Below are 55374 nucleotides of genomic sequence, written 5' to 3'. Positions count from 1 at the left end.
CTTATGAAATTAGGACAAATGGTTCATTAACTAGGATGGACCTTCTGTGGGAATTAGAAACAACTTTGTTCTTCCGAACTAGCATTACTAAAGTCTCCACTATAAGGGGCTGGCCCCGTGGCCGAGTGGTTAAGTTCGCGCGCTCCGCTGCAGGCGGCCCAGTGTTTCGTTGGTTTGAATCCTGGGCGCGGACATGGCACTGCTCATCAAACCACGCTGAGGCAGCGTCCCACATGCCACAATGAGAAGGACCCACAATGAAGAATATACAACTATGTACCGGGGGGCTTTGGGGAGAAAAAGGAAAAAAATAAAATCTTAAAAAAAATCAATAAATAAAGTCTCCACTATGGAATAGATTGTCCTTGCCCTTGGTTGAAATCTAGAGATGGTGCCACAGTACTTTTACTCACTTTTTGGTGCTAAAATCCTGTGGTCACAGTCAGGTACAGTGACTGCCAGGGCAGCCTGGTTCTCATAGAAGATGTTTGGGAGAAGGCCATGAAGAGGAGCTGCCGTGTGAGAGGCAGCCCATCGAAAGGAGGAGGCAACTTCAACAACAGCCAAAGATGTTTCTTTTGACTCCAAGTATTTATCACTGCTTTCATCTATAACTTCATGTCAGAAAACACGATAATCAATCTGATGTATAAGATCGAAGAAGCATATATTGTTATTGGAGATTAGAGTATCACTTATTTGACAAGCTAAAGATAAAATAACAGGAAAATTACTACAACTGACGAAAGAGTCAATTTTCTAAACATTGTGTAAATACACACATTATACATAACACATATTATTGAATTTAAATGATATGTACTGCATATTATATCTGAAGTTTTGAGGTTTAGGGCGAACACCAAGTTGAGATCTTTGTGCAAACAAGTCTGAGTGTTTCTTGATGAGGTGACAGAGGCATCACCTCTATGGAAATATAATCAATTTTGGTGCATGGAAGACTCCTGAAGTCAAAGATGCAGCTCTCTCTACACACTGCCACATCCTTAAAGACATTTCCATTCAAATTTGCACCAGGATCTGCGTTTCTGCCTCATAACACAATAATTATGAGGTAAGTCTCTGAAAATGAGTCCAAAGGCTATTCAGGGTATTATTGCAAATAAAGAATGATGAAGAACAAGTTTCAGCAGATGAACCAATTACAAAAATTCATGAGGAGTGAGGGCCGGCCTGGTGGTGCAGCAGTCAAGTGCGCATGTTTCTGCTTCACTGGCCCAGGGTTTGCCGGTTCGGATCCTGGGTGCAGACACAGCACTGCTTGGTAAGCCATGTTGTGGTAGGCGTCCCACATATAAAGTAGAGGAAGATGGGCACGGATGCTAGCTCAGGGCCAGTCTTCCTCAGCAAAAAGAGGAGGAGTGGCAGCAGATGTTAGCTCAGGGCTAATCTTCCTCAAAAAAAAAAAATTCATAAGGAGTGATAATTTAATGGTCTGTTGCCACCATAAGAATTGACCAGTTAAAATTGCAGAGATAAATTCTACCATGGGGTGATTTTTGCCTCTCAGGGAACATTTGTTGATATCTGGGGGCATTTCAGGCTGTCATGACTATGGGAGGTGGGGAGCACTGCTACAGACATCTAGCGATCCTGTGATGCACAGAATAGTCCCCTTGACAAAGAGTATTATCTTGTTGAAAATGTCAGTAGTTTCAGTGTTGAGAAACTGGACTAATCATATGAACCCTCGATGGTCTATAAACACACACGAGAATGGAACAAAATAGATGATGAATTGTGGGAATCTGTAACTCTCCTGTCTACTACATCCAAATAAATTCCATACGGAATAAAGAATCAAAGATAAAATGAAAATACTGAAAGTAAACATCAGAAAGTATCTCTATGTATTAGGCAGTGGAAGTTATGATATCCCAAGAAAAATGTAAAGTTAGATTTGATAAACTAAAAAATGTAAACATATTGTTGATAATAATAAAAGATAGAAACACCACCTGGGAAAATGTTTTCAATAAAAATATAGAGAGGGGGCTGGCCCAGTGGGGCAGCGATTAAGTTTGCATGTTCCACTTTGGCGGCCCAGGGTTCACCGGTTCTGATCCCAGGTGCAGACCTACACACCACTTGACAAGCCATGCTGTGGCAGGCCTTCCACATAAAATAGAGGAAGATGGGCATAGATGTTAGCTCAGGGCCAGTCTTCCTCAGCAAAAAGAGGAAGATTTGCAGCAGGTGTTAGCTCAGGGCTAATCTTCCTCAAAAAAGAAAAGGAAAAAGAAAAAGAAAAAAAGATATATATATAGAGAGAGAAAGATATCACTAACAGTTTAAATAGCTCAGTAATCAAAAACAAATATGAATGTTCCAATAAAGACGTTCTAAGGCCATGCCCAAATCTTACAAAAATTATGATTTATAAATGCCTAACAAATATATTAAAAGAGATTAGCTCATTAGGCCCAAGATATATAATGAAAATACATGTACTTGTTAATGTGCAAAATACGTATGTTGACTTCCTACCCCTTTTAGTGAGGCATACTCTGGTGGGAAAGGCCAAGTGGGTGCTTCTTGATCTGTTCCCCAACCAAGATAGTAACCCAGAGGTAACCCCTTATCCATGGAGGAGCTGCAGAGATAAGTTCTATCACAAAAGCCCTGAGATATACGAGGGCATTTTTTATCACCTTCTTCTTTAATTTGCATGTTTGTTTCTTAGAAAACTATGGAGAGTGAGTTCAGAATATCATGATCATACAGAGGTTGGAGTGTCCATTAGAGCTGTTTTCCAAACGTGGAATCATTACTGGGGCACATGATCAAGGCTTGTGGCATCTAGTATGCAACTTCTTGCACATTCTTAGACACCAGAACACATATTCTTTTCAAACAGACATGGACCTTTCTCTAGGCTAGATCAAATCCTCACCATAAACAACACCTCGTAAATTTAAAATGCCAGGAATTTTAAAATTAAAAATACAAAGTAAGATCTCTGACCACAATGGAATGAAATTAGAAATCAACATCTTGGGAAAATTTGGGGAAACTCACAAATACGAGGAAATTAAACAAGACACTCCGATATAACCCATAGGTGAAAGAAATCAATACAGAAATTGGAAAACATTTTTAATGAATGAAAACAAAGACCCAATATACCACAGTTTAAGAGCTACAGTGAATACATTCTGCAGATAAAAATTGTAACCATAGGGGCCGGCGCCGTGGCCAAGTGGTTAAGTTCGCGAGCTCCGAGGCGGCGGCTGGCGTTTCTCTGGTTCAGATCCTGGGCGCAGACATGGCACCGCTCCTCAGGCCACGTGGAGGCGGTGTCCCACATGCCACAACTAGAAGGACCCACAACTAAAATATACAACTATGTACTGGGGGGATTTGGGGAGAAAAAGCAGGAAAAAAAAGAGATAAAAAATAATTATACCCATAAATGCCTAAACTACCAAAAATGAAAGATCTCAAATCAATAACTTAATCTTTTACCTAACACATTCAAAATGATGAGAAACCAAGCCAAAATTAAGGAGAAAAGGAAATAATAAAAATTAGAGCAGAAATTAAGTAAATAGAGAATAGAAAACCCATAAGGAAAATCAATGAAATCAAAAGTGGATTCTATGAAAAGATCAACAAGAATAATAATAGACACTAATAGACAATTTAGCTAGATTGACCCAAAGAAAAACAGTCAACTCAAATTCCTAGAATCAGATTGGGAGAGGGGCTATGACTACTGAGATTATAGAAATAAGAAGGATTATAAGGAAATTGAACGAACAAATGTAAACAAATTAGATAATGTAGACGAAATGGACAAATTCCTAGAAATACACAAACTACCAAAAGCAACTCAAGAAGAAACAGAAAATTTGAGTAGAATTATAAGAAGTGAAGTGGTTGGATTAGTAAACAAAAAACCACGCATAAAGCAAAGCCCAGGCCCAGAGGGTTTCACAGCAGAATGCTCCAAAACATCCAATTAAGGTTTAATACGGATTCTTCCCGAATTCTTCCCCAAAACAGAATCAACACAACACTTCAAACTCATGTGTGAAGCCAGTGTTATCCTGATACCAAAATCAGACGAAAGTATCACCAAAAACTCTGCAGACCTATTTCCTTTGTGAATATGGATCCAAAAAATCCTCAATTAATACTAGTGCCTAACCCAGCAACAACCTAAAACATTTATACACCAAGACCAGGTGGGATTAATTCCAGGGATGCAGGGTTGGGTTAAGCTCTCAAAAGTCATTAATGTAGTACGTCATGTTCTTACCAAACCAGGTTCGTTTTTGCCCACTACCCAGAAAGACAAACACCAAGATGATGAGATTGCAGCAGAGAGAGAGTTTAATCACAAGACAGCCATGCAAGGAAGCGAGAGCATGAGTCTCAAATTCACCTCCCAGAAAATACGGACTCAGGGATCTTGATGAGATAGGGGGGCAAGTGGTCTGAAATGTGGAGAGAGGTGAGGTAATCGATCTGCACAAGCATAGTGAGATGTCATGCCTCTTCATGGGACCCATGTTGACAAAATGGCGATGTTAGCATGATCTGTGGGTGGAGTTTTTAGCTTCTTGACGTCAAAAGGTGCCTATTGGACATCTGCGTGGGCCCAGTTGATGGGTTGGTGGTCTCAACTGGCCCAGAGTGGACAAGGAGTTCTAATTCCTGAAGAACAGCTCAAACACCCATGACCATGGCAACCCAGGCTCCAGGGAGATGTTATCTACAGGCGCCTAGTGGGAGTCAGATAGCATATTGCCTATACAGCACAGTTAACAATGGGTGGGTTGGGGCCAGCCTGGTGGCGCAGAGGTTAAGTTCGCACGTTCCGCTTCAGTGGCCTGCGGTTCGTCAGTTAGGATCCCAGATGCGGACCTACGCACTGCTTGTCAAGCCATGCTGTGGCAGACGTCTCACATATAAAAGTAGAGGAAGGTGGGCACAGATGTTAGCTCAGAGCCAGTCTTCCTCAGCAAAAAGAGGAGGATTGGCAACAGTAGCTCAGGGCTACTCTTCCTTAAAAAAAAAACCCCAAAAAGACAATGAGTGGGTTAAACAGCTAAAAGCTATAATCAGTAATTGCAAAAAGGAAAAAAAACTTTAGTTCCTAGCTTCTTAATCAGCACTGGCTAAGTCCTTCCCGGTTTCAATCCCTCCTATTCTTTGGTATTCCTCATTCTTGAGGGATTTGGGGCAACAACCCATCTAGCTACTTCCTGCTGAATTGGGGGCATAGATCTGGGTTAGAGGAATGCAACTGTTTAGCACTCATTTGGAAATATTCTCTTGTTCCCAGCTTCGTGTTGACATTTTTGTAATATTAGAATTTTGTATCTTGCTCAACAGTTTTGGAACCTTTGAAAGCACATTTTACAATCAAGTGTCCGACCAGAAGGATAAGAAGTATAGACTACCCAAATTTTAATAGTCCCTGAAAAACAGACTTATTCCCAGTGAGGCCTCCATCTGATCTCCAGGTGGGGCCAGACATCTGTCACAGTTCTTGATAATCTTTTGTTTTACTGGAGATGCATCAGAGACCAGAGCGATGGCCTATACCCTGATCTTTCAGTTGTCATTGATGATGGCCATCGCACAGACTCTCTGGCTGGGGGTCACCACATTCCTAAGGAACTCAGAAGAACAAAGTTATCAACTTACAGCAGCTGGGAGAGGCCATAAAATCTACAGAGCAGGTCTGGGTTAGTTAACCAGAGGTCATTCAAAGATACAATATGGTTTCTTTTCTACAATATGGCTTCCCTTATGTCAACCTTGTGTTGACCAGCATCAATATTAATAGACTGAAAACAAAAATGACCTGATCTTCTCAATAGACTAAGAGGAAATCCTTGGCAAAATTCAATATCCTTTCATGATACAAATACTCAGCAATCCAGGATTTGAAGGAAATTTCCTGAACCTGATAATGAGCATGGATGGGACACCCACAACTAATATTATACATAAAGGTGAAAGGCTGGATATTTTCTTCCAGAAATGAGGAACACAACAAGAATGTCTACTCTTGCCACTTTTTTTTTTTTTTTGTTAAGATTGGCCCTGAGCTCCCAACTGTTGCCAATCTTCCTTCTGTTTATTTTTTCTCTCCAAAGTCCCAGTACATAGTTGTACATCCTAGTTGCAGGTCTTTCTAGTTCTTCTATGTGGGACGCCAACACAGCATGGCTTGATGAGCAGTGCATAGGTCTACGCCCAGGATCTGAACTGGCGAACCCCGGGCCACCTAAGCAGAGCAGGAAAACTTAAGTGCTTGGCCACAGGGCCCCTGCTCTTGCCACTTCTATTTGACAATGCACTGGACATTTCAGCCAGAACAGGTTTGCAAGAAAAAGAAATAAAAAGTGTTCAGAGTGGGTAGGAAGATGTAAAATTATCTTCACTTGCATATGACATCTTGTAAATAGAAAACTCTAAGGAATCCACTAAAAAAACCTGTCAGAACTGATAACCAAGCACAGAAAATTTGTATGATACGAGGTAAGTATATAAAAATAAATTGTATTTTATACACTGCAAGGAACAATGTGATAATGAAACTAACAAAAGAAATCTACTTATAATAGCATCAAAAGGAATAAGTTAGGAATAAATTTAATAAAAGAAGTAGAAAATACTCCAAAAACTGCAAAACAGCATTAAAAATTTCATAAAGATCGACAAGTGAGAAATAACAAATGTTGGTGAAGAGGTGAAGAAAAGAAAACCCTTGTATACTGTCAGTAGCAATGTAAAGTGTTGCAGCCACTATGGAAAACGGTATGGAGGTTCATGAAAAAATGTGATTCAGCAATTCCACTTCCTGGTATTTATCCAAAGGAAACTAAAATGCTAACTCAAAAAGATATGTGCGCTCCGATGTTCACTGCACCATTATTTACAATATCCAAGAAATGGAAACAACCTAAGTGTCCACCAATAAATAAGTGGGTAGAGAAATTATGGTATACATGTACAATGGAAATTATTCAGCCATAAAAAAAGAATGAAATCTTGCCACTGGTGACAACATGGATGGATCTCAATGGCATTACGCTGTGACATGTGTCAGATAGTGAAGTACAATAATTGTATGGTCTCTCTTATATGTGGAATCTAAAACAAACAAAAACACCAAGCTCATGGATATAGATAAGAGAGTGGCAGTTGCCAGAGGCGTGGGGTGGGGAATGACAGAAATGGGTGAAGGGGGTCAAAAGGTAAAATGGAAAAAGGGAGCTGTATCAAAAACTGCATATTTATAATAATCACATAGTGATAGAAAAATGATTATAAACTTTTATATATTTTAAATTTACAAACTATGCACCACTCCTATTGGATGGTCATTAGTGAATGTACACATACGCAAAAGGATATCACTTACAGAGCTGGAAGCACCCTGAGAGAAGGTGGAGAAACATCCTCTTCTAGCCACATGTTCCTTGAAAATAGTTTCTAGTAATAACAACTATTAAACTTTTTTCTTATTACCAAAAATGTGATTTGCATTTTTGGAAATTAAAAGGAATGGGGTGAGGTTGGGAGGGGACTGGATATTCAGACATTGCAGATCTTTAATAAGATGAGCAAAAACCTAGAAGTGATGCCATCTTTTTCCTTGTTCTTTATTAATCCCTAACTAATAGAGGCAAGAAAAACAAGTGAACCCTAAAAATCAATCAATCAATCGATCAATAAAACGGAAAATAGACCATGCTCATGGATCCTTAGTTTTAACACTGTGGAGATGACAATACTTCCTAGAACCATCTAGATTTTCAACACAATCCCTATCATAATCTCAGCTGACTTCTTTATATAAATTGGCAAGGTTTTGATAAATGATACGGAATTGCAGGCAGACCAGAATCACTAAACCAATCTTGCAAGATGAAGACAAAGTAATAAGACTAACATTTCCTGATTTCAAATCTGACTACTCAGCATGGTAATCCAGGTAATGTGATGATGACACAAGGACAGACACAGATCAGTGTGTTTCATTGAGATTCCAGATATAAACCCATTCATCTGTGGTCAACTGATTGTCAGAAAAGGTACCAAAAATGGGGAAAGAATATTCTTTTTCAAAAACTGGTGCTGGACAACTGGATAGAAACATGCAGAAGGATGAAATTGGACTCACGTTACACCACACACAATAACTTACCAAAATCGATCAAAGACCCAAATCAGGAGTAAAACAATAATACTCTTAGAAAAAACAAAGAGGGCAATATGACTGTTGATTTGACAAAGAATCATGAATTACAACACCAAAAGTGAAAACACTAAAAATATGTAAATAACTTGAACTTCATCAAAATTAATGACTTTTTGTTTCAAAGGACACCATTAGGAAAGTGGAAACACCCATGGGAACGCCTGTGCACTTCTGGTGGGAAAGCAAAATCATGACACCATTGTGGAAAACAGTATGACACATTTTCAAATATTACAGTAAGTGTTATCATATGATCCAGCATTTCCATTTCTGAGTATATACCCAAAAGTATTCAAAACATGGACTCCAACAGATATATGCCCACCTGTGTTCATATGAGCATTATTCACAGTAGCCCCAAACTGAAAGCAACCAAAACATTCATCAACAGATGAATGGATCAACAAAGTGTAGTGCACACATAGAATAGAATATTATTCAGCTTTAAAAAGACATGGGGGTCAGCCCAGTGGTGCAGCAGTTAAGTTTGCGCATTCTGCTTTGGTGGCCTGGGGTTCTCCAGTTCAGATCTCAGGTGTGTAGGTCGCACCACTTGTCAAGCCATGCTGCGGCAGGCATCCCACATATAAAATAGAGGAAGATGGGCACGGATGTGAGCTCAGGGCCAGTCTTCCTCAGCCAAAAGAGGAGGATTGGCAGTAGTTAGCTCAGGGCTAATCTTCTTCAATAAATAAGTAAATTTAAAAAAAGACGTGAAATTCCAACACATGCTATAACATGGGCGAACCTTGAGGACATCATGCTAAGTGTAACAAGCCAGTCAAAAAAAGGACAAAAACTGTGTGATTCCACTGATAGGAGGTATCTAGAGTGGTCAGATTCATAGAGACATCAGGACAGTGGTTGTCAGGGCCAAGCGGGCATTTTTGTTTGATACACAGAGAGTGGCAGTTTTGCAGGATGAAGAGTTCTGGAGATCGGTTTCACAATGTCAGTGTACTTCACACTATGAACTATACACTTAATATGGATAAGATGTAACTTTGATGGAATAAATATAGAAGGCGATCAAAAGCTACACACTTCGTGTTATGACATAAATAAGTCACGGGGATGTAATGTACAGCATGGTGACTAGAGTTAATACCGAATTGTTTATTTAAAATTTGCTAAGAGGGTAGATCTTAAATGTTCTCAACACAAGAAAAAAAGTTTATAATCCTATGTGGTGATGGAAGTTGACTAGCCTTACTATGGCACACTGAATTGAATATAATGTTGATCGTCAATTATATCTCAATTTTTAAAAAATGAAATATTGATACATGCTACAACATGGAATACCCTGAAAAAATTACACCAAGTGAATGAAGTCAAACACAAACACCACATACTATACAATTTTATTCATACGAAAGTCAACAAATATGGACATTTATAGACACAGACAATAGATTAGTGGCCGTCTAGGGCTGGCACTTGGAGGAGCTAAGTGGGAAGATAGGGCAGTGGTAGGTTAAGGGCTTAGGGGTTTCGTTTTAGGTGATGTAAATATTCTGAAATTGACGGCGGTGATAATTGCAGATACTGTAAATATACTGAAGACCAGTGACTTGTAAAAGTTAAAGGCCTCTATTTTATTGTATGTGTATTATTTCTCAAAAAAACCCACAAAACCTGTTTAAATAAGTAGATAAAAGCATTACGAATTTTGCAATGAAAATGGGTTTTCCATTCCAATCTCTTAAGCATATGAATATTTTCCAGGTACATTCCAAATTTACATAACCTTTTCTCGTTTTGTGTGTTCTATCAGTCCAAACAGGAATTGAATTACCTTACGGATATTATAGGCTTTTACATTTCAAAGTTCTCTCAGGATACATTCAAAATATGATCTAACATAAATCTCCGTCCAGTGTAAAATGTACACCTGAGATTTGAATGAACACATCTCACACCTTGTGGTTAGACTGAGAAGAGCCTTTGCGCCCAGCTAAGGCTGCGGGTTCCAACTTCCCCGCAGAGCTGAGGGCTTGGGAGGCCACAGGATTCTTTAAAGTATGATATCAGCGGAGGTGGGGAAGCGCTGGGTGGAAGATCAAAGGTCAGAGTGGAGACAGACTAATCATTACACACGGGGAGTTGATTTTAAGTGTGTTTGCAAAGAAGGGTCACAGTTCCGGGAGCGCCCTCGTAGCGCCTAATTGCAACGGAAAACTCCTCAGACAGGACCACCTTCAGCTCTGGGTTGGCTCAAACAAATAATCTCCATCCCGCTGTCACTCAGGACCGGGGTGGGGGGGACTTTCGAACTGTCCAATCGGGGTCGGCTCCCGGGCAGGTGGGTGGGCCGACGCTCCGCAACCACTTCCGACTTCCTGTCGCTCCATAGTCCTTCCGGTCACGAGTCGCCTGCCTTTAAAGGCCCCTCCTTGCTCTGCCGCCGACTCTGTTGCGCTGTGACCGACTCATAGGAAGGAGTCGGGGGACCCAGGAGCCCCAGAAATGGTGAGTGTGCGGCCCGGGGTGAGGACACGGGAGGAGGGGCTGGTGGGAAGCGGCGGGGCGGGCCCGGCCTCCCGCGGTCCCCTCCGGGCTCTGCGTCCGCGGTGGCGCCGCTCGGCCCTCACGCCCCTCCGGCCGCAGCGTGGGGGCGGGGAGGGCAGCCGGGCCCCGGGCGTCCTGTGGTCCCTGCGCGCGGCGACTGCGGCCGGAGCGTCTCTGGGCCGCTGTGCGCCCGCAGCCCCGCGTGTCCCAGACGGTGCGGGGCCCGCGGGAGGGTCCTCAGGACAGTCGGGCCTCGGGCTCCGGGGTCCGTGCGCGGAGGAGCTGTGGTCTGTGGGTCCCCAGGGCCTCCTTTCTCTCCAGGGAGCACCCGTTTTCTCCTGAGTTTTCCCTGTATTTGGGGAGCAGAGTCTCAAATCCACGACCCTGTCCCGCAGCTCTTCCCAGGACCGACAATAAATCCCTAAACTTCCGTATTCCTCCTCACGTTCCCGAACGCCAACTTCCCTTCTGCGATTCACAGCATCGTCATCAACCATCAACCAAACAGACCCGATATTTTAATCATCATTTTTCTATAGGCAGTGGGTGGCCCTTTTAAAAGAGTTTGTTCCTTGTTTGTGGATGTTTTACTTGAGAGAAGTAGCGAACAGCCACCTGGAAATTCCTTGTATGACGTCTTCTGTCACCGACTACAAACACAGGTTCTTAGTCACCACACAAGAGGGGCCAAATAAAACCTGGAACAGCAGGCTTATGACATGGAAAGGGTTTTACTTCGGGTGATATCAGCCATCAGCCGGGAGACGAGAGTGAGCCCTGGAATTTGTTTCGTTTCATCTCGTGTCCCCGAAAGAGGGGAGGCGACGAGTTTTTAAGGTTTGTGAGGAATGTGGCTGCTCGCAGATGGTGGGGGGGAGGGGGCAGTCAGTGGTCTTGCTGGTCGCAGCTTTCCCAGCAGCCTGCATTCGCCCTTGGGAGGCTGTTTGCAGGAGGAGGAGGAGGAGGAGAAGGAGAAGAAATCCAGGTGGGTGATCTTGGCCGGCTGTCTCCGTGGCGGGCGTGGATTCTGGAGCCAGGGAGTAAGCGGGGAAAGAGTGCTGTGGTTTTAACCCCATATATGCTGGGTTTAATGTAGGGGAACTGATATCAGGGCTGGCATCACTTTCGCCTCTTCTCCCAGGATGTGTCCTGGGCGCAGACGTTCAATCCTAAATCCTTTGGGTGCAGCTTCCTCTGGGCAAACTTTCCTGGGCGATCTGTCCTATCAGCACTGCCCCTCCCTTGGTTTGTCTCCTTGAAAAGATATATTCGCTATATTTTACTTTCAGCTTTTTAATAAATAAAAATTTGTGTAATCCATTCAGCTTGAAAGATAATATGAAATGCTTCCAAAGAGGAAAAGAAAGAGGTGAATTTCAGAAAAAAATAAAACATTCCAGTGTTACATTGCATGGTTTTAAAATAGTTTTTCTCTTTTCCTTTTCTTGCATGTTGCTAATATTCCTAGGTCTGTTCTTTGTTTTGGGTGCGTTCATATGGATTTCCAGGGCTTAGACTGGCAAACCTGAGGTGCTGAAGTATGAGTAATTGTTTGTAAACCAGTTTCTTGTCAAGGAAATAATTAACATCTATTTTTTCCTGAATGTCGTACATTCCTGTCGGTTTCTTGATGAGCCAGCAAAATGCCATACAATTTTCTTGCCTCATTTGCACATTTGAGTGTTTGAGTGTTTGAGCTGAATTGTTCAATCATTAGATTTATGTCATTTAAGGTATCAGTGGTGGTCAAAAAAAACTCCAGTGGGGTCAGAGGCCTGAAGACAGTGTCACTAAGCTAAGGCCCCCTTGAGTCTGCGAAGGGAATGCCTTGCAGGCCCAGTTGTCCTTCCTGGGGAGCCTCCCCTGCAGGTGTCCTACTGCTCACACCCCCATGGAAGGAGCCTTCATCCTGAGAGGAGCTGCAGAGCCCTGGAAAGCTGGGGGCGCACGTGCTCATGGGGTGGGAGTGACACCCTTTCTGAGGTTGTCACTCTGGTTCCCTTGGGCCTGTTTCTAGACATAATTGGAGTTTTGCAGGCACGGTGTGGGTGCATTCAGAGAGTAATTTGCTTACACTGAGAAAGTCTGTGAGAGTCAGGAGCTCTGTGTTCTGGATTAGGGCCCGTTAATCAGGAGGTCCATTTGGGTCAGAACCTTAAACTGGATCCAGCTGAGTTTCCTTACTGTGAGAATGGAGCCTGAGAGAGGGAACATGTGCACTGTTCCCTGGGGAGAGGAGGGTGTGTGGGGCTCCCAGAGCTCCTTCCTGTGGCTGCTCAGGTGCCCTCCCCTCCTTCTCCAGGGACTGACCCCCTCCAGGGCTCCGTTTACACCAGGAGAGTCAGGGACATGGGACCTTGTGACCGTGGCTTTCCTTCTGTCCTGTGGGAAGCAGGCTGCTCATCTGAGCTGATTCCGGTATTTGTGTTTCTTCCCTTTGGATTCCTGTATCGATGGACTAGGGCAGCGCTTTCGCTCTCATTTCCCTTAGCACTCGGGCCCTGAGACTGTAAGTTGATGGAGAGATGGGATGTGAGGAGAACAAGAAAATTGTGGAACCAAATAGTTTTTTTTCCATTTAGGCAAGAGAACCTCAAGATGTGAGATGAATGTTTTGAAGTTCTCAGGTACATGTTTCATTTTTGGATCAGGCTTCATATGTGCATGTCCCTAGAGAACAGAAATTTAAAAAGCTAAAGCAATTGAATTCCTATTGTAATTGATGTGCGGGAAACTTCTGAACGCTAGTGTAACTCTTTAGAACCCTACTATATTGAAGTGGATAAACTCAAACCCTTATTCCTGAAAATACCCCGGTGTGAGATAGAGGGGAAGTAAAACTACAATGTCACATGTCCTTTTTACAAAGAGATTTGAAAATTTTCATTTTGAATGGTTTACGATTTTTTTTAAGATTGGCACCTGAGCCAGCAACTGTTGCCAATCTTTTTTTTTTTCCTGCTTTGTCTCCCCCCGCCCTCCCGCCCCCCCCCCCCGTACACAGTTGTATATCTTAGTTACAGGTCCTTCTAGTTGTGGCATGTGGGACGCCGCCTCAGCATGGCCTTGCCCAGGATCTGCACCGGTGAAACCCTGGGCCTCAGAAGCAGAGCTCGTGAACTTGACCACTTGGCCACGGGGCTGGCCCCTGAATGGTTTACATTTTTATAACCGATAGTGTTTAAAGTATTTAAATCTTAGATTGATTTCTTGTGTGCAAAAGTTAAAATTAAATAAATGACTGTTAATAGTAAAATACAGTATGCATAAATGTCTCTGTTCATTTGAAATGAATCTGTAAGATAGCACAGTCTAACTCCAGAAGACTCGCTGCCGATATATCCTGGTCCCCACAGCGCTGTTACTCCAGCCACCTCCAAATACAGTGTTGATCATTTCTTGAGCCTCCTATTAGTCTGTCTGTCTGTCTGTCTGTCTTTTTTCTTCTTTTTGGTGTTTTATTTTCATTCTTTTTGTTGTGGTAACATTGGCTTATAAGATTATGTAAATTTTAGGTGTACATTATTGTATTTGTTTCCCTGTAGATTACATCGTAGTCACTACCCAAAAGCTGATTACAGTCCATCACCACACACATGTGCCTAATCAATGCTTTCAGCCTCTTCTCCCCCATCCCCTCTGGTAACCACCAATCCAATCTCTGTTGCTGTGTGTTTGTTGTTGTTTTTATCTTCTACTTATGATTGAGATCATACGGTATTTGACTTTCTCCCTCTGATTTATTTCACTTAGCATAATACCTTCAAAGTCCATCCATGTTTTCACAAATGGCTGGATTTCATCATTTCTTATGGCTGAGTAGTACTCCATTGTGTATATATACCACATCTTCTTTATCCATTCGTCCCTTGACGGGCACCTAGGTTGCTTCCAAGTCTTGGCTATTGTGAATAATGCTGCAGTCAACATAGAGGTGCATGTATCTTTATGCCTCTGCGTTTTCAAGTTCTTTGGATAAATACCCAGCAGTGGGATAGCTGGGTCATATGGTAGATTTATTTTTACTTTTTGGGGGAATCTCCATACTGTTTTCCATAATGGCTGCACCAATTTGCACTCCCACCAGCAGTGTATGAGGGTTCCCTTCTCTCTACATCCTCTCCAACACTTGTTGTTTCCTGTCTGGTTAATTATAGCCGTTCTGACTGGAGTGAGGTGCTATCTCATTGTAGTGTTTTTTTTTTTTTTTGAGGAAGATTAACCCTGAGCTAACTCCTGCCAGTCCTCCTCTTCTTGCTGAGGAAGCCCAGCCCCGAGCCAACATCTGCACCCATCCTCCTCCACCCCATATGTGGGATGCCCACCACAGCATGGCATGCCAAACGGTGCCATGTCCGCATCCGGGATCTGAACGCGCCACCAAGAAGTGGAACGTGCAAACTTAACTGCTGCGCCACCGGGCCGGCCCTATCTCATTGTAGTTTTGATTTGCATTTCCCTGGTAATGATGTTGAGCATGTTTTCATGTGCCTGTTGGCCATCCGTATATCTTCTTAGGAGAAAGGTCCGTTCAGATCTTTTGCCCATTTTTTAATTGAGTTGTTAGTATTTTTGTTGTTGAGATGTATGAGTTCTTTGTATATTTTGGATGTTAACCTCTTCTCAGACATATGGTTTGCAAATATCTTCTCTCAATTGTTAGATTGTCTTTTCGTTTTGTTGATGGTTTCCTTTGCTGTGCGGAAGCTTTTTAGTTTGATGTAGTCCCATTTGTTTATTTTTTCTTTTGGTTCACTTGCCCGGTCAGATGTGGGACTTGAAAATATGCTGCTAATTGGGACTGGCCCCATGGCCGAGTGGTTAAGTTTGCGCGCTCCGCTGCAGGCGGCCCAGTGTTTCGTTGGTTCGAATCCTGGGCACGGACATGGCACTGATCATCAAACCACGCTGAGGCAGCGTCCCACATGCCACAACTAGAAGGACCCACAACGAAGAATATACAACTATGTACCAGGGGGCTTTGGGGAGAAAAAGGAAAAAAAAAAAATGCTGCTAAGAACAATGTTGAAGAGCGTGGTGCCTATGTTTTCTTCCAGAAGTTTCGTAGTTTCAGGTCTTACATTCAAGTCTTTAATCCATTTGAGTTAGTTTTTGTGTATGGTGCAAGGTAATGGTCTACTTTCATTCTTTTGCATGTGGCTGTCCAGCTTTCCCAACACTGTTTATTGAAGAGACTTTCCTTTCTCCATTAAATGTTCTTGGCTCTCTTATAGAAAATTAGCTGTCTGTAGATGTGTGGTTTATTTCTGGGCTCTCAGTTCCATTCCATTGATCTGTGTGTCTGTTTTTGTGCCGTGCCATGCTGTTTTGGTTACTATGGCTTTGTAGTACGTTTTGAAGTCAGGGAGTGTGATACCTCCAGCTTTGTTCTTTTTTTTCTCTGGATTCCTTTGGCTATTCAAGGTCTTTTGTTGTTCCATATAAATTTTAGGATTCTCTGTTCTATTTTTGTGAAAGATGTCATTGGAACTTTGATAGGGATTGCATTGAATCTATAGAGTGCTTAGGAAGTGTGGACATTTTCTCTGTGTTTTTCCAGTACCAGAGGATGGCATATCTGTCCATTTCTTTCTGTCTTCAGTTTCTTTCAGCAGTGTTTTATAGTTTTCAGTGTACAGATCTTTCACCTCTTTTGTTAAGTTTATTCCTAGGTATTTTATTCTTTTTGTTGCAGTTCTACATGAGATTGTAGTTTTAATTTCTCTTTCTGCTACTTCGTTGTGTGTAGAAATGACACTGATTTTTCTGTGTTAATTTTGTATCCTGCAACTTTACCATACTCATTTATCATTTCTAGAATTTTTTTGTTGGATTCTTTAGGGTTTTATATATATAAAATCATGTAATCTGCTTCTAGTGAGAGTTTCACTTTTTCCTTTCCAGTTTGGATCCCTTTTATTTCTTTTTCTTGCCTGATTGCTCTGGCCAGGACTTCCAATACTGTGTTAAATGAGAGTGTGAAAGTGGACGTCCTTGTCTGGTTCCTGTTCTTAGAGGGATAGCTTTCACTGTTTCTCCATTGAGAATGATTTTAGCTGTGGTTTGTCATATATGGCCTTTATTATGTTGAAGAACTTTCCTTGTATTCCCATTTTGTTCAGAGTTTTTAACATAAATGGATGCTGTATCTTGTCAAATGCTTTTTCTGCATCTATTGGGATGATCATGTGATTTTTATTCTTCATTTTGTTAATGTGGTGTATTCCATTGATTTGCTGATGTTGAACCATCCCTACGTCCCCGGAATAAATCCCGCTTGATCATGGTGTATGATCTTTTTAATGTATCAGTGTATGTGATTTGCTACTATTTTGTTTAGGATTTGTGTATCAGTGTTCATCAGTGATATTAAGCTTTAAATTTCTATTTTTGTGTTGTCCTTCTCTGATTTTGGTAGCAGAGCAATGGTGGCTTCATAGAACGAGTTAGGAAGCTTCCCTTGTCTTCAATTTTTTGGAAGAGTTTGCAAAGGATAGGTGTTAAGTCATCTTCGGATGTTTGGTAGAATTCCCCAGGGAAGCCATCTGGTCCTGGACTCTTATTTTTTGGGAAGTTTTTGATTTCCTTACTGGTGATTGGCCTACTCAAATTCTCTATTTCTTCTCAATTCAGTTTAAGAAGGTTCTATGATTCTAAGAATTTATCCATTTCATCTAGATTATCCAATTTGTTGGCATATAGCTTTTCATAGTATTATAATCTTTTGTGTTTCTGAGGTGTTGTAATTTCTCCTCTTTCATTTCTGATTTTATTTATGTGAGCCTTTTGCCTCTTTTCCTGGTGAGTCTAGGTAAAGGTTTGTCAATTTTGTTTATGTTTTCAAAGAACCAGCTGTTGGTTTCATTGATTTTTTTCCTGCTTTTTTTTACTTTAAGATTGGCACCTGAGCTAACTAATGTTGCCAATCTTCTTTTTTTTTCTTTCTGCTTTTTCTTCCCAAATCCCCCTAGTACATAGGTGCATATTTTAGTTGTGCGTCCTTCTAGTTGTGGCATGTGGGACGCCGCTTCAGCGTGGCCTGATGAGCAGTGCCATGTTTGTGCCCAGGATCCAAACCTGTGAAAACTTCGGCCACCAAAGCAGAGCACAGGAACTTAACCACTCGGCCATGGGACCAGCCCCTCCTATTGTTTTTTTAAGTCTCTATTTTATTTATTTCTGCTCTGAGTTTTATTTCCTACCTCCTACTGATTTTGGGTTTTGTTTGTTCTTTTTCTGATTCCTTTAGATGCACTGTTAGATTGTTTATTTGAGATTTTTCTTGTTCGTTGAGGTAGGCCTGTGTTGCTATAAACTTTCCTTTTAGGACCATTTTTGCTGTGTCCCACAAATTTTGGCATATTTTATTTCATTTTCATTTGTCTCCAGGTATTTTTTCATTTTTCCTTTGATTTCTTCATTGACCCAATTTTTTTTTTTTTTTTGGAAGCTTAGCCCTGAGCTAACTGCTGCCAGTCCTCCTCTTTTTGGCTGAGGAAGCCTGGCCCTGAGCTAACATCCATGCCCATCTTCCTATACTTTATATGTGAGACGCCTACCACAGCATGGTTTGCCAAGTGGTGCCATGTCCGGACCCGGGATCCAAATCAGTGAACCCCAGGCTGCTGAGAAGTGGAACGTGTGCACTTAACTGCTGCGCCACTGAGCCGGCCCCCAGTTATTGTTCAGTAGCATTTTGTTTAATCTCCACATCTTTGCAGCTTTTCTTATTTTCTTACTGTAGTTGACTGCTAGTTTCATACTTTTGTGGTCAGAAAAGATGCTTGGTATTATTTCCATCTTCATAATTTTTTTGAGACTTGTTTTGTGGCCTGTTATCAGTCCTCAAGAGTATTCCATGTGCATTTGAGAAGAATGTGTATTCTGTGCTTTTGGGATGGAATATTCTGTATATATCTACTTCGTCCATCTGGTCTAATGTGTCATTTAAGGCCAATATTTCCTTATTGATCTTCTGTTTCGATGATCTATCTGTTGGTGTAAATGGAGTGTTAAAGTCCCCTACTACTATTGTGCTACTGTCCATTTCTGCTTTTGTGTTTGTTAATAATTGCCTTATGTATTTAGGTGCTCCTATGTTGGGTACATAGATATTTACAAGTGTTGTATTCTGTTGTTGGATTGTTCGTTTTTATCATTCTGTAGTGCCCTTCTTTGTCTCTTGTTACAGTTTTGTTTTAAAGTCTGTTTTGTCAGAGATAAATATTGCTACCCCAACCTTTCATTGCCATTTTGCATGGAGTAACTTTTTCCATTCCTTTACTTTCAGTTTGTGAATGTCTTTAGGTCTGAAGTGTGTTTTTTATATGCAGCATATATATGGGTCTTGTCTTTTTTCATCCAATTGGCCACCCTTTGTCTTTTGATTGGAGTATTTAGTCCGTTGACATTGAAAGGAGTTATTGATAAGTATGTACTTATTGCCGTTTTTGTTACTTTTTTTGGGTATTTTAGTAGTTCTTCTCTGTTCCTTTCTTCTTCTCTTGTGCTCTTCCCTTGTGGTTTGATGGCTTTAGTATTATGTTTGGTTTCCTTTCTCTTAATTTATTGTGTATTATTATAGGTTTCTGATTTGTAATTATCATGAGGTTTCATATATAATAGTCTGTGTTGATGGTCTCTTTAGTTTGAGTTACAGTTGCTAGATGCTCTACTCTTTTACTCCTCTCCTGCCATGTTTTATGTTTTTGAAGTCAAATCTAACTTTTTTTGATATGTATGTCTGTTACCCTCTTATCATTGAAATAGCTAATTTTAGTATTTCTGTCTTTTGGTCTTCATATTATCTTCATAGGTGGTTGATCTGCTACCTTTACTGTATTTTTGCCTTCACTGGTGATTTTATTGCCCTCTTTTTGGGTAATTTTCTTATTCTTATTTGTGATCTTCTCTTTCCCATTTAAATAAGTCCCTTTAACATTTCTTGTAGAACTGGTTTCTTGGTCATAATCTCCTTTAATTTTTGCTTGTCTGGGAAACTCTCTCTCTCCTTCCATTCTGAATGATAACCTTGCCAGACAGAGTATTCTTGGCTGTAGGTTTTGTCCTTTCAGCACTTTAAATATTTTGTGCCACTCCCTTCTAGCCTGTAAGATTTCTGCTGAGAAGTCAGTTGATAGCCTTATGTGGTTTCCTGTATATCTCAGTTGTTGCATTTCTCTTGTGGCTTTTAGGATTCTCTATCTTTAATTTTTGACATTTTAATTACAATATGTCTTGGTGTGGGCCTCTTTGGGTTTGTCTTGTTTGGTGCTCTCTGTACTTCCTGCACCTAGGTTAGGAAAGTTTTCAGCTTTTATTTGTTCAAATAGATTCTCTGCCCCTTTGTCTCTGTCTTTTTCTTCTGGGACACCTACAATACGAATGTTAATGTGTTTGGTATTGTCCCAGAGTTCCCTTAAACTGTTCTCATTCTTTCTAAGTTTTTTTTCCTTCTGTCTGTTCAGCTTGGATCCATTCTTCTGTATCATCTACTCTGCTAACGAGTCCCTCTAGTGAATTTTTCATTTCCAGTAGTGTATTCTTCATTTCTGATTGGTTCTTTTTTATATTTTCCAGTTCTTTGTTGATCTTCTCACCAAGTTCATCCATTTTCCTACTAAGATCAGTGAACATCCTTATGACTTTTTGTTTGAACTCTTTGTCAGGTAGATTGTTTATTTCTGTTTCATTTAGTTCTTTTTCTGGGGTTTTGTTCTGTTCCCCTATTTGGAACATAGTCTTTTGTCTCCTCATTTTTCTTTCTTCTCTGTGTTTGTATCTATCTGTTAGGTAGATCAGCTGTGTCTTCTGATGTTGGAGAAGTGGTGTTATGTAAGAAATGCCTTATGAGGCTCCGCAGCGTGCTTCCCTCTCATCACTAGTTCCAAATGTTCCAGGAGTGTCCCCTGTGTGGGCTACATGTGTCCTTCTTTTGTGGCAGGGTTGCTCTTGCTGCAGGTACCTGTGGAGGCTAGGCTGCCCCCCTGGCCAGCTGGTTGTAATGCTCAGCTGCATGTGGCTACTAGGGGCCCTTCAGTCACTTTATTGGGTGTGGGGGGCCCCAGCACAGTTGGCTGCAATGTCTAATAGCACATTCTTGTTGCAGTTTTTCTGTTAAGTGAGTAGGCCCCCAGAGTGGCTGGTTGCTAGGCTCAGGGCCTTAAAATTGCTGTAGGCCTCTGGCCTACAAGGCTGTTGTCAGCTTTCTCAGGACTGCAGCTGGATGGGGCTGGCCCTAGGCATGGGGGCAGCCAATTGTTTCAGGCTTCGGAAGGTGGGGTCAATCCCCTATGTGGCTGTATGAGAAGCTCAGGTCTACTGCAACTGATAAGTCCCACTACCCATAATGCCACACACTCCATAAACACAGTCCTGCCCTGTGTTTGAGTCCTGACCTCCTGAAGCAGAACCAATCACCCTACTGAAGAGGCCCCACACACTCCACCTATGTCCCCCCCGCCCCTACTCCACCTGCTCCTTGTGCATTCCCTGCCTGACAGAAACAAACCCACTTGGCTGCAGAGGATCCAGCCACTCAGCCTATACCTGCCAACAAGTTGCCCAAGGGCTTTCTGTTGGCTGCAGCCAGTCCCCAAGGCAGGCCACCTGCCCTCACTAAGCTGGATTAAATTTGTCCTCTCGAGGGTGGGGCAAACCCCTGGGTTAACAGGCCAGGGGAAGAACTCCAATGGTATCTGCCAGCATCTGTTAGCATGCCTGTACTAGGTCACAATAATGGCTGCTACCATTGTCTCATTCCCTGGAGAGGTGTCACATCACACCAAGATACACTCAGAGCCTATTAGGTGAGTCTCTTTTCACCAAAGGACCGTGCACCTTACTTTCTGGTGATTTTAGGTTTCTGGTTTTTTTTTTCTTTTAAGATGTTATTTTTCCTTTTTTTACCCAAAGCCCACTGGTACATAGTTGTGGTTTTTTTTTTTTTTTTTGGTTGTGGGTGCTTTTAGTTGTGGCATGTGGGATGCTGCCTCAGCATGGCTTGATGCGTGGTGCCATGTCCACCCCCAGTATCTGAACCGGCAAAACCCTGGGCCACCGATTTGGAGCATGCGAACTTAACCACTCGGCCACGGGGAGACCCCTAGGTTTCTTTCCAAAATGGGTGAATTTGTGTGTGGGCCATTTAAGAGCTGGCTTTATTTCCCTTATGTCTGATAGCTTTTCCAGGGGTATTCCCCACTGTTGTTAGTAGCCAGTGAAGCCACATGTTATGAGACTCATCTCGGGTGTGCTGAGACCAAATGATGCCTATAGCAGTAATGCTCACCTGCTCCCGTCCCCTGCTCCTCCAGGAAAGGCTGTGTGCTTTAGGGTTGCTCCTGGCCAGCCTTGAAGTGCTGCAGCATGTGAAGGTGGCTTTTTTCTCTCCAGAAAGGAATTTCTGCCTCTTCCACCTCGGTCAGGACTGTCCCTTGTTGTGGAGGGTTCTTTTAATTCAGTTTTTAGGTCTCTCTGGAGTAATTGTTCCAAGAGTGGTTATGAATTGTTTGTGTCTGTGGTAGGAGGTGAGTTCAGTGTCTGCATATGCTGCTATCTTGACACCTTTCTCTTTATATAAATCTATGGGGATGCATATTTTTCTTACCTACCTTTGTACTTATAATGAGAATTTTAACTCCTCATTTTTTTGCAGCTTAAATCTCACTCCTCCTGCTTCCCCTTGCGCCCTGACCTGGACAAGCTGAGGAGGAAGCCTGGGTGCTCTCTCCTCTAGAGCAGGCAGGAGATTCCCACCACCCCAGCCCCTGCCTGTGTGCAGAGCTCTTGCCCCGGCCCCACCCCCAGGCCCAGTGAAGCCTCAGGCCAGGCTCCATTCCTTGCTTTCTGAGCCCTGTCAGAGCTGCTTAAGATGCTGGCACTGCCCTCCCCTCAGACCTCTATTATGTGCGTCCTGAGCCTTTTCCTACCCTGTGTGTGTGTGTTTGTGTGCGTGCGTGTGCCACTCTGTCATCAGTCTCAAGAAAGGAACCACCTTCCTGCAGGTGACCATAACAGTTGACACCCTGAGCAGCATGTCCAGACATGACCTCACCCGTGGCTCTCTCTTCTCTTGCTCTGACTTGCTCCCCTGCTCTGCTGCCTGTTGGTGGCATGCACTGTGGGCTGCCACTTGCCGGGGAGCTCATGCTGTGAGTTCAGTGGCCCTGTGTTGCATTGTTGACCAAGCTTTAATTCTAGTTTGACCTGTGTTGGCAGCTTAAAGAATTTGTAGGAATTTGGGAGCAGGACTATGGGATTGGGGCCTCCTTAAATGAGCCCTGGGTCAGTGTTTTTGGTGCGATCTTTCTGTGTGTTAGAGTGAAGCTGTGACAGAGGCTGGGTGGGCCCTGACATAACCCAGGGATTAAGTGTAGACAGGGACTAAACCGATTGCAAGAGGTGGGTCCACAGATGGTCACTCCTGACAGAGCTGTCATTTGAAAGAAAAAGAGAGAAGTGAGGGGGAAAGGCAGGCAGTAGGTGGCAGACTGAGTCCACACTCCTAACACCAGAGGGCTCCCCAGACCCCTTCAGTACCTCTGCTGCTGCCTCTACTGCCACAAAGATCCTGACCTTCAGGGTTGCAGGGGACAAGACCCATGGCACCCCTGTGACTCAAGGGATTAGTGAAAACCTGACTTAGGCCCAGGGTTTAAACCCTATAAAGCAACCAATTGTCACGGAGGAGGCTCCCAACCCTGATGGCACTGCTTTGAGGCTCTTGGGTGGAAATAGTTTATAAATAAAAGGGTAGAGAGGCACTCCCTCCCCTGAAGTGTATCCCATGAGGAAAAAAACAAAACAGGAAAGATCAGGAGGAAGGAAAAATTAAATAAAACACTGAAACAAAGGTCCACAATTTGACCCAGCTGGAAGGCAAAATATACTGAGAATTTACACAGCAAAATAGATGGAGGTACACTGCTTGGGTTTGGGCCTCTACAACATAGATGCTGAACTAAACTTGCTCTCTGCAGTAATGCTCTAGTTCAGAAACCTTCAGCCAGTTAATCAATGTGAGGTGTCAAGTTACAGTTATACCTGGGCTCCTGCTAAATTTAAGGAAGGTGACTCTGATGATCTTAGGGGCCTTAATGAATGTAGCATAGAGGACACATAGGACAAATGTTTCATCGTTAGCCATCAGAACCATGGTCTTGCCTAAATTCTCCGTGGTCATAACACGCATTGTCCTAAAATATCCCATAGTGAGCTGGGAAGCTCTGATCCAATGAGCAAGAGTTAAAATGAAGTGAAGTCTCTGCCACTTAGAAATAGCCTGACAATTTGGGGCTCCAAGGACCTTACCCCACAAATCAAGTAGTGGATATGGCCCATTGTAAATTACCCCAGACCTTGAAAGATTGAAAAATGTATAGAAAACCTACTTAATAAAGTGTGGATTATACCCAGTGCTGCTTTTAACAGCCCAGTTTGTCCTGTTTTATATAAACCTGGAAAGAATGGATGACACCTCAGTGGTTTACCTCAGCCTTACAGCTGTCTTTGCACCACACAGACCTCTGTACCCAGTCCCCAAAGTGTGGAAATTACTGACGACAACCAACCGGCAATTGATAAGTATCGTGCTCTCACAGGTTTGGCTGAGTCTGTTCTGTCCAGTCCTGTGTCCACAGCCTCTCAGCTGCACTTGGCCTTCCCCTCTGAAGGGACAAGATGCCCCTTTACTGGGTTGTCCTCATGGACCTTCCACAGCTGTGCCCTCCCACAGTCACTGCAGGCGGGGTTTGAGCTGCGTCCTGGTTTCTCCAAGAACACAGGGACGATGTGACATATAATGACATCTCTGAGAACATTCAGCACTTACAAATATTGAGAAAAGGAGCTCACAAAAAGTAGATGGGACATTGCCATGCATATGAGGCCCTTCAACTTTGTTAAGTTCATGGAAATTATGTGATAATCAGAGACCTGCTCCTTCTCTGACACCATGAAGAAATAGCTGTTGTTCCCCTCAGCACCTACAACATCGAGCAGGTTTTTTGGTTGTTGTAGAGGTAACTCATTTCTTGTATGCAAGCTGTATTTCAGCCCATTTGTGCCGTTACTTGCAAATTTGCCACCTTGAATAGGCATCCCCACCACAGAAGCCTAGGAGACTCTCCTTAAATTTTCATTCAGGGGCCGGCCCTGTGGCCGAGGGGTTAAGTTCGCTCGCATGCTCTGCTGTGGCAGCCCAGGGTTTCACCGGTTCAGATCCTGGGCACGGACGTGGCACCGCTCATCAAGCCATGCTGTGCTGGCGTCCCACATGCCACAACTAGAAGGACCCACAACTAAAAATATACAACTGTGTACTGGGGGGCTTTGGGGAGAAAAAGGAAAAATAAACTCTTTAACAAAAAAAAATTCTCATACAACCAACACTCCTGTTAGTGTTCTCAGAGACTTCTTCACTACAGAGGCCTCAGTGACCTTCTGTCATCCTCCTGGGATACCCATGGTGGCCTTAAGTTGTCCATAGGCTTCTGGTGCAAGAACCTGCCCCAGGCCCCACACTACTGCCATTGGTGCTGCAATGACCTCTACTTACGGGGCTATCCTGACATGGGACCAACTCTCGAGCTCTCCATTTTGATTTGGGACCTGGAAGCAGCACTCCAAGATCTCAGCATGGCTACTGAGACCCCCTGCAGACGTGATGGAGCCAAGCCTGGGCCCTCTGGGATGGTCCTGCCTGCAGGAGGGAGTGGTCTTCCCTGACCTCCGTCTCCTGCCAGGTGCCATGGTGTTGAAGGAGGTCATCCCTTTTTCAGACCCCGAAGCTTTCCTGAGTGCAAAGCAATGGGAGTTTGTAGACTTTAGGGGCAACAGCACCACCGTTGTCTGTGATGGAGCTCAGGCAGAGTTGCTGCTTTGCTTTTTTTTTCTTTTTTTCTTTTTTAAAGATTTAATTTTTTCCTTTTTCTCCCCAAAGCACCCTGGTACATAGTTGTACATTCTTTATTGTGGGTCCTTCTAGTTGTGGCATGTGGGACGCTGCCTCAGCGTGGTTTGATGAGCAGTGCCATGTCCGCGCCCAGGATTTGAACCAACGAAACACTGGGCTGCCTGCAGCGGAGCGCGTAAACTTAACCACTTGGCCACCGGGCCAGCCCCTGCTTTTCGTGTCTTAATTGGGACATCTCTGATGAAGGACTGGACCCAAGGGTCCTCACACTGACCATCCATGAAGTAGTCATCTTAGCACCGACCAAGAGTTGGCTCCCACTGCAGACATTACAGCTATGGGTGATTCCCTGAAAGTTGCCCCTTTGTGGTAAAAAAAAAATAAAAAACTCCAAGAATTTCTTGCCTCACAGTACTTACAATAAAAATCCAAGTTGACCTAACTTGAAGAAGGGGCGGAGCAAAATGGCAGGGTGAGCTCTCCCCTCAAAAATACAACAAAAGATTGGAAGAACTGAATTTCAGAGAATAAATGTAATGCCAGCTCGTTAGAGACCTACAATACCAAGAAGGCAGAGATCATAAATCTAGCTTTACCCCTTCGCAGGTGCTGGAACGGTAGGAGAGAACATCGCTCCCTCCCCTAGAGTCTGCGATCGCTGCGGCGTGGGTCGGGAAGGAGCGGGGGAGGGGCCGCGCGACCAGAGGGTCATCCAGGACTCCTGCCGCTGATTCAGTGGAGACCCGCTGACGGGGGGAAAGCTTCCGTCCGCGGGGACCCTATAAATCAAGGGCCTTGGGAGACCAGAGAACAGAACTGATCTGAACCCAGACCAGCGCGTGTGAGTAACAGCCCCTCCCCCCTAACAAAGCCAGTGGGCGCAGCCATCTTGCCCCAAAGGTGGAGAGGTAACACGCCGCTCTCGACCCCCATCTAGTGGCGACAGGCTGTAACTGCAACTGAATTCTACCACCATGAGAAAAAAACGCTCCTCTACCATCCAGCAATTTATAAAAGCCCCAGACCAGAAGGAAAACAATAAAAACACAAAATTAAGTCCTGAGGACTTGGAATTAGGTAAACTAAGTGATAATGAATTCAGAGCAGCTATAATCAAAAAACTCAATGAGGTAGAGAGAAAGAGAAACAAGCCGAGTTCTGGAGTTACTTCACAAAAGAGATTGAAATCATAAAGAAGAATCAAACAGAATTACTTGAGATGAAAAACACAATGGACCAGATAAAACAGAATACGGATTCCCTGAATGCCCGTGTAGACAATCTAGAGGAGCAAATCAGCATAATCGAGGACAGACAGGCTGAATGGCACCAGACAGAGGAAGAAAGAGAACTAAGAATTTAAAAAAATGAGGAAAATCTCCGAGAGATAATGGATTCAGTGAGGAGTAAGAACATAAGGATCATAGAAATTCCTGAGAATATGGAAAAGGAAGATGGAGCAGAAAGTGTGCTTAATGAAATTATTGAAGAGAATTTCCCAAATCTAGGGATCAACGGAGAAATGTGTGTAGAGGAGGGTTTTAGATCTCCTAGATTTGTCAATGTAAAAAGACCCACCACACGGCACATAATAGTAAAGTTGGCAAATAGGAATGATAAGGAAAGAATACTCAGGGAAGTAAGAAAAAAAAAAGAGAATAACCTATAAAGGAGCCCCTATCAGACTGTCAGCGGATTTCTCTACAGAAACCCTACAAGCTAGGAGAGAATGGAATGATATATTCAAAGCTTTAAAGGATAAAAACCTTCAGCCAAGAATACTCTATCCAGCAAGAATTTCCTTCAGATATGAGGGAGAAATTAAATCTTTTCCAGACAAACAAAAGTTAAGGGAATTTGTAACTAAAAGCCCTCCATTACAAGAAATCCTCAAGAAGGCTCTCATACTTGAAAAAAGAAAAAAGGGAGAAAGGGGACACAAGCCACAGACTAGGGAGACCGATGGATAGAACCAGAACAGGATAGCAAATATTCAGCTATAGCATTAGGGTAAAGGTAAGGAAACTACCAAAACAAAGATGATCTTAGCACTCTAACTACAAATTAATAAGACGAGTTGGAATAAAAAATGAAAATAATTATTTAGGAGGGGAAGAGCAAAGGGTCTAAATCAGTATTGGTTGAGTAAGTAAGAGACCACCAGAGAATAGACTATATTATACATGAGATTCTAAATACAAACTTCAAGGTAGACACTAAAATAAAGTACAGAACAGAGTCACAAATCATAGATAAGGAAAAATCTAAGAAACCCAGCATAAGAAATTGCAGTATTAAATGGGTAGTGTAAAGCACACAGGAAAAGAAACACAGGAAAACAAGATAATGAGCGACAGATTGACAGCATTAAGTCCACATGCATCAATAATCACTCTCAATGTGAACGGATTGAACTCTCCAATAAAAAGACACAGAGTGGCAAAACGGATTAAAGAACAAGATCCAACAATTTGTTGCCTCCAGGAAACACACCTCAGCCCCAAGGACAAACACAGACTCAGGGTGAAGGGGTGGAGGACAATACTTCAAGCAAATAGCAAGGAAAAAAAAGGCAAGTGTTGCAATTCTCATATCAGACCAAGTGGATTTCAAAATAAGACAGGTAAAGAGAGACACAGGGACAATATATAATGATCAAAGGGACACTTCATCAAGAAGAAATAACGCTTATAAATATCTATGCACCCAACACAGGAGCACCAAGATTCATAAAGCAACTATTAGCAGACCTGAAGGAAGATGTTAATAACAACACAATAATAGTAGGGGACCTCAACACCCCACTCACATCAATGGACAGATCATCCAGACAGAAAATCAACAAGGAAATAGTGGAGCTGAATGAAAAACTAAAACAATTGGACTTAATAGAACATATAGATCACTCCACCCTGAAGGAGCTGAATACACATTCTTCTCAAGTGCACATGGAACATTCTCTAGGATAGACCATATGTTGGGAAACAAGGCAAGCCTCTACAAATTTAAAAAAATGGAAATAATAACAAGCATCTTCTCAGATTGTAGTGCTATAAGGCTTGAAATTAATTACAAGAAAAAAGCTGAGAAAGGCACAAAGATGTGGAGACTAAACAACACACTACTGAACAAGCAATGGATCCTTCAAGAAATTAAAGAAGAAATAAAAAAATACCTGGAAACAAATGAAAATGATAGCATGCCATACCAACTCATATGGGATACAGCAAAAGATGTATTAAGAGGAAAATTCATCGCAATACGGGCACATCTTAACAAACAAGAAAAATCCCAAATAAGCAACCTTAAAGCACACCTAACTGAACTAGAGAAAAAAGAACAAATGAAGCCCAAAGTCAGCAGAAGGAGAGAAATCATAAAAATCAGAGCAGAAATAAATACTATTGAAACAAAAAAGGCAGTAGAAAGGATCAATGAGACAAAGAGCTGGTTTTTTGAGAAGATAAATAAAATTGAGAAACCACTAGCCAGACTTACAAAGAAAAAAAGAAAGCTCAAATAAACAAACTCAGAAATGAGCGAGGAGAAATAACAACAGACTTTGCAGGAATACAACAGATTATAAGAGAATACTACAAAAAACTATATGCCAACAGAATGGATAACCTAGAGGAAATGGATAAATTCCTGGACTCCTACAATCTCCCAAAGCTCACTCAAGAAGAGGCAGACAATTTGAACAGACCAATCACAAGGAAAGAGATTGAAACAGCAATCAAAAGCATCCCAAAGAATAGAACCCCAGGACCAGATGGCTTTCCTGGGGAATTCTACCAAACTTTCAGAGAGGATCTAATACCTATCCTTTTCAAGCTATTCCAAAAAATTAGGGAAGATGGAACACTTCCTAACACATTCTATGAGGCCAACATCACGCTGATACCAAAAGCTGACAAGGACACCACGAAAAAAGAGAACTACAGGCCAATATCACTGATGAACATAGATGCAAAAATTCTAAACAAAATTTTGGCAACCAGAATTCAGCAATTCATCAAAAGAATCATACATCAGGATCAGGTGGGATTCATACCAGGGACACAGGGATGGTTCAACATCCGCAAATCAATCAACGTGATACACCACATCAACAAACTGAGGAATAAAAACCACATGATCATCTCAATAGATGCAGAGAAGGCATTTGACAAGATCCAACAGCCATTTATGATAAAAACTCTGAACAAAATGGGCATAGAAGGAAACTACCTCAACATAATAAAGGCCATATACGACAAACCCATAGCCAACATCATACTCAATGGGCAAAAACTGAACCCCATCCCCCTGAAAACAGGAACAAGACAAGGATGCCCTCTATCACCACTCTTATTTAACATAGTACTGGAGGTCCTGGCCAGAGCAATCAGGCAATAAAAAGGAATAAAAGGAATCCAAATAGGGAGGGAAGAAGTGAAACTCTCGCTGTTTGCAGACGACATGATCTTATATATAGAAAACCCCAAAGAATCCATTGGAAAACTCTTAGAAGTAATCAACAACTACAGCAAAGTTGCAGGGTATAAAATCAATTTGCATAAATCAGTAGCATTTCTATACTGCAGTAATGAACCAACAGAAAAAGAACTCAAGAATACAATACCATTCACAATCGCAACAAAAAGAATAAAATACCTTGGGGTAAATTTAACTAAGGAAGTGAAGGACCTATATAATGAAAATTACAAGGCCTTTCTGAGAGAATTGGATGACGACATAAGGAGATGGAAAGACATTCCATGTACATGGATTGGAAGAATAAACATAGTTAAAATGTCTATTCTACCTAAAGCAATCTACAGATTCAACGCCATCCCAATCAGAATCCCAATGACATTCTTTACAGAATTAGAACAAAGAATCCTAAAATTCATATGGGGCAACAAAAGACCCTGAATTGCTAAAGCAATCCTGAGAAAAAAGAACAAAACGGGAGGCATCACAATCCCTGACTTCAAAACATACTACAAAGCTACAGTAATCAAAACAGCATGGTACTGGTACAAAAACAGGTGCACAGATCAATGGAACAAAATTGAAAGCCCAGAAATAAAACCACACATCTATGGACAGCTTATCTTTGACAAAGGAGCTGAGGGCATACAATGGAGAAAAGAAAGTCTTTTCAACAAATGGTGCTGGGAAAACTGGAAAGCCACATGTAAAGGAATGAAAATTGACCATTCTTTTTCACCATTCACCAAAATAAACTCAAAATGGATTAAAGACCTAAAGGTGAGACCTGAAACCATAAGGCTTCTGGAAGAAAACGTAGGCAGTACACTCTTTGACATCAGTATTAAAAGGATCTTTTCGGACACCATGCCTTCTCAGAGAAGGGAAACAATAGAAAGAATAAACAAATGGGACTTCATCAGATTAAAGAGCTTCTTCAAGGCAAATGAAAACAGGATTGAAACAAAAAAACAACCCACTAACTGGGAAAAAATATTTGCAAGTCATATATCTGACAAAGGCTTAATATCCTTAATATATAAAGAACTCTCGCAACTCAATCACAAAACATCAAACAACCCAATCAAAAAATGGGCTGGAGACACGAACAGACATTTCTCCAAAGAAGATATACTCATGGCCAATAGGCACATGAAAAGATGCTCATCATCGCTGATCATCAGGGAAATGCAAATCAAAACTACACTAAGATATCACCTTACACCCGTTAGAATGACAAAAATATCTAAAACTAATAGCAACAAATGTTGGAGAGGTTGCGGAGAAAAAGGAATCCTCATACACTGCTGGTGGGAATGCAAACTGGTGCAGCCACTATGGAAAACAGTATGGAGATTTCTCAAAAAACTAAAAATAGAACTACCATACGATCCAGCCATCCCACTATTGGGTATCTATCCAAAGAGCCTGAAGTCAGCAATCCCAAAAGTCCTGTGCACCCCAATGTTTATTGCAGCACTGTTTACAATAGCCAAGACGTGGAAGCAACCTAAGTGCCCATCAACAGACGAATGGATAAAGAAGATGTGGTACATATATACAATGGAATACTACTCAGCTGCAAAACAGAACAAAATCATTCCATTTGCAATAACATGGATGGACCTTGAGAGAATTATGTTAAGTGAAATAAGCCAGCAAGAGAAAGATAATCTGTGTATGACTCCACTCATATGAGGAATTTAAAACTATGGACCAAGAACAGTTTAGTGGATACCAGGGGAAAGGTGGGGTGGGGGGTGGGCACAAAGGGTGAAGTGGTGCACCTACAACATGACTGACAAACATTAATGTACAATTGAAATTTCACAAGATTGTAACCTATCAATAACTCAATAAAAAAAAAAATCCAAGTAACACTTTACTCATAGAAAGTCCACACACAAAGCCTCACCAGGACACACTTTATCCACGTGGGAGTTCCAGACACTACTGATAGTAACAAAGGCAATCCCTTCTCAGAATACACAGTGCTAGGCTCTTCCAAGGCATTCAGTGGAAGTTTCTCCTCTCTTCCAAGTCTTGTGGTGCAGGCCTCATACAGCAGCATTATGGCTTCTTGAAGTAAGTTCAAGTTAGTGGAATGAAAGATGGTCTGTTTCTGTCATTGGCCAGTCATCACTTTGAATATTAATACATCTGTCTTTGTCTTTTTTTCCTAGTAGACTTGACTTTTTTTTAGAGGATTTTTAGGTTTACAGAAGACTTGGTTGGAAGTTACACAGATTTCCCACATAATCCCTCTGCCTCCACACAATTTGGCCTATATTTCATATCTTATATGACTCCAGTACATTTGTTACATTTGATGAGCCAATTTGATACATGAAAGCTCATAATTTACATTAGTTTGTACTCTGATATACAATCTCTGTACTTTGGCCAATGTGAAATGACATGTCTCCATCATTTCTGTGTCATATGGAACACTTGTGCTGTCCTAAAAATCTCCTGTGCTCCCCTATTCATTCTTCCCTCCCTCCCACCCACGATCCCTGGCAACCAGTGATCTTTCAGTGTCTTATACTTCTGTTTTTTCCAGAATGTCACTTGCTTGGAATCGCACAGTGTGTAGCCTTGTCATATTGGCATCTTTCACTTAGCAGTATGATTGTAAGGTTTCTCCATGCCATCTTGGCTTGAGAGCCTCGTTTCTATTCATCACTGAAGAGTATTTTGTACTATGGACATAGCAGTTTCTCCATTCACCTATTGAAATTACCTTGGTTACATCTAGGTCTTGACTATTATGCTTAGAGCTCCTATAAACATTCACGCGCAGGAATTTTGTGAACATCAGTTTTCAACTTATTTGAGTAAATTTGCAAAAGTGTGATCGCTACCTTGTACGGTAAGTGTACACTTAGTTTCAAGAAACGGCCTTCCTTCTGAAGTAGGTGTACCCTTCTCGATTCCCACCCGCTTTGAAGGAGGGTTCCTGGTGCTCTCCATCTCCACTTCACCATCATTTGGTGTTCTCAGCGTTTTTAATTCCAGCCAATGTGATAAGTATCTGGTGATATCTCATTCTTCTTTTATTTGCCATTTCCTCGTGACATAAAATTTTGAGCATGTTTTCATGTGTTTATTTACCATCTGTATGTAATTGTTAAAGTTGCAATTCTTTTTAATTTTTTTTCCTCAAGATTTTATTTTTCCTTTTTCTCCCCAAAGCCCCCTGGCACACAGTTGTATATTTTTAGTTGTGGGTCACTCCAGTTGAGAAATGTGGGACGCTGCCACAGCATGGCCTGACAAGCGGCGCCATGTCCACGCCCAGGACCCAAACCAGCGAAACCCTGGGCCACTGAAGCAGAGCGTGCGAACCCAACCACTCGGCCACAGGCCGGCCCCTAAAGTTGCAATTCTTGATCATTGAATTGAAAATATTTTGCCTGTTTTTTTTTCTTTTGGCACCTGGGGCTAACAACTGTTGCCAATCTTTTTTTTTTTTTTTTCTCCCCCCGCTTTATCTCCCCAAACCCCACCCTGTACACAGTTGTATATCTTAGTTGCACGTCCTTCTAGTTGTGGGATGTGGGATGCCACCTCAGCATGGCCTGACGAGCAGTGCCATGTCTGTGCCCAGGATCCGAACCCTGGGCTGCTGCAGCAGAGCGTGCGAACTTAACCACTCGGCCACGGAGCCGGCCCCTATTTTGCCTATTTTTAACTGTGCTGCTTTTCTTTTTATTGATGAGTTTTAAGAGTTCTTTGGATGTTTTGGGTACCAGTTTTTTGTCAGATAAGTTACTTTTAAAGATTTTCTGCCAGTTTGTGGCTTGTGTTTTCATTCTCTTAACATTGGGTACCACTAAGTGGAAGCTTTCCACTTTAATGAAGTCAGACTTTTTTTTCTATTTTGGATCTTGCTTTTCACATTGTATCTAACAATTAATTGTGAAACCGAAGTCCCCTAGACTTCTCCTATTTTATCTTTGCAGAGTGTTGTAGCTTTACATGTTATACTAAGATCTGTGATTCATTTTGAATTAATTTTTGTAGAAAATATAAAGTCTGTCTAGATTCTTTTTTTTGCATGTGGACGGCCAATTTTTCTGGCATTATCTGTCTGAAAAGACTGTGTTTTCCCATGGAGTTGCCTTTGGCCCTTTATCAAAGATGAATTCAAGTACCTATGCCTTAAATTTAGCCCTACCCTCAACCTGTTATAGCTCTTACTGCCCATGGGTCCTGTCCCCATGCTACTCCATGCTGTTCTCTGAATAAAGGAGCACTGCTACGAGACCCTGAGAGTCCAAGAAATCTTTCGACTCCTCGGCTCACTCAGCCAGCATCAAACCCACAGCAGAGGACAGGGCAGCTGGGTGAGGACGCACAGACCTTTGTTGTCCACACTGAGCTTCCAATGGGAGAGCAAAGTGAGGAAGGGGCAGGTGGTGAGGGGCACGTTTCTGTAAGTGATCATAGCAGCGTGAGGGGCTGGGACACGGTGATCACTGCAGCCATCGTGGGCCCTGACTCTCCCTCTTCAGGGCCTGGGCTGTGGGTCTCTGGGCCATTTTCTCTGAGGGTTTGTGACCCTGGGTGTCTGTGTGGGTCTGTGCACATGTGTGTCCAGTGAGGAAGCCTGTGTGACTCTACATTTGTCTAGGGGGCTATGTGTGTATGTCCTTAAAGCCTGGAATGCTGTTATGTCATTTGGTACCTAACTGCCCTGGAAGCCTGGTCAGAAACTGATCTAAAATAAATTTCCTTCCAGTTTAAAATTTACAACTGAGGGGCCAGCCCAGTGGCCGAATGGTTAAGCTTGCACGCTCCGCTTCGGTGGCCCAGGGTTTCACGGATTCGGATCTTGGGCGTGGACCTCGCACCACTTGTTAGGCCACGCTGAGAAGGTGTCCCACATGACCGAACCAGAGACACTCACAACTAGAATATACAACTATGTACTACGGGGCTTTGGGGAGAAGAAGATGACAAAAAAAAAGATTGGCAACAGATGTTAGCTCAGGTGCCACTCTTTAAACAAAAAGTATAGTTGAGACTTTAATAAACTCGTGTCACACCCTGTGGTTAGACTGAGAAGAGTCCTTGCTCCCTGGCTAGGGCTGTGGGATTCACACTTCCCACCAGAGCCAAGTACTCTGGGAAGCTTTATCTTCAGGACCAAATGAGTGGGGTGAGGAGGGCTGGGCGGAAGGTCATGCCTAGCAGGGAGCACAGATTAAAAAGGAGCCTGACTCTTTATTACAGATGGTGAGGTCACATTCAAGTGTCTGTATTTCTAAACAAGGGTCACAGTTCCATAGTTGGCCTCCCAGCCGTATTCCAAGCCCTTGACACCTAGAGGACATAAGACCTTCTTGTTCCAGTGTGGCCTGGAATGGGTCACCCTCATGGTCTGTACTTGCTCCATTTGAAACTCAGTCTGGACTTCTCATTGCACACCGGGGCCCACTGTTCACAAAGAGCTGGGTGAAAACAACAGAGGCAGCCCCAGGCCAGGAAAAGGTTCTGTTTAAATGCAGTTATGCCAGGTGAGTCAGGTTCCAGCCGCCAGCCTAGGCGGGTTCTGCTGAGCCAAGCAACTGCCCGCGCTTTGTCCCTCAAGCACGAGTGGGCAGGGACTTCCGTACTGTCCAATCAGGAGAGCTGCTGGGGCAGGTGGGTGGGGCGATGCACTGCACCTACCTGGGCCTCCCTTCTCGCCTCTGCCATGCTCAGGAGGGATTGTCACCTTCATTAACAGTCCCTGGTGACTCTGCCACAGCCTCTGTACCTCTGCAGTCTGCACTGGTCATAGGAGTCCTAGCAAGGACTCAGAGAGACCCAGGAGACCTAGAAATGGTGAGTGTGCGGCCCTGGGATGAGGAGATGGGGAGGAGGAGCTGATGAGACTCATCAGTTTCAAAACCCAGCCTCCCCTTGGTCAACTCCAGAGTCTGTAGATCTGAGTCCACCAGTCGTGCTGCTTGGATCTGTGTCCCCTCTGGCTGGCAGTGAGGGGCCTTGGACGGCACTCAGGACCTTGGGCATTCTGTCCATCACTGAGCAGTGACTTCGCCCCCTGAGCCTCTCTGGGCAGCTCTGAACCCGCAGCCGCACATCTCCCCAGACTGTATGGTGACCATGGGGAGGGCTGTCAAGCACAGTGGTTACACTGTCTCCTGAGTTCATGCAAGCAAGATGCTGTGGTCTCTGGGGTCCTTAGTGCCTCCTTTTGTCCCCTGAGGGCACCTGATTTTCCCTGAGTTTCGCTAATGTTTGGGGAGCAGGGTCTCAAATCCACCATGCTGTCCCCCCACGCTGGCTCTTCCTGGGACTGACAATAAGTCTGAATTTTCAGATCCCTCCCCGCATTCCCAAAGCCACTTCCCCTCACAGCATCCTCATCACCTCCTCCTCCTCCCTGCTGCATTTCCAACAGACCTAATATTTTAATCCTTTTCTCATTTTCCCCCAGAGCCATGGGTGGCTTTTTAAAAGATTTTATTTGCCTGTGGATATTTTACATGAGAGGAAAGCAGAGGAGAACCACCTGGAGCTACATTTCAGGAAACCCTTGTGCCTCTCCCCCAGGATCTTTCTGGGCCCAGACATCCCATGGGAGGGAGTCCTCTAGGTTCTTGAGAAACTTTGCTGTGTAATCTGGCCTCTCAGGACTGCCCGTCCCTGGGTTTGTGACCTAGAAAAGATTCATTCACTTATTTAAGTCCGTTTTTCATTAAGGGTAAGTATGTTTATCAGTGAGATTTGGAAGACATTATTATTTCCAAACAGGCAACAAAGAGGTGAATTTCAGAAAAGAGTATTATATTCCTGTTACATTCCACATGTTAAGGATACTCATTTCACTCTTTTTTCGCCTGAATGTGTTTGGTAAGTTTCTGAGGTGTGTTCCTTACTTTTGGATGCTTTCAAATGAAATTCCAGGCCTTAGACCTGCCTGACCAAAAGTGTTCAACTGTGATTTCTTGTCATGGACATCATGTCACCCAGGACCAGAAACACAATTTGCTAGCCCAAAATATGTGTTGGCATAAGGGCTATTTTGAGCTGATGATTATTAAAAAGCAGCAGACACAGGAAAAGCTCTGAAAGTCTACTGGAAGTTACCCTTTTGTAAGAGAAATCCACATTTATAAGAGAAACGTCCCTTTGTAAGGGTGCCTCCCTCTGTGTTCCAGGAAGGGCAGGATGACTCTAAATCTCTAGAAACTCTTACCAGTGGAGAAGGCAAGGAGTTAAATCTGCGGGACAGCTTGCCCCTTGTTCACTGTGCTTTTCCTGCTGACCTCCCGTCGCTAACCCCATCTTAACAGCAGGACGTTAGAGCTCTTTGTCACAGGAGGCGGCCAGCCAGGAGCCTGTGGGGAAGAGAAAGTTTTGATCTGCCAGTCAGACCTCACCCTGCCAGGTCTTTTCATCCCAGCCGGCCCTCCCTGCTCCCTTAAGCCTCAGCCCATGCTCTGGATGAGGGAGACGGAGTTGAGAGCCTGTCCTCCTGTCTCCTTGCCAATCGATGTCACAGTCAACTGTTTCTTCTTTCAAAGACTGGTGTGCCGTGGTCTCAGCTTCTGTGCGCCTCAGGTGGCGAGCCCTCGCTCAGTTAGGGTAATAATTAACTGACTTTTTTCTAAAAGGAATAGGTATTTGGGGTTTTCCAGTTAAAATAGTAAAAGTGTCCTATAATTTTCTTTCCTATTTTCCACAGAAATGCTGGGTTTAAGTGATTTTGCTGGATTATTCAAACAGTGGGTTTGTGTCATTGAAAATACCATGAAGTTCCAGAGCATCTCCAGTGGGGAGCAGAGGTCCCCAGTCAGACCCAAGCTAAGGCCCCCCTGGGCCTGCAAAGAGGCCTTGAAGGCCCAGTTGTCCTTCCTGGGGAGCCTCCCCCTGCAGGTGTCCTACTGCTCACACCCTCATTGAAGGTGCCTTTATCCTGAGAGAAGCTGCAGAGCCCTGGAAAGCTGGGGGTGCACGTGCTCATGGGGTCGGGAGTGACACCCTGTCTGAGGTTGTGGTTGTGGTTCCTTAGGCCTGGACATTTTAGACGTTGTTTGAGTTTTACACCCACACTGTAGGTGCACTGAGAGTGTAATCTGTGCACAGTGAGGAAGTCTGTGAAGATCAGCTGTTCCGTCCTGTGGACAAAGGGTTCATGAATTTGGAGTTCGTGTGGGTCAGAAGCTTAGACTGAATCCGGCTGAGAGTTTCCTCACTTGTGAGAGTGGGATCCTGGGGGAGGCAGTGCTTCCATGCTCACAGGAGAGGGAGCGTGTGTGGGGCTCCCAGAGCTCATCCCTGGGGCTGCTCAGGGGTCCCCACCCTCCTTCACCAGGGACTGACCCTTTCCAGGGGTTACGTCTCAATCCGGAGTGTTTAGACCCTAAATTTAGGAGTATAGTCAACTTTCTGAGAGCAGTCATCCATTCTGAACTCTAGGTAAACAGGCTTCCTCTGTGACCTGATTCCAGTATTTGTGTTTCTATTCTTGGATTCCTTTATCCATTGAAGATTGCAGCCCTTTGATTGTAGATTTCATTAGCAGTTTTGGTTTTAAAATATATGTTGATTGAGTGGTATTATATGAGTAAGGCAAGAAAATCGTTGAACCAAATAGAATATTTTGTTCCATTTAGACAAGAGAACCTCAAGATGTGAGATGGGTGTATTTAAGTTCTCAGTGGCATTTTCTTATTTTAGATCAGTTTTTGTGTGTCTATGTCCCTAGAAAAATTTGACATTTGAAAGTCTATATTATTCCTAAGGCAAATGAATTCCTATTTAAATGGATGTGGGGAAACACACTTGAATTTGTTTTCATTGATTTGAGGAAACAGGTCAAAGCTTATTAAATCGTTGGAATTCCTAGTTTATCCCAGGGGTTAATTGCAAACCCCTTATGTGTTATAATATGCTACTCCTTCCTGAAACTATCCCCAGTGTGACATATAGTGGAGGGACATTCTATAAGGCTCCTTTTCCTCTCTGTTAGAAAAGGATTTCTAAATTTTTATTGTCTGCAGTTTTATATCCATTCATGTTAAAGCAGTAAATCTTGCTGTGGTTTCCTATGTAGAAATGTTATAATTAAATTAATTTTTAAAAGCAAAAGTTAATTAAAATCAATCAACCACTGGGAAATATGTCTATATGTTTGTCTCCTTACTTTAAATAAATGCATGAGAGGATTAAAAAATTCCTAAGACAGGAAACTAACTCCAGAAGACTCCCTGCCTGCGGTCCTGCCCCACTCCTCTGCTCTGACTCCAGCCTCCCTACGTGACCAGTTTTGCTCACTGCTTCACCATCCTGTTAGTGTTTCTTTATGTAAAAACAAGCCAGTGTGGATGCCTATTATTCTTACCTGTCTGTTCTTGTAATGAGTGGCCAGGATCCACGTTTTATTTCTGAAAACTTAAGCCTCACCCTCTCTTTTCCTCTCCGCCTTCTCTGGACAGGCTGATGAGAAAGCCTGGAGGCTGCTGCACTGTGGGATGTTTGCTGGGCAGCTCCTCCTGGGCGCTGTGCTGCCCTGTGTTGCACTGTTGACCCACCAAGCCTGGGTTCTATGGACAGAGGAGTCCAATTTGGCAGTTTCAGTTCCTTTGGTAGCCGGAGTCTGGGACTGGGGCCCTCCTTAATGTGGTCCTGAGTTATGGCTTCATGGAAACTGTGTGTTTAGGCTGAAGGTGAGACTGAGGCTGAGGGTGCCTACCTGTTTTGGGGAGTCTGGGGTTATGAGGATGTTTGTACCCTGTGAATGAGCTGAGCCCGTCAGATGGTCACTGGTTAAAGAGCAGTTTTTTCAGAGAGAAAGAGACAGGAAAAAACAGCCAGTAGGTGTTGAGATTACGGAAGGCTCACCAGGACCCCTAAGTCACTCTGCTGCTGCTGCCACCGCTGCATCTCTTGCAACAAAGACCCTGATCCTCTGGGTTGTAGTGGACCACACTTAGTCTGAGTTTGGACCAATAAAGGCATTCGTTCAAACCCGACTTAAGCCTGGGTCCCTTAAACTCTATAAAGCAACCAGTTGTCATGGAGGCCAAGTCTGACCCTGATGGCAGTGATGTGAGGCTCTCTGGAGGAGGCCCTTAAGTTGTCCATAGGCTTCTCATGAAGAAACTACCCCACGTCCCACGCTGTATGCCATTAGAGCTGCTGTTGTCACCAGGTACTGAGATCTCTTGAAAATACAGGCTCTCACAAACACTGAGCTATTGTGTCTTTGCCATGGAAACAGCCTCCCCACAACTCAGCCTGGCTACTGACACCGATTTGTGATACGATGGAGCCTAACCTTTTCCTCTATCTTAATGACCTGCAGGACGGGCATGGCATTTCCTTCCTTGGTTCATTGATAGATTCCAGTGTGATGGAGGAGGTCACCCCTCTCCCAGACAAATTGGTTTCTTGCATAATATGTTAATTGGGATTAACTTAATGCACAGCACTGGGGAGTGCACAGACTTTAAGGATGACAGTATACTCTCATGTATCATAGAGCTCAGTGGAGAGTTGCTACTCTTCATGCCTTAATTGGGACATCCCTGAGGAAGGACCAACCCAAGTTCCACCATATGTAACCAAATATCAGGCAGTCATTTTACTACTAGCAAAAAAATGGTCTCATCTGCATATGTTCACAAACTCTTGGGTGATTGTCTAAGAGATGCCCCTTTGTGGTAAAGGAACTCTGGGAATCTCCTGACTCAGAGATAATAAAAAGAGAAATCAGCATAACCCTTGTCTGTACATTGCTAGGTCTCCAATACAAGGACCCACCAGGACACTCATCATCCCCCTTGGAGTTCTGCCACTACCAATAGTGACCGTGGCACTTCTCAGAGGAGACAGTGCTGTGCTCTCCAACAAGGCATTCGATGGAAGTTTCCCCTCCCTTATGGGTCTCAGGCTCATAGTCGCCATACTGGCTTATTGAAATCAGTTGAATGAGAGATGTGCTGTTTCAGTCATCAGGGGTGTAATCCATTTCTCTTCATCTTGTTTTAGAAAGACTTCATTGGTTTAAATTTTTTATTTCATTTTATTGAGGTTCTAATAGTTTATGACATTGTGAAATTTCAGTTGTACATTATTGTCAGTCACCATATGAATGTGCCCCTTTACCCTTTTCACCCACCACCAACCTCTTCCCCTCTGGTAACCACTGAACTGTTCAAACAAAACAGTCCGTGTCTTAGTTTATCTTCCAGATGTGAGTGAAATCATATGGTAATTGTCTTTCTCTGGCGTAATTCACTTAACATAATACCCTCAAAGTCCATCCGTGTTGTTGCCAATGGGATGATTTTTTTATTATTATTATGACTGAGTAGTATTCCGTTCCATACATATACCACATCTTCTTTATACATTCATCATTGGACGGGCACTTGGGTTACTTCTCTGTCTTGGCTATTGTGAATAGTGCTGGAATAAATGTTGGCAGTGCGTAAGTTTTTGAATTATTGATTTCAAAGTCTTTGGATAAATACCCAGTACTGGGATAGGTGGGTCATATGGTATTTCAATTTTTAATTGTTTGATAAATCTCCATACTGTTTTCCATAGAAGCTGCACCACTTTGCATTCTCACCAGGAGTTTATGAGGTTTCTCCTTTCTCCATATCCTCTCCAGAATTTCTTTTTTGTCTTGGTGATTTTAGCCGTTCTGACAGGTGTAAGGTCATATCTTAGTGTAGTTTGGATTTGCATTTCCCTGGTTAATGAGGTTGAACATCTTTTCATGTGCCTGCTGGCCATCTGTATATCTTCTTTGGAAAAATGTCTGTTCATATCCTCTGCTCATTTTTGGATTGGGTTGTTTTTTGCAGTTCAGTTGTGTGATGACTTTGTATATTACGGAGATTAACACTTGTTGGATATATGATTTACATTTCTATATTCTGTCCTCCAGATTGCTAATTCTGTCATATGTAATATCAGCTCTATTATTCAGGGACTCCAGATTTTTCTCTCATTCATTATGTTTTTCATCTCCAACATTTGTGACTGGTTTTTCCTTATAGTTTCAATGTCTTTTGTGAAGATTCCTGATTTCCTTCAACTGAGTTTCCTTGAAACTTGAGATTTTTTGTGATATTTTGAATTCCCTATCATTTAGATTGTATATTTCTGTGCCTTCAGAATTGATTTCTGGGTGCTTGTCCTTTTCCTTCTGGTCTGGACTATTAATATATTTCTTCACACTATTTGCTGGGGTGAATTTGTGCCTTTGCATAGTGATAGTATTTGGCCACAGATTCCACCTGCCACCACTGGGGTATCAGGAGCTGTGTATTCTGAGCCTACCATGATCTCTGTGCCTGTCCTTTGGAATCTGTGCTAACAGGGCCCATCTGCAGTTGCCTGCTTGCAGCTGCTGCTTTTCTGATGTTTGCTCAGGTGCGATGGGCACTTTCCTTCACATGAATGATCCCTGATGCTTGCTTTGCCCTCATTATTTGCCCTTCTGGGGTGCTGGCTTGATTAAGACAACCCCACAATAGCTTCGCCTATTCTCTTGGAGCTCTCCCACAGCCCGTGAGGGAACTTGAAGAGTGAAGGTGTTCCCACAGAGGGCCACTCCTCCCCACTCTTCTCTGAGCCATGCACAGTCCTGCACCCTAGGTCACTGCTGGGGAGGGAAAGGAGATCCTCTTCCCTCCTTCCTGGAGGTCCAGCACCTCCACCTTCAGACATACGGCTGCATGGGTCTCTCACATGTCTTTTGTGTGATTGTCCTTTGGTTTATGAATATCCTTTTCATGTGTCTTCGTGGGGAGAGTCTAAGGGAACAGCTCACTCCACCATGATGCTGACATCACTCGTAAGACTTCAGGGTTTTTTAGAGCAGGTTGTGGTTTACAGAAAAATTGGTTGGAAGTTAGTTCCCCCAAACCCATCTCTCTCCATCCACACAGTTTGCACACCTTTTCACATTTTGTAGTACTGTGATACATTTATTACAATTTCCAAGCCCATATAGATAGATTATAATGCACAGTATATATTGCTATTCACCCTTTGTGTTATACAATGTGTGGGTTTGGCAAATGTGTAATGACGTGGACCCATCATTTCTGTATCATGGAGTGTAGTTTCGCTTCCCTAAAACTCCTCTGTGCTCCACCTATTGACTCATCCCTCCCTCCAACCTCCAAATCCTTCACAAGTAAAGATCTTTCTACTCGCTCATACTTTTGTCTTTTTCAAAATGTCATGTACTTGGAATCATACACTACATAGCCTTGTCACATTGGCTTCTTTTCCTTAGCAACAGAGTTTTCAAGTTCCTCCATGTGTTTTCATGGCTTGATATGTGATTTCTTTCTATCCCTGAACAGTATTTCATTATGTGAATACACCAGTGATTGTTTTTCTCTACTAGAGTCTTGAAGGACATCTCATTTAAAATAACTCTCGCCAATTATGAATAAAGTGCCTGTAATTATTCACGTGTAGGTTTTGTGTGAACATAAGTTTTCCATTCATTTGGAAAAATCCGAAGGATTGTGATTTCTGGATCTTGCTCTGTGTACTAACAGTGTATTTTGTTTTGAAGGAAATTTCCTGTCTCCCATTAGGTGTCCCAAATTCCACTTCCACCAGCAATGAATGAGGGTTACCTGTAGCTTCACATCTTCACCAGTGTTTGGTGTTCTGAGTTTTAGCTTTTTAATGTTTTTAATGATACCTTGTTGTATTTGCAATTTACTAATGACATTTGACGTGCAGCGTATTTTCATATTGCTTATTTCCCATCTATATGTCTTTTCCAGTGACCTCTCTGTTCAGATCTTCTGCCCATTTTTTCATTGAGTTGTTTGTCTCCTGACTTGAGTTTTTACAGTTTGGATGTTCCAGATACCAGTCATTTATCTCAAAGGGTTTTACAGAACTTTTCTCTTACTCTGTGAATCGTGTTTTTGTTTTCTTAACAGTCTCATTCTCAGAGCAGGAGTTTTTCACTTTAATGAAGTAAAGTGTTTGTTTTTTTCTTTTGTGGACCTTGCCTTTTGGTTTTGTCTCTAAAGATTCATCTCTGAACACAAGGGCATCTTCATTTTCTCCTATGTTATCTTCTTATAGAAGTTTATTGTTTTGGCATTTACAATTAGATATGTGTTTTGACTTAATTCTTCTGAAAGATGTAAGGCTGATGTCTCCATTCATTGTGTCTGTGTGTTTTTATCATTTCCTCCACTACTAAAAGACTTTCTCTTTCGTTTGACTTGCCTTTCCGTTGTGAAAATCACTTGACTATATTTGTGTGGGTGTACGTGTAGAGGAATTGACTCATATCCTCCACCCTTGCTATACTCTTTTATTAATTCCTGGAATTATTTTTGTTGTTATGAATTCTCTCAGATGTTTCACAGAGACAATTGTGTCATATGGAACAAATCTTGTAAATTTAGCTATGTGTTTTGTGAGGACGTTTTTCTTTAAGGAGGGCAATGTGCCCTCTATCACTAGTTTATCACAAATGGATGCTGTATTTTATCAAGTCCTTTTTCATTTTCGTTTTCCCCTCATTTCCTTTCTGATATTAGTAATCTCCGTCTTCCATCTTTCCTTTATTTTCTTCACCAAAGGTTCATCACTTATTAGTCTTGTCAAAGAAACATTTTTTTGTTTTAATTTTCTCCATTGGTTTCCCACAATGTTATTGCTTTCTTTTCCAATTTTTATTATGTCCCTTATTGTCCTACTTTGGGTTTAAGTTGGTTTTCTTTTATTGTTTCCCAAGGTAGATGCTTATATTATTGATTATAGATCTTTGGTTTTCCAATGTATGTATTTCATGGCATAAACTTCCCTCTAGGCACTGCTTTTGTTGCATCCAAGAACCTTTGGTATGTTGTGTTTTTATTTCATTTAGTTCAAAATAATTGTTTTGTTGTCACAGGACTTTTTTTTTTCATCTTGTTTACTATTTAGAAGAGTGTTGTTGAATCTCCAATACTTGGAACTTTTCCAACTATTCTGTTGTTACTGACTTCTGGATGAATGACAATGTGTTGTGAGAGCATATTTTATTTGATTTCTGTTCTTTCAAATTTAAGGAATGCCTTATGTCCTAGAATGTGGTTTGTCTTAGTGAATTTTCCAAGTGAACTTGAGAATAATGTGCTTTGCTGTCATTTATTTCACTTGTCCATAAGCCTCTCATTACCAAATACATCATTGTTAATATTATTTTAAACAAAGTGTCATCTGTTATATTAATTATAAGTAATATAAAAATATGTTTTATCTTCATTTTTCTAATCATTTACCTTTATCATTTACCTTCTTTCTGGTTGCTTCTGAACACTTTAAAAGTAGGTGTACTCATGACAAATTTCCTCAATTTTTGTCTCAGAATGTCCTTATTTTCTTTTTTTTATGAAGGATTATTTTCCTTGACAGAATTCTAGGAGAGTTTTTTTTTTATTTTTAAAATGTGAAATATTTCACTCTATTCTGTTCTTTCTTGCCTGGTTCTTGAAGAAAAGTCCAATTTAATTCAGATCCTTGTTTCTTGATACCTGAGCTGTGTTTCTTCTCTGGCATTTTTCAATACACTCTATCTTTGTCTCTGCTTTGAATGTGACACCCTGGGGTGTGCACTTTTGTAATTAATCATGTTTAGTGTTCTTGATATGGACCCTGATATCGGGTTTCCCTACATTGAACCCAGCATGTATGGGGTTAAAACCAAAACACTCTTTCCCTGCTTACTCCCGGGCTTCCTGGCTCCAGAATCCACTATCCTCCATGGAGACAGACACCGCGAAGGACAAGCACCTGGATTCATTTATCTCCTCCCCACAAGGAGCTACAGGCTGGTGGGAAAGCTGCTGAGCAGCAAGGTCACGGGCTCCCTCCTCTCTGCAAGTGTCTCAAGGCCGAAGACAGGGTGGTGGGAAAGCTCTGACCAGCAAGGCCATGTGCTCCCCCTCCCCTACCTAAAACCTCAAATAGAAAGCCTTTCTTTTAGCTTTTTGGCAAGTTTTGGATTTCAGCATTAGCGGCCCTTTGTCCTTGCTCAGCACTGTGCAATAATAAAATTCCTACTTTCTTCCACTATACCTGGTGTCAGAGATTGGCTTGCTGTACTGTGGGTGAATGAACTCACTTGAGGTTTGATATCATTCTCTGAGCTTCCTGGATGTACAGTGTGCTGGCTATCATTAACTTTAGGATATTTTGGTGATTATTACTTCACTTGTTTCTTCTGTTTCTCTCTGTCTTCCTTTTCCTTCAGCTATTCCCAACATATCTTTTTAAAGCTTTTGTTAGAGGGTGGTCCTAGGCTTCATGGATATTGTGTTCTTTTTAGTTCTTGTCTTTGCATTAGACTCTGGTGAAATAGATTTTCTGTTTAGCACCGGCCTTGATAACTGCAGAATCTCTGGGGCTTATTTCAAAATGCCATCTTTTTTCTCTTCTTCTAAATTATGGAGACACTGGCTTACCATATGACCTCATGGATCTAAGAAGAGTTTTTCTTTTCAAGCTTGTTCTTTTTCTTCTTTTTCTGTCAAGAATAACAACTTCTAAGTTCTTTAAATACAGGATCAGAAGTTTGCAGGGCATCATCTAGAGTATCTGGTCCAGAAAACCATCCTCTTAAAGGTGCAGAATGGAGATTTTAGCTTTGCTTTTGAAGAAAAGCACTGTTAGGTCCTTCACATATTTTATAGTGATGGGCAAATTTACCATCAGGCCATTGTGAACTCGTTGCATTTTGAAGTTTTTAACCTCCCTCTCAAGACGAGCAAGACCTAGGGTACACTCTTAATGTTTGACCTGGAAGAGTTCTTATGGCACATTATTATCTCATTGTGTGTTGTAAAAATCGGTGGGGAGTAGCCTTGAGACCCATAAGTATAGGGATTTTATGGTCTAAGTTGTCATGCCTTCTTCCTTATGTCTGAGCTCTAAGTTCCAAATAAATTTTTAGCCCCATCAAATCATATATAGAAAGGAAGAGTCTATGATAAACATTACACAAATTAAAAGCAATGCTGCTTCACAAGAATATTTACATTCAGCCACCTGCATCTGCTTACTTGTAATGATGGCCTGGATGGTAGCACAATGCGACTCCTTGGCTTTGTTAAAAGTTTGATTACTGCCAGCTCCTGGACTCTGTTTGGTGATGGGACTGGACACAGGAGCTTCCAGTTCTTCACTATGTTTTTATCCATTGAAACTTCATACAGATTTGACCCTCTGCCTCATGGAGTGCTGTAACTGGTGGGTAATAAGAAAAGATGAAACAATTTTTCTCACAAGGAACCATCACTCTTAAAAGGATAACATTTGTTTCATTTGCATAGTATTTCTCTAATAGCTGAACATGCTCTGGACTCTGTAAACAGAGAATAATGCAGTGTTATCACATTAAAATGTGTAAATAATTTCCATGTGTTCATGATGCTGTTAAATTGACAGTGTGTGTATAGAAAAAGTGAGTTTTTGATGACCATAGATTTAATGTTTAGAGATAACAGAATAAAATGTAACCTTCCTACAAATGAAATATAGGTCCTCAGTGTTGTTACGCATATGCATCCTACTCTGACCATATATGCGATGTTTTAGGACTCAGTGGCCATTGAGGATGTGGCTGTGAACTTCACCCCAGAGGAGTGGGCTTTACTGGATCCTTCACAGAAGAAACTCTACAGAGATGTGATGGAGGAAACCTTCAGGAACCTGGCCTCAGTGGGTAAGAATGAGGGCATTCCTTCACATCATCAAGGAGGGAACAAGTGTATCTTGCCCATCAACGTGGTTCCAAGATGTAGAATGTGGAAACAGGAGATGTTGTGTAACAACTAGAAATGGGTCCTAGCTTATCATATACTTAGAATATAAAAATTTTTCTATAATTTCTAATATTTGGAATAAATTTTCTGGGTCTGCATTTCAGGAACAACATGGGACGATCGTGATATTAAAGATCAGTACCAACACGAAGAGAGGAAGCCAAGGTGAGTCACACAATAGAAAACAGTGTCTTGTGAGAATTCTGGTATTTTATGAAAATTTTTTACAAAACAAATCAAATAATCCTTGCTTCAAATTTAGCTATTCTCAGAACATTTTCACAAAATATACTCTCTGAAATGTGATGTAGAGGTTCAGTTTTTGCAAAACAGTTCACTTGGAAATGTATTAACAAATCCTATATTTCAATATAATTGTTTAGATAATGACAAAGGTGAAGTTCTCTGGCAGTACATTTAATTTCTGAGCATTCAGAAAAGGCAGAAAACCCAGACTTTTCCTATAAGCCATAATAAATGTAAAAAGTATAAAGGCATTCATGAAGAAATCATTAAAAATATGCTTCTCGGGGCCAGCCCCATGGCCGAGTGTTTAAGTTCACACGCTCCACTGCAGGTGGCCCAGTGTTCGTCGGTTTGAATCCTGGGTGTGGACATGGCATTGCTTGTCGAGCCACGCTGAGGCGGCATCCTACATACCACAACTAGAGGGACCCACAACTAAGAATATACAACTATGTGCTGGGGGGCTTTGGGGAGAAAAAGGAAAAAAATAAAAACTTAAAAAAAAAAAATTATGCTTCTCTTTTTTTTTACAGGAATCCTGTGGTGGTGAGATTCTGTGAAAGTGAAGATGGTAACCAATGTGGAGAAAACTTCCGATGTGTTCCAAACCTCAATCTGAACAAGAAAACTACAGGAGCTAAACCATGGGAATGCAGCGCATGTGGAAGAGTCTTCATGCATCATTCATCCCTTTATAGGCACGTTAAATATCACCCTGATCACAGACCACGTGACTATCAAAACCATAGAGAGAAGCCATATAAATGTAAGGAATGTGGGAAAGTCTTCAGATTTCCAAGTTTTCTTCAAATACACGAAAGAACTCACACTGGAGATAAACCCTATGAATGTAAAAAATGCAGTAAAGCATTCACTTATTCCTCTTCTCTTCAAATACATGAAAGGGGTCACACTGGAGAGAAACCCTATGAATGTAAAGAATGCAGTAAAACCTTCAGTTGTAATAGTTCTCTTCAAAAACATGAGAGAATCCATACTGGAAAGAAACCGTTTGAATGTAAAATATGTGGTAAAGCCTTCAGGTTTCCCAGTAACGTTCAAGCACATGAAAGAACTCATACTGGAGAGAAACCTTATGAATGTAAAATATGTGGTAAAGCCTTCAGTTTACCCCAAAGTTTTAAAATACATCAAAGAATTCATACTGGAGAGAAACCCTATGAATGTAAAGAATGCAATAAAACCTTCCGTTGTAATAGTTCTCTTCAAAAACATGAGAGAATTCATACTAGAGAGAAACCTTATGAATGTAAAAAATGCAGTAAAGCATTCATTTCTCTCAGTTTACTTCAAGAACATAAAAGAATTCATACTGGGGAGAAACCATATGAATGTAAAACGTGCAGTAAAGCCTTCACTTCTTCCAGCTCTCTTCAGATACATGAAAGAATTCACACTGGAGAGAAATCCTATGAATGTAAAGAATGCAGTAAAGCCTTCGGTTCTAATAGTTCTCTTCAAAAACATGAAAGAACTCACACTGGAGAGAAACCTCATGAATGTAAAAAATGCAGTAAAGCCTTCACTTCTTCCAGTTCTCTTCGAGTCCACGAAAGAACTCATACTGGAGAGAAGCCTTATGAATGTAAAAAATGCAGTAAAGCATTCACTTGTTCCAGTTCTCTTCGAGTACATGAAAGAATTCACACTGGAGAGAAACCCTATGAATGTAAAGGCTGTGGGAAAGCATTCAGTTCTTCTGGTTCTCTTCAGAAACATGGGAGAACTCATACTGGAGAGAAACCCTATGAGTGTAAATTATGTGGTAAAGCCTTCCGTTTTCCCAGTAACATTCAAGCGCATGAAAGAACTCATACTGGAGAGAAACCCTATGAATGTAAAGAATGTGGGAAAGCATTCACTTCTTCCAGTTCACTTCAGAAACATGAAAGAATTCATAATAGATAGAAACCATTTCAGTGTAAAAACGTAGTCAAGTGTTTAGTTTTCTCAGTTCACTTCCACTACATGAAAGTCGTCACACTGGAGAGAAATCCTGTGAATGTCAGTAAAATGAGAAAGCCTTTAATTCTCTTGAAAGTTTTCAAGGATATGCGACAATGCACACTAGAGGAAAATCCGTGTAAATGGAAGCAATACGGGAAAGACCTTTGTCATCCCAGTTCTTCCTGAAGACGTGAAAGGACTCACTTGATAAAAACCTCTTGAATGTAAACACCATGGGAAAGACTTCAATTGGCCTACATCCTTCCATGTGAAACTCCCACCAAAAAGAAATGTAAGTCATATGAGAAAGCTTCATGGAAATGAATTTTATCTAGTGTTCTGGAAAACTTTCAGCATGAAAAGTTGTAATGATATTGTTTACCAAGCCTCTTTCTTAAGTGCAACATTGGATTGTGGATTTCTATTAATAACTTTCACAAATAATTATTGAGGTGAAATAATACTCTAAGTCACCCTTCAATACTGCATAAACACTAATAGGTGGTGCTTTTTTCATAAATCAGTGAATATTTTCTGTAATTGTTTTAGTTCTTCTATGTTAAGAGGCCATTGAAAAGTGACAGTTTCTAGTCCTTGGGGTTTCTTTACTGACTGTATGTTGCAGTTCCAGGATATTCCTAATGTGTTGTACATATTCCACATTTCTTAGAGAAAGCTCCTTTTCTGAGGTGGTGGGTATAGGAGCCTGCGTGCATTTTCTATTCTCCTGAACTGTTGGGATAAATTTTTATGTGTGGCAAGATAATCAAAGTAGATACTTTCCCGTGAATTCTTATTTTCCTATTTGGGCCTTTGCTCTTTGTCTTCACTGGTATTTGGTGAATAGACTTTGAATTAAGTAGAGTCTTGTGATAGAGCAGCAAAATCTAGAGCTGGACCTATCACCCCAAACTGCATTATGTCAGTGAGGGTAAATTTATGTACTGTGTCTTTAAGAATCCATTGCCTTTAAGGTTCCATGTTGGGATTAACCTAGAGCCTGCGATTTGGAAGTTCAGAAGCAAACAAGGCATTAGGCAGATTTTGGAGCCACCATGCAAGGAGAGAGCGAGTTACGTAGGAGCTTCAAGGACACTGTCTCCCAGCGATTATCTGTATTCTTTGCCCTTCTACTCAAGAATCTTGAAAACCATCCACAATTGTTTCATTTCCATTTCCTTATAGGTATATTTTCTGCTGATGTTTGCAGAAATTTCACATCAAAGACACATAAGAGTTAGGATTTTTCTGTGAGGCCTGTTGTCCCCATCAGGAAACTAATTCAGACTTTTCTGGTGAGGACTCTAATTCCCCTCTTCTATAAATGGTATCTGAATAACGTCCAATGTGTGTAGGAAACACTTAGCTGTTAATTGTGGCAGTGAGCACGTTTTCCTGATTCACCACCACAACTACAATGGGGCATAAAAAGAAGGTCCTGGGACGTTGTTTGCTGCTCTGTGCAGCGGCTGCCTTGACCCACTTCTTCCATGAGAACAATCCCCTTCTCATGTCAGGGAGACTGTGTGTTTCCTGTTACTTGTAGCTGAATGTATTCCCTTTATTTGTTTTGAATAATGTTTGTATGTCATTAAAACTGTGCATTTCCTTGAGAAATCAACACTTCTGTAGTTGTGTCATTGATATATTTTATAACCTACTTTTCATTTTCTCAGAATATATTAAAATTCATTTTAATCATGGATTTTCAGATATACTTTGCAGTTTTCTTTATTTAATCATCATACGTTATGAGTCAATTTTATCGTGTGCTTACAAATTCAGGTATTTCTTCAGGCAAACTTTATTTTTTATTGTTTTATACTTGCAGTTTTTGTCATGAAACTAACATCTATTTGTCCTTATTCCAAAACTAAAAAATCCTGTTTTTTTAGAGGCTCTCTTCCAGTGACCTGCAGGGCTGCACCTGTAGTCAAAGAGGGGGAGATAATGAATTCTACTAAGATTGACGGAAGATGATCAAGGACTGTGAGGTTTAACAGAAACAGGGTGCTCAAAAGAACTTCTTAAAGATTTTGACCTGTGTTAAAAGATTTGATTGCTATTCAAGGAAGCAGGTCATTTTCTGTATTGACAGCTGTGAGGAGGTCAACTTAATTCTATCTTTGGGGAGCATTTTCTCATTGGTAAACCTAATCCTTGTTTTCTAGAAGGCAAGAACAATGTAGTGAAGCTAAGCTTACTTTGTCAGCCATTTTAGTAAGATGAAGGGAATATTATTTTTATGACTTAGAATTTTATCTTTTATCAGTTTAACTGGCATGGTTGCAAAATACTTTGTGTTCTCTTTAGTGACTCTAAACTTTTGCTGAAGGATGTATGTGACACTTTTCTCTGCCACTGGATACAGGCCACCTTCTGGTCCTCTGGAACAGCTTTTGCCTTTCCTACTTATCGTCAAAGCATGGATGTAATTCCTATGGTGAATTAGACACTGTTTAGCATACGGAACCTGAATTAAAATATAGAAGTTCAGTTCTTCATCTACATAATATTTTTAATAGCTCCTGTATGTCTCAACTGAGGCCTTTGAGTTTAGGTAAATCGTGAGACAATACAAACCTAGGAAGGGACAGAGACAGGACCACTATGCCAATCAAGCCTTTCTTTCTGTGCTCTTGATGCTAATGTTTCAGCATCCCTCACCTGCCTGCACTCTAGAGTCAGTGTACCCATGTAGCAGAAAGAAGGCATGGTAGGGTTTGGATATAGTGCCATGAAACTAACAAGTTCCTGCCATCCTGGTGTTTATATGTTTGTGGGAAAACAGAAGTGATTAATAAATGGTACAGCTTTATCTTATAAGATGACAGTAACAGTTGAAGAAAAGTAAAGACTAACGTTGAGCTAATAGGGAGGCTGAGATGTGTATGTATCTTTTCTGTCATGGTGGGAGCCTCAGAAAGTCAGGATGTCATTAATACTATTATCTGAGGCTTCCTGTTTATTTAAGCCACAGATATTTGTTATGTCTTCTTCTGTTTAACATCATTTGTGAGGATTTTTGTTTTACCTTTAAAAATTTTCCTTGTGGGCCGGCCCTGCGGCCGAGTGGTTAAGTTCGCATGCTCCATTTCAGCAGCCCAGGGTTTTGTCGATTCAGATCCTGGGCACAGACGTGGCACTGCTCATCAAGCCATGCTGAGGTGGCATCCCACATGCCACAACTAGAATGACCCACAACTAAAAATATACAACTATGTGGTTAAGTTCGCATGCTCCATTTCAGCAGCCCAGGGTTTTGTCGATTCAGATCCTGGGCACAGACGTGGCACTGCTCATCAAGCCATGCTGAGGTGGCATCCCACATGCCACAACTAGAATGACCCACAACTAAAAATATACAACTATGTACTGGGGTGCTTTGGGGAGAAAAACGAAAATTAAAATCTTTAGAAAAAATTTTCCTTGTTAGAGTGTTAGGCATTTTCATGTTGCTGCTATACAGACTGAGTGTGCAACGTACACCCCGGTAAACCATGGAGTTCCTGCCACTTAGAGAGACAGTGGCCTTCATCTGCACTGTTCTAGGTCATCCTGAGTGAATTCTATGAGTAGAGTGACATCTACGTGAGTGCGCTGTGATCTCCCCATGGAAACACCACAAAGCTCTGGCTGGTTAGAGGCAACCATCCCAGGAATAATTGAGTGAGCTGCAGAGAGAGGGTGTAATTTTGAATAATATCCTAATTTACTGTAAAGAGAGAAATGGGAAATTTTCAACCTCTTTTCATCACAGGAGTGGCTGGAAGTTTTTAGATTCAATGATCCACAGAGCCCTGGAGCCCAGGTAGCTGTGCACAGGTTTCCTTTCCATGTGCTTAGACGTCCAGCACGTGCTGTGGGAAAGTGGGAAACAGCAGTAACAGCTTTGAGGTTTAAAACAGCAATGGGAATGGGATGTTTTCCACTTTTTAGTGTTAACTTAGGTATTGGAGGGGTTTGTTTAAATGGGCACCACAGGAATGTTGTTTTGAAGTCAAGGTGTTTTTCATCTTTAGGTGGCAGTATTTCTATACGTTTGTAAAAACTCATGAGTGCACATAAAATGTTTTTTATATGTTTATATTTGGTTATTCGTAATTATTAGAAAATGAATACTATAATTGCTTTCATATACTAGGAGAATGTTAAGCTCTCCTGAGCCTTGATATTGATGTGTTCAGCTCTTTTTTTCCACCACTGTGGATCCTTCTTATGAAGACTGCAGGACTCAGAAGGACTCAGTCCTCAACAGGACTTCCTTGCAACCCTGTCTTCATTGAGAAAACACCCCTAAGGTTGCACCTGCCCTCATCTCCTACTTATAAGTAACACTGAAGTAAAAGGGCTCCCAGAATCTGTCCTTGAGATTAAATTGGGTTCTGTGGACAGATGTTTAGAAATACTGTGGTTCTAAAACAAAAAGGTGTATCCCAAATGGGATCTGCCTGAAGACATCCTCATTCATGTGCGTCAGCATCGGTTCTTTTCACTGCCATCCATAGACCATTTCCAGCTCTTCATTTCCCATCTCAAGCCTACTCTGTGCCTGCTGACTTGGAAACATCTTTAGAAATCCACACATGTCCCACTCTGAAAAATTTCTCTGAGGCAAAAGGACGGGGCTGTGAGGTAAGTGGGTGACAAGCAGTGGTAGAACCCATGTCATGGGCACATTCTGTCAGCCACAGTGACCACAAACATCACATTCTTACAACACTTAGAAATTGAGTGACTTTGAATTGGGAAACAAAGGGCTTTTTTGAAATAGCTGTCCTCCGTTAGCATCTCCCTTCACACCCCTTTACCATAAAGGCTTCAGCAGCCTCCCACTATGCATCCAAGAGTCAATAATCAACTGCTCACAGTGGACATATGTTGCCCAAGGCATTCTTCTACCAACTCTATTCTCATCCATTTCTGCTCACGATTAGAGAAGCCACTGATGGGCACTAATTCTATGTATAAATGGAGGCCCTCTCAAGGCCTGAGTTCATCCTCTGCAGCCAGCATCCTGTTTTGTCTTGGGCCGTGAATGCAGCACCCTTCCTTGCTAATCAGAGGGCTTTTCCTTGAAGAGAGATGGGTACTTAGAGGATGGAGCCAAAAGTGGTGCTTCTGGCATATCCTACTTGGAGGAGGAAGTGTGTTCCCCTCTTTTCTCATTGACAGAATCCATTGTGGGGGAGGTCACT

The 55374-nt window shown here is 42.0% G+C and overlaps 1 protein-coding gene and 2 long non-coding RNA genes across 3 annotated transcripts; 2 read left to right on the top strand and 1 right to left on the bottom strand.

Annotated features, from left to right (window-relative positions):
- The first annotated feature begins 10589 nt into the window (after positions 1-10589).
- LOC100056232 (zinc finger protein 709) lies at positions 10590-51797 on the top strand. The gene is made up of 4 exons (XM_014741695.3): positions 10590-10714; positions 47736-47862; positions 48067-48127; positions 48742-51797. The coding sequence occupies exons 1-4, from the start codon at positions 10712-10714 to the stop codon at positions 50135-50137; spliced, it is 1587 nt and encodes a 528-aa protein (XP_014597181.3). The 5' UTR covers positions 10590-10711; the 3' UTR covers positions 50138-51797.
- Positions 11456-14005, top strand: LOC138925149 (uncharacterized). Its single transcript, XR_011440971.1, has 3 exons — positions 11456-11590; positions 13336-13380; positions 13758-14005. It is a non-coding gene; the product is annotated as an uncharacterized lncRNA (long non-coding RNA).
- Positions 36930-47384, bottom strand: LOC138925153 (uncharacterized). The gene is made up of 2 exons (XR_011440975.1): positions 47201-47384; positions 36930-37495 (listed from the first exon to the last, which is right to left on the bottom strand). It is a non-coding gene; the product is annotated as an uncharacterized lncRNA (long non-coding RNA).
- Positions 51798-55374: the final 3577 nt, after the last annotated feature.

Source organism: Equus caballus, chromosome 7 (assembly GCF_041296265.1).
Source record: "Equus caballus isolate H_3958 breed thoroughbred chromosome 7, TB-T2T, whole genome shotgun sequence".
NCBI lineage: Eukaryota > Metazoa > Chordata > Mammalia > Perissodactyla > Equidae > Equus > Equus caballus.
The sequence above is the reverse complement of the archived record's forward strand: the minus strand, read 5'-3'. Positions and strand labels throughout refer to the sequence as shown.

Excerpts from the sequence above, each read along its gene's own strand:
- LOC100056232 (XM_014741695.3), top strand. Across the intron at positions 47,863-48,066 it reads CAGGAACCTGGCCTCAGTGG|GAACAACATGGGACGATCGT; the intron begins GTAAGAATGAGG and ends TCTGCATTTCAG. Across the intron at positions 48,128-48,741 it reads CACGAAGAGAGGAAGCCAAG|GAATCCTGTGGTGGTGAGAT; the intron begins GTGAGTCACACA and ends TTTTTTTTACAG.